We start from the raw sequence: 72,089 nt of genomic DNA, 5'->3' as shown, positions 1-72,089 counted from the left end.
CAACTTGGTATTTATGAAAAATACCATGGAGTGTTTAATAAACAGTTGCAGCAGATTGCTGCTTTAAAGTCTTCCTAGTGAGATGTCCGCTTAAAGAAAATAATACCATCCTTGGCACCAGTCTAACTGTAAAGAACATCTTTACCTGTAAGTAATCACTGATTCTTACTCATCTTAAAATGACATCAACGGGCAGTGGCACTGAAAGAGCTCCTTTCACACTCCTGCTTATTTCTTCCCACATAGTTTCTCTGACGTTAGCTTCTTTAGCCATAGATGTTTTTACAGCTGCCTAGTGAACTAGTTGGCAGAAATTATCTTAACTGCCACCTCACCGCCCACCCCCCTCCTCCCCAGTGTACTGGTTTTGGGTTAGTCACTCAGCTTGATTCAGCAGACTCTTTATGCCACCATGAAGGATGAAACGAGTTTGAGGGAAGGAAAGAATGTCATTTTTTCCAGCAACAGTGCTGGTTTACGACAGTGTGCTTTGTTAAGCAATTGTATGACAATTTGATAATTGCAAGAGGAAAAGACTGCCAGAGGTCTCTAGTTCAACCCCACATTCACAGTAGGGTTAACTTCCAAATTAGATCAGGCTGTACAGAGCTTGCTCGTTGAGATTTGAAAATCTCAAAGTGAGGCTCCACAGCATCTCCCAGCAATGTAACCCAGTATTCAACTACATTCAAGGGGATTTTTTTTTTTTTTTAAAGTTTTCCTTATATTGAGTTGGATTTGCCCTTACTTCAGCTTATAAATGTTGTCTATTTCCTTCTTTTGCTACAGAGGACTGAAGATTCTGGTTCCACCTTCTCTGTAGTATCCAATATGGTAGTTAGCTAACCATAAAGTAGCTAGTTTCCTGAGGTTTAAAGAAACCCTCATCCTCTCTTTAATGACACTTGCAGTGTCCCTTAACCATCTTATTGGCACTTCTTTGGAGCCTCCTCAATATTTTCAGAGGCTCCAAACCAGACCCATTATTCTGGATGTGGGCTCACAACTACTCACTGGAAGGGAATAATCCCTTCCTATGACCTGCTCCCAAACAGTTACTCTTGCAGCCCAGTATGCAGCAGCAATGCTCACAAAGTCATTTTCTAAATTAATATTGTTTAAATAAGAGCCATTGTTGTCTTCGGTGAATTTCTCAGAGAAAAATCTTTGATTTGCACTTTGAAGAGTGCTTTAAACAAGATTTGTTGAGCTGAACTGAGTGGACATCACATATTTTGATATGAGGGCACATAAAAATCAGTTGCTCTGTAGGAAAAGGACATGTAGTGTCTCCAATGGAGCACTTTCAGCATTTTAAAAATTGCTTTAAGCATCAATTTTACTCTTTTTCAAGAAGTTTAAAAAAAAAATTGAATCTGCTTTGTGGTCTCTGCATTATTCCCCAACTATCTGAAAACAAACAGTGGTACAAAAATGTCTTTTCATAGACCATCCATTTTACTGTCAACAATAAGGAAAAGCTGCCTGAGGAAAAGAGCTTTAAATATAGCTGTGGTGCTATCAACAGGTTAGCACTCCTGCACGAAAGCAAGCCCAGTTGTTTATTCAAGAGTTTTGCTGCAGGAGACAGAAATCAGTAGTGCTGTAGCCAGAACATAAACCCAGTTCCTCATTGCCCAGTTTTGCTGCAGGGAGCTGGAGGGAGCAGATGGATACATCTTTCTGATTGGTCATGTATGGTTGGGTTTGCTCTTTATGAAAAGAGAAGGTTGTTTGTGATTCCTAAATGCTTCTGATACTAGGAAAATGTGTTTATGAAGTGAGCTGGACTAAGCTGAATGTGAGTTTATATAAAGACAACTTGGCAGTTCTCAGATGTGAGTAGGTTTGCTTCAGTCTCTTTGGCCCAAGTGTTATGCTGAAACCAAAAAGGAAACAACTGCCTTGATCATCTTTTGTCAGCTGCACAAGAAGTGCGAGTGTGGCATGGGCTGCAAATAACGTAATGTAGTGGAATATGTAACGTTCCACTCTGAGATGCTCAAGTTCAAGGTTTATTCAATTCCTTGTTACCATTCCCTAGGAAAGCCTGAACAATGAAGTTCAGGCTTTTCCTCATTCCTGTTTGGACAGACACACGCCTGGTTTCCTTGTGGGCTGCTCACTTCCCAAGCTTTAAAGGTCTGTGCTTCCAAACAGGCCCATGGTTTAGATTATGAGGAATATTTTATACCCTCTGACTAGTTCCCACATTAGCTTTGTCCCTTCTTCCCAGTTTCATCGTTGTTCCTTTAATGGCTCCCACAGTTCTGTATCTTCCCAGCTGGTGAAAGCAACCCTGCTGGGATCCTTGTCTTCCTTCCATTAACAAACAGTTAACTAAATGTCTAAATACTTGTGAGTTTTGAACTGGAAGAAATAATTGAATTACGAGACAATGAACTTGTCTGAACTGTTGAAGATATTTCCATGACTGTCTCAAGCCCTAATTCTAAAATTATATGGGACTGGGGTTTAAATCTGAGACAGATATTACTATTAATTGTTATATATGCCATTACCCAGTTGTGACAAATAGTACAGATCTTGTGTAAAAAAGGAGGAAGTTATTAATTGTGTTGTGTTTTAATCTGATTCACTTTGTTTCCTGTTGCTTTTTTTCCCCAAGATTATGACTCAGATTATGAGTGTTCCTTTTGTGGTGAACTACAGTAAAGTAAGCCAGGACAGAGCTGCTATATCCAGAGAGGCACAAATATCAGAGAAAAGCATATATGGTCTCTCAGGGCAACTCAGGGCTTCTTGCCAAGCTTGCCTCAGGTCAACAAGGGAGACTGCTCTCTGCTAGTATGTTCTGAGGGGAAGCTTCTTTCAGCAAATACAAGGCACCAACTCTTCTGAGAGACAAAACCAATTACGAGGCAGGCAATCAGTTGCTTGAGGTACAGTGTGAATCATGAGAGAGTTCCCAGTTCTTTCTAATGAGCTTTGTGTCAACCACTGAATCTACGAGGCTCTCTATACTATCTCTACAGTGTTGGGTATTTTTAACTCTTCCCAGTGACTTTTGAAAGGTGGAGAAAATAAAGGACTGTGGGGCTTTCCTCAAGTAGAGCCAAAAGACAAAACTTATGTCATTGCTAAGGTGATCACCAACCCTGGCAGAATTACTGTCACCTTGTGAAAAAAAAAACCAAGAAAAAAGGTCAGACTAGTTAGCAACACATTTTAGAGAAGTGAAAGTATTAGCTTATATAAATGCAATGAAAACAGAATTAGTATTTGTAATCTAAAGATGCACAAAATTGGTCTTTAATTTAGATGTGTGACCAGCTTCAGTTTTCATTTTTAATAAAAACTCATCTCTGTTACCCTCTTATATGTCTGTGATTTCAAGATGGTTGTTGTATCTGAGTAAACTGCTGACCAAAATTCTCTCCTTTCCATTTTTTCATCTCCTAATTAGAGCCTTTTATGACCAAAAAAAAAAAAAAAATCAAACACATTGACACCATCTTGTGATTCTTGTTAGCTCACGATAATTATGGAACTTAACACTCCAAATGGTAATTACACTTGCTGCTGAGCACAGCAGCCGTTTTAGAACTGCAGACCAAATCAAATTAGCATTTTTGTCAAATAAAGTTAAATGTGCTTAAAAGTTACTTCTTGGTGCATACAGAATAACGTTTTACAGTGACTGTCACCTAAGGTCTGTTGGAGATAGACCCTGATGCTAGAATTCATCTGCCTGAGAGCTGATGTCTCTATCTGAGCTAGATGTCAAGGCTCCTTTTGTAGGAAAAGAAGAGCAATTACTCTCCTAGAACATTATTTGTCTTATTTGCAAATGGATCTCTAAAGATAGGTCAGATGAATTGTACCTTCAAAGTGGTTATTTCTTTCCACTGATTGCAATAATGTTACTTAAGTAGCTGATTGTCCCATAACTCCCATGGTAAAAATCTCATTGCATTATCTATTTCAGAGGTCCCAGCTGTAGAAGGATATTGGATTAGATTTTTTTGATATAGTAGACAGAACTCTAAGTTTCTAATTAGACAATTAACATAGAAATAGAATGAGTATGAGACTTAAATAAAACTTGTACTATACAGGGAAATCCCTAGACTACTTAAACACGTCCTGATGAAAAATCTAAACAAGCAGACCAGAATTCCCCTTATCCTCTACTTAAGATTCAAAAGAAATTGCCAATGAAATCAGTAATTATAAATTATTCTAAATGTATTTAAATAAAAAAAAAATTATTGACTCCTCTTTTGGTTCTTATACATAGTAGTAGACAAATTTTCCACCTTAAATTGTTCATAAATTTTCTATTTCACAATCTAACTGCAATTAAAACAAAACCAAAAAAAAAACCCAAAAAAACCCAAAACCAAAAAAACCCCAAACCAACACAAACCAAAACCACTGCCATCAGTATTGAAACCAATGAGGGGTAGAAAAAAACAACCAACCCATGGTTTGATACTTCTCTGAGTACAAGACAGGTGATCTGAATTCCAACAGGGTCCTGCAATAGATTCCTTACATTCATTTATGCAGCTTTCTGAAATAAAATACCGCTGATTTGAAGTACAGTATAGCGAATCAGTCCAGTGAAAACCTGGGGAGTTAAAGACCATAGGTAAAGTAGGACAAAAGTGCTACTACACTAAAGAACAGAGTAACAGCTGTGGAGTCTGAGCTCAGGGTTGCTTAGGGGACAAACACCCCACCTTCAGGGATCATTTGCAGCTGTTCAGTTGCTCAGGCAGCTAAATGCCTTGATCCTAGTTTTTCTGCACTTTCCAATACTGCTCCTGTGCTGTTCACAGTACTTGAAAGTTTCTCATTGTGTGATCCCTCTTCTCTCATGCCTATCTTAAGCTGATGAAATTTCATTGACTTTCATGGAGGACATGCTGATCTAAACTGTGACACAATATTAATCTAGACCACTAGATATAATTGACTGGGCATGTCACCTATGTACATTATGACCATGTGTGTCCCTTCTATAGTTTATATTGCAGTGAAACAACATTTCCTATGCAATGCAATGAAATATAATAATTTATTCCATAATTTTTGCAGAATTCAAAGGCCGTTATGGGGAATCCTGACTCCCAGTGGTAAAACTCCCCATTAACTCACTGGAGGCAGTCTCTCTCATCATAAGCATAATTTGAATTCTGAAAGCTATATGAGTTTAATATCATTTTATGAATGAATATATATATATAGAGAAATTACGATACTTAACTCCATTCCTACAGTGAGTGAAAAAAAAGTAATCAAAGAATCCTGACTGTCTGGAAGATAATATATCATACATCAAAAGCTTTAAATACATATTTTGAGATAAATATATAAAAATCACTAGGCAACACCTCCTTATAGATCAATTCAGTTCCCATAAAAAGAGCAACCTAGGATGAGAAAAATAAGGAAAAGATAAAATGGGGAAAATTAACGCAAAATGCAGTGGGATTTTCTTGTGTGACTTTGTTTATTTCTGCCTTAAAAGGACCTGAAAGATTTCCCACAGTGCAGTATGGCACAATGAGATTAAGTGTTCAGCATTGTTCATTTCTTCTTTACCGATTTCTTGTAGAATATGGCATATGGCATCTGACTTATCTCCTGCATTTCTTGTGACTTGAGCAGAAAGGGATTTTTTCACCAAACTGATCACACGATGAATATATGAAAAAGGTGTACTCATTTATATTTTTAATAATAATTTTAAGTATCATTAGAAAACTGGGTTCTAAAAGGATATTAGAGGCAAATTAAGTCCTTAAGCTTATACTTAGATTTGGCTTAATTATCTGTTACTCTGTCTACACAACACTAATCTGATGCAATAGGAACAAATCAGTAGATCAAAGGAATTGGTTCTGAGGCACCGACATCTATACTGTGTAAGGTTGAGAGTTTTTACCCGAAACTGGAATTACTCCTGTCTGTGATACAGATGTTCCTTTTCTGCATCCGGTCCAGTTCTGGCCAAAAGACCTGTAATTTGTTATGACATACTTAGAAACAGGAGCACATTTAGTGCTCACCTGGGCCAGAGTTTCCAGTTTAGTTTCCCTCAAGAGGAACCAGAGTTTAATGTATAAAAACCAAAACAAACAAACAAACCACCACATCACCAAAACAAACCACAAAACCCCAAACCCAAAAAACCCAAAACCCCTCAAAACCAAACAAACCAACCCCAAATCAACACAATGTCAAGCAAGTGAAACCAAAGAATTTATTTCAAAGCTGTGTTGCTGCTCTGAATCATAACAATAAAGGTAAATACAGCCTGTGTGAACATAATTATGTCAGAGAGACTGTTTTTAAAATAAATGTAAAGCAGGAAAGCACTTGCTTTTAACTGTCAGTCTTGGTCACTGCTGCATTTCTTAGCAGGCCCATGCTCAGCTTGCACATTGGGGTGTTTTCTGTGATGCCTGAGCTTTTTTTTTTAGTGTAATTTTGCTTAGAGAATTATTTATATATTACTTTTCCCCATGTCTTGTGACAAAGTGTTAGCTTTTTCAGATTCTTGTCTGCCTACAAAGAGGTTAGATTTGATGCAAGCTAGACTGGAAAATTCTAATTTTTGATCTATACGTGTAAGCTGACTAGAGTTTTTCTGAGATTTCAGACATTCTAAATTGATGCTAAAGATGAAGTGTTCATTGGTCTCAAGTAAAATAGAGATGGATGGAAATTTGTGACTTACATATATCTACTGGTGGATAAATAGATCAGTGCTTCTAGGAAGAAGAGAACACAAGGTATCCAGCACCTCTGAAAATTTCCATAAGCATAGCAGAGGGACCAAACATCATTGGCCCCTCCTCCTAATCCCAATTCTGTTGAGGTCCATTAGCAGTTAAGTGATGCATGTCTCAGCTGTATGTTATTATAATGAATTTAATGTTCTTTCAAATATGCATTTGAAATTGCAAAGATAATAATACATAATCCAAAATAAAAACTAAATACTAATTCTCATCTTATGTAATTCCAGAAGAAAATAATCAAGTCATTTTCTGAAGGCAAGGCAAAACCCTTCAATATGTTATTCTCTTTGCATAATTTGTGAATCTGGTGTAGCCCCTTTAGTCAATGGAACAACACCTAAATCAGGTGTTGCTGGTAAGAAGAGGTGAGGAGCAGCTGCTAGGCTCTGCTTCCCTTTTGATGGGAAAGCTATTTTTGTGCACAAAATGTTCATCAACAAGGGGAAAAAAAATCTCATTTAAATTTTCTTTCATTTCTTTCCAACGCTGCTCAGATTCTTTTCTTTTGAAATGCCAGCTTTCATGTACAAATTTATCATGGACTTAAAAACCTACTGTTACAGTGTATTGTTTCTGAAATATAATAAGCTGTAGTATAATTTTACAGGAACTTCGGTAATTTTGCTTTGTGGGAGTGTTTGAGAAGAAAGCACTGAGTACAAAGGAAGATACTTGGTGTGGATGTTATGTAGGCTTCACTTTTTAAAAAATGGAAAATAGTGTAAAAAAGGTGCCTCTCTAAAGTCAGAGACTTTGCATACTAATTTAACACGAAGTAAACACCAAATAGCCTTAACACCAATATATAAACAAAGATTTAAGGTGTCTGTATTTGATACTCTCTCAAATGTCCAGAGCCAAGAAAGCAAGCCTCCCTTTTCTCCCCTTTACTTGCCAAGAAAGAAGAAACACAAGACGATCAGTCTGGACAGAAAGGCATAGTATATAAAAACAAATAATTGCATTCACATCACTGAGAATCAAAGTTCTTCAAAAATACATGAGCATTCCATGAACATGAAGATGTTTCTAAAAAGCTAAACACTCAGCCATGCACAGTCAAGGCAATCAGGAGGCTGGTGAATAAATGCTATAAATATTAGATGAGCAGCAGGAGGAAACAGTAAAAATCCATAGTATACTCAGCAGGTATTGATGCAAGTTACATATGGGGCTATTTCTAGTAAATCACACCAACTGACTAATTATTGTAGGCAGTATGTTACCAGACTTTTGGAAAATATGTGAATTTCTAGGTACTACAGCAGTATGAAACATGAAGGCAGATGTATATATCAGATGTTTGACCCAGCTGGTCTCCAGAATCTTCGTTCATTTTTCCAATACATGGAAATTCAGTCACATTACACTATTACCACACCACAGTAAGTCGGAGTGCAAAGCCTGGCAGACATAAAAAAAATCTAAGGAAACTTGAAAAAATAAGTATAACAAAAAGAAGGCTCACCGCAGTGTGTTTCAGAAAAGAAAGACCTATGCAATGGATGGCATTAACACACATTCAAAGCCGGCGACCATTTGGCAGACCTAATCTCATGTGCTAACTTTAGACATGCAAGCTGAAATAAATGATGTACATTTTCATCACAATCTTTTGGTTCTTAACAGACAGTGGAAAAGGACTGGCCCTCCAGGCAGCAGACTGTGAAGGGAATCCTGAATACTCTCTTGGTTGTAGGAGCAAATCAGGTTTATGCCTATATATACTTGGATTTAGGGGCATCTAAGATGTGTTAGTGAAACTGAAATTTCTGGTCAGGAATGGCAGATGTGATGAGTAACCTGTAGGATACCCATGACTTTCTGGAGCAGCAACTGGATTGTGGCACAAAAATACTTCAGGGTATTTAAAAAAGCAGGGTACACCCATGTTTAAAGCCCTTAAATCCCTTTATAGATATATAAATATCTATATATTTATATCTATCTATATATAAATATCTATCTGTAATATACATAAACTGCATCCTACTCAAGACACAGAGTACATCAATTCCTGCCACTACATTTGTCTAGTCTTCTGTCCATTTGATACCCTCCCAGTCATAGCCTAGTACTATCAGAATAAATAATTCACAAACAGGAAGAGCTACATGTAATAGCCTAAAGTAATTACAAGTGCCTACAAAGGACAAACTGCTAGGAATTCTTTAAGAGACATAAAAGCTTCAGAGTGTGTATTTAACAGACAAAACATTATTCACATACTGTTGCAATGGATAACACATTTCATTAAAGCTGCAAGCCTATAAGATTACTGTCATAGGACAAAATAATGAACATGCAGCATTATGAAAAGCATATTAATCTGAAAATAAACTGGGGAAAAAGCAGAAGGTTCTAATTATAGATATGAAAACAAACTCTGTACCATGAGAATCAGACACACCTAAGAAATTTCACCATAAGAAGGACTCATATTCATTCTAATGCACTGATTTAATAAAAACTGTTTTGAAACACAACTTACAGTCTAATAATTCTGAGTAGTCTCACATGCTGACATAAATATCAGCTGAAGTTTAGTTTTAGCATGCCACGTGATCCCACCTGGAAACCCTCTAGATTCATCTGCATGTAAACAGCATTCCATGATAACTGTTTAAACATCAATCTACAAAAAGGGTTTATACTAGAAGAACTTTTGAGGGGAAAAAACCCCAAACTCCTTACTGAATCCCCAGCATAATAGTTAATTTCTAAGCAAGTTATAAATTATGTAACAAAAGAAATAAAGAATAATCTAAACCTCACACATATAATACTAACTCCTTTTATGTACATTACAACCATTACGGAACTACAAGGGAGCACAAAGGAGCTACAAGCTTAAGTATATAAACAGATTATGACACTCTTTTTTTTTTTTCCATTTCAAATAAGTGCAACAAAAGTAGAACTCTAAGAGTTATCATTTGTAGATGAGGTTAGAAACATCTGTTTATAGGAAGTGCTTGATAAAACGTGATATATTTGTGAAGGGAAGAGCTTGCATTTTAGATTCTTATTTCTCTCCTTGAGTATTAATTTTAGCAAGCAAGATTAGGCTAGAAGTTAGGAAAAACATTTTAGTGTCAAGGATAATCAAACACTACAGACTATCTTATGAAGCTATGAAGTCTCACTACTAAATTTTTTTGGTGCAAGTTAGCAAAACCTTTTAGGAACAATATTGTGTTTTGAAGAATGGGATCCTCTCAACCTGATTCCTGATACATAATAGCTTGAACATATTTGAGCACTGAATATTATTGACCTTAAACAAATCTATTTTACTTACTTTTCTTCCTGAGACATGCAAAAAATTCCAGGTCTTAATTACACTGCTAAACAGAGGATATAACCTGAATTATCCAGGAATATGACATTTAAAAGCCCTACTCAGTATCTCCGAGTTTCATTTTCATCAGAGGAACTTATTTAGGAATCAGAAATTCACCTTCTATCATATTAATACTTCAGTATGACTTCTGCTAATTCTAAATGAACACCAATCATGAAAAATGACTCTATTTCAAAGTTGTTTTAAATTACTCACAAGGTGAAGTAGCCCTTCTTCAGACTTACACCAGACAAGGCTCAGGTCCAGTAATCATACATTCCAGCATCTTCACTTTGAATCCACTTTTGGTGGGGGGATTCCCCTGTTTCCTTTTCAGTGTTGAAAGTCTTGATCATTAATTGGTGTTTGTACTAAATGTGCCAGTTGGTATTAAATCAGATTTCCTTCATAACCATATCTTTGTAAAGACAGATTACAGGATTCTACCAAAACTCCCCCCCCACCCCCTTTTTTTTTCTGTCAGAAATTGCACCATGTATCTTTGTCAGATTTTTAATGGAATTACTAGCACTCCAATCCCCAACCCAAACCCTCTGATCCTATTACATCTCTAACAACTCACCAGAAGAAACCTCCTGAAAGTCCCAAGAAGCTTTGTGTTAGTGGAGATGTGTTTAAGAGCTAGGCAAATAAAAGTGATTAAGAACATTAACAAGCAGATTGTCTTTCCAGGTGATTGCTGAAGCATCATAACGAAGGGTGATATTTTGGTTTCAAGATGAAATACATGTGCTTTCAGGTTTTTCTGTTTTTCTTTTTCTTTGTTTCTCTTCTTAATATTTGTTAATTTTCTACAGATCTCATGGGAAGAGTTTTTCAATGAAAACTTAAAAATAAAAATAATGTATTTTAGAAACTTCATGCCACAGAATTTAATGGTTAATAGCCAGCCAGTCCCGGTTCAAACAAGGATGTGCAAGCTGTTAGCTTGCCACTGGTATGTCACAATCAGGCTCCCTGATTATTTACTTCTTTTTTAATAACAGTTGTTTATGATAACAATTCAGGAACAGCACTATTTGTAACTACGTAAGGCAAATTTGTTTGTGATGTCGATAGAAAAATACAGAAGCTTATGTTGTCATTTTCTCTGCTATGTTTCTATCTCTGGCTGCAGGCTTTATTCTTGTTTAAATTCTTTCTGCTTCTTTCTAGGAAACCAGCTGGATTATACTGTCAAATACCTCAGGAAGGTAGAACTAATTGGTCCAATTACTACTGGAGAGCCAGGTGGGCAAATTAACATACTGGGCCAATCAGGGATAGATAAAAGAAATGCTTCCCAGAATTAGAGAGGAAGCTGATAATTCTTAGGTTTACAATGCTATTGTTGTTTATCTTGAATCACTTCTGCAAATTAGTGTGGTATTTAGGTATTAGTAGTATGGCTATGCCTAGCATGTATAAAATTTTATAGTTAGCTTTAAAAAAACAAAAGAGAGAGAGGATAAGGACTAATGTCAGTACTTAAGCCTGATTCATTGTTTGAGGATCCCTTGTGACAGAAAGCACAGCTGATGTTTTCAATTTTTGAAATTAAAAATTGCATTCCCAAAAATAAAGAAGGTGCAGTATGAGGAGATCAACATGTGAAAGGCTATCTGTAAGTGCTTTCATTACTTATTTTCTCTTCCCTTGTGTCCTTTTTTTCCTCTGTACTGAAGCAGCTTCTCATGCACGAAATCACCTTTGCTGGTAGTTTTTGCTTTAAATTTTTGTTGGCATTGATTAAACATGCTGTGAAGAGTACTACATGGTAGATCTTTGGAAGAACCTGATGGCAGAAAGCAAGATTCTCATTTTATATTAAAGGCAGTTTAAGCAATGCCAGGTTGAATCTTAGCCTTCTGATTTATAGAGATAGTAGAGAACTCTTGTCAACATCTTATTCTTTCTTCTAGATCATTTCCTGGGCAAGGATCATGTTTTACTCAGCAATATTTTCCTTCACAAACTGATCACATCTACATATAAATCAGAATGGCAATAAGACTATGAAAGCAGAAATACAGCTGCTAAAAAATGAGCTTTAAAAAAAGAGATCACCAAGAGTATATTGCTCTTTAGGAAAGACACTGAGTACGCAGCGATTTCTTTTGCTGTGTTCTACTGGACATGAACTCAAACCCAAAATATTCAGTTTAACCACTTTTCAAGTCAGTGTTGGTAACATTTCAGATTGGCTGGATTTATCTTTAAATCCATGGATCAATACGCATTACAATCAAGTCAGCAGTCTCATACTTAGTCAGTACAAGATTCTGTTGATTCAAGAAAAATACTTGAGAGGCCAGACAGAGTCCAGTCTCTTACATTTTAGTATATGTTAGGATTAGAGGTTCAATACTCCTGAGATATTAGTTATTGGAAAAGCATCAAACCGCAAAAACAGTATTTGACATGTGTGCAGGAAGAAAATAGATTGTGGACCCTGTGGTTTTGAGATACCAGACTAAAAAGGCCTTGAAAAGAATTGGACAGAGTCTTGATGAAGAAACATGAATCTATTCCAAAATCACATAAATTCTCTGCAATTGTGAAAATGACTGGTTCTGACTTGGTCATTTATTTCTAATCTATATACTGCTAGTGTGCTATGAGCTGGGGATTATGCTGTGGGAGATAGAAATTTTCACTCTAGAAGATAAAGTTCAGTTTAACTAAATTTAACAAAAATATATATGTGTTAGTGTATGATTTGTAGGTTATTTGGATAGTACTCTTGCTAGTAACCTTGGGCATGTGGATTCATAACTCCTCTGTCTATTCAGTAGAAGTGAGTACTTGTATGATACATAATACTTTCAATTTTCCTTGGAAGTAACAGTTCTCAGACTCCTGCTACCCAATATTATACACGTGACATTCTGATGTTCCTTCAGTAATTGAAGCTCAACATAAAGGTAAGAAACTGAAAAGAAAGTGGAGTTTTCCCAGCACAGAGTCACTGACTGTATCTGTTCAAGACAAAACCACTGGGCAAAGCAAGTGAGATGTGAGGGCCTGAAGCTCCTAGTCAAAGTGGGAACCACTGTTGAAGGATAAAAATATTTTTAATTCTGTAACTGCAATTTACCTTTGCCTAAATGGAAAACTGTTCCCAGAATACCACTCACACAGTACAGGAATATTTGCAGTTTGTGTGTTGAACCCTTTGTAAATCATTGTCACCTCTTTCATTCCATAGAATCATAGAATGATTAGTCCAAACTCGACACACCCCCTCCCCTTGTGCCATGGGCAGGGTCATCTTTCACGAGATAAACTTGAACTCTTTCAGGGATGAGGCATCTGCAACTTCTCTGGGAAACCTGTTCCAGTGTCCCACCACCCTCATCGTAAAACATTTATTTTTTATGTCCAATCTAAATCTACTCTCTTTCAGTTAAAACTGTTGCTCCTTGTTCTGTCACTACAGGTCCTTGTAAAAAGTCTGTGTCTTGTAGGCCCCCTTTATACACTGGAAGGCCACAATAAGGTCTCCCCAGAGCCTTCTCTTCTCCAGGCTGAACAACTTTCTCAGTCTTTCTTCACAGGAGAGGTGCTCCAGCCCTCTGATCATATTCGTGGCCTCCTCTGGACACACTCCAACAGGCCCATGTCCTTCTTATGTTGAGGGCTCCAGAGCCAGATGCAGAACTGCAGATGGGTTCTCACAAGAGCAGAGTAGAGGAGCAGAATCTCCTCCCATGACCTGCTGGCCACACTTCTCTGGATACAGCCCAGGATACGGTTGGCCTTCTGGGATGGAAGTGTACATTGCTGTCTCATGTCCAATATCCTACCCACCAGTATCCCCAAGTCCTCCTCTGCAGGCCTGCTCTCTATTAGCTGATCACCCATCTTTGAGTATCAGTAACAAACCCAAGTTCTGTCTAAACTCCCTCTCACGTCGCTCATTTTTCAGGTTGTGTTTCACCCTATTCTATAGTTGAGCCTCCTGGAAGAAGTAATCTACTAGAGTTTTTCTCATTACTGACTGAGAAAAGATCAAAGGCTTAATCATTAGAAATAAATTGTTAGAGATTACTGGAGAACTTCCTTCATGCCAACATAAGTGTATATTTATAATATCTAGAGTATTTAGACTCATCACATCGTCCACGCGGAGACTTATCTGCAGCAGCAAATTATAGCACATGAACTAGGTGCTGATAACCTTTGTATAACACTGGCCTAAAGCGCTGGTATACCAGTCCCCACAGAAAGTGAGCATGTAGTCCCAAAATGCAGTGCTGCTGGGGTCCAGAGGTACACCAGAAACTGCTGCCTCTACGTGGCCATTATCAGGATGATAACTGCTGTGTGTCTATTTTACAGCTGCTGAGGCGGCAGAGGGGCACCTTTGCCTCTCTCTTTCCAAGATGGGGATCCTCCAGCATGATCCTCTCAGAACTTGCCCAAATGGGAATTCCACTAATTTTGACATCAAACCATTAGAAAATCTGCTTCTTTTCATGATTCAATGCAAATCCCTCTTGTCCAAATCTACAACATCCATCTTAAGGTCTCTTTATAATATTCTTTTCATTTTCATACCTCAATTACAGTGCCTCTTCATTAAATATAAAGAACTTATTCCAAACATTTAGAACAAGTGATTGGATTTTTTATCATCTGGTTTCTCTTACTCACCTTTGTGGGGGAATTGTCTATATATATAGTAATTCTTGCTCCCTTTCTATTATTTTTGATGTTTAAGAAGAGTTAAACAGAAAAAATGTTTGTAATGGAAAAATGGCTAAATATGTCTTTCTGGTATTCATGTTAGATGGCCTAACATGATGTTATAATTCACAGAAGTTACCTTCTAATAGATACAAAGGTATAAATTAGACTCGATTATGAAAAAAGGAAAGTCTCAGATGATCCCAAAGTTACATAAATTTAGTATTTAACACGATCTCTGTCCTACATTGTTCCCAGTGTCAGTGTTTTCATTCAAAGTCACCATTGCTTGTGCAAGGGCAATAAAATTCACCTTAATTTTAATCCAGTAAGAAATTCTAATTATAATTCTAATTATAACCTCTTTCATGAATATTAAGCACCATATTTTAATCTGATCTCACAGCCCTTCTTTTTGTGAAATGATACAGATAACTGCAAGAAAAGTAAGCCCCATTTTTCAGCCTGGCCAACCAAGACATCAAAGGAGAGATTTGTGCATAGGCAAGTGCATTTGCACATCTCAGTAACTGTACCGTGTTTAGCTCTTAATAATTTCCTTCATTTGTCTTTCCTTCATTGTTCTCCTCTCACATAACTTTTCGGTTGAGGATCCAAAATTAAGACTATTTATGTCTGAACATCTTTGTAAAGACTAATTTTCTACCTGGTATTTCTACCACTGGAGCTAAACAAATCAAAATGCTAAATTTTTAAAGTGTGGAGATGCAGCAAGTTGATTTAAGCAACCTCTCAAGACCTTAGTCTGTTCTCAGTCACAGCCTGTTGAGTATTTCCGCTTAAACAGAGTTACTCTAGCCTAACTAAATGGCAAGTAAAAGGAGAATTTTTTTTTTTCCTGAGTTTTAATTACTTTGAAGAACATGTCAATGCTTAGTTATGCCTGTGACATCAGTTTGTTTCAAGCCTTATTTTACTCAAGAGAGTTAATCCACATATTACTCCTGGGTATTCCTTCAAGAGAAAGTGTGATACACTTTGCAAGATAATTTGCTCCAAGGTCTATTCCATGCAGACATGATGGATGAAAATTCCACAAGGACTATTAAGAAAGCTATAAAAGATTATTTACAAGTCAAATGATTGCCAGTCAATTACAGAGGTCACGCACTTTTCCTCCAAAACGCTGTTAGAATGACTTCCTGGCCTGTTTTAAGGTTTGTCTTGTATTTCAAACGTTTTTCTCATAAATAAAGATTAGTTTGTCTTAATTAATAAAATACAAAGTTAAGTGTTTGGTTTTTTTTTTAAATCTGTAAGTCAGTCAAATACATAGCATGTAAAAAAAGAAAACCCTGTAAGAGTTCAGTAAAGGTTATGTAAACAATAAGTGCATATCAGTAGTATATCGTCTTGCAAAAGTTCAGAGATGAACAGAGTATTCGTAGTCCTAGAGGATTTTCCATGTATACAGCATCTTCAAAATGAGATCAAAAATTTCCTTATAGTGAACTATTTCAATTAAAATGCTGTTTATATTTACATATGTCTCTTCTACTAGAAATAATGGCAGCTTTGAATTACCTTGTAAATTCACACTTTTGAAATGTATGAAAATAATTTTCCCCGTATATTTCTTAAGCAGATAAATAGATGGTGGATAATATCCATCTATTGGCTGAGCAGTTTCATAGGGCAGATAGACCAATCATGATCTAAGACTGAATCAAGATATTAATCATAGGCTTTTAATTGTTAGTTTCAATCCTTACATGGAATGCAATTGCTTTTGTCTGTAATGTCTGTAATATTCCATACCATGTCATAAGAAATCTTTAAACAAAAGATATTGCACTTTCTGAAACAAATAGAGAAACTGGTTTGCATAACTCAATGAAGATCACAATATGTATCATAAGATCATAAGGAGATGAAGTATTTCATCTGCTCAGGGCAGAATGTCCGGTGTAAGATAGCATGCAACAATGCATATCATAAAAATAACTGTAACACAGTGTCCAAGAACAAAACTCTGAATTATTTTATATTATTTAGTATGAAAATACAGAATATGACAAGATGATATGTTCAGAGAAACAAAGGTTATCGTAGCAATACTCACTGCTATTTATATTGACCACTTGGTTGTGCCAGCAAAGTAAATAGTACTGTTTTCCAATATTTAGTTAACTGATACAAATAATAGCACAAAAACTATTCCCAAGAAAACATTAGCACATTTCTCAAGTTGGTACACAATTACAAAAGGAGAATATTTTTCCCTGGTGATTCCACTTACGTACATGCCTAAATTTTGCTGTCATACCATGTGAGTAGAATCTGAACCCTCTTGATACAGTTTCGATTCAGCTGCCTAAACCCCAGTTTTCATTGCCATTTGAGAGTCCTGCTTTGCTTTGTCTGCAGCTACTGGTCTTAAAGATATTGTTCCTACAAGTATACTGCCATTATTTGCTGGGCCTGTGTGAATAACTTGGATGACTACAGCATTTCAAGTAGCAGTAGAACTGCATGTTTAAACAATTGAATTTCTTCTGCACAGTTTTAAAGAAAGTAATCCACAGGCTATTTTTCACAGAAGTTATCCATTACAAATATTTGAAAATGTAAAAATACTACTAGTATTAAAAGGTTTTAAGTATAACACTAAATCCTTATTTGCAAAACAGAATACAAGTGTCAACTATGGGAGCTCTCTACAAATTAATGAAAAATGGGAATGAGTTTGATTGCAGAGCTCATCTGGTCCACAACAGAGCTCAGAGCACTACAGAAAAGAAAACATTTGATCTTTAAGACTTTTAAGATTTTCATTCACTTTTGTTCATCTATGAAAAGAATGTCACAATAATTCTATAATAGGGAAGTAATTCTCAAGTTAATCTTGAGTTCCTCTAAATTCTGAACTACTTCCCTGCAAGAAAATTATATTTACACACTGAAATTGAAATGCTCTTAAACTGTTTTCCAGGTTTTAGTTTCAATTATCATTTGAGATCTATTTGTCTCAGCTGGAAATCAGACACTAAAAGCTAGGCTGGCCACCCCAGCTTCTCTCAATAGGGAGAAACAATACTTGGTAAGAACCACTCATTTTACCAGACTTGGAGTTTTAACTCGGAGTTCTCAAGTTCAGCAAGGTGAATTGCATCATAAGTGAAAATTAGGGAATTACAGCTCTTGAGTCACGTGCAGATTTTGAAGATGAGCAGAAGCATGCCTTTGGCTGCAAAAGTAGTTTTAGTGACTAAATGCTATATATGTATCTTTTTGAATGTTTTGAAAGGTTGTTTTTTAGGTTTGGTTCATGTGTGGGTTTTTCCTGAATGATACAAACATTAAATTAAAAAAATAGTATTTGTAGGTTCTGAAATTTATGATCCAAGACCTTACCTATGGGGGAATTTATTGAACAAACTGATGAAAAGCTATTTCTTTACAAATACCATTCTGTATAAAACACATCATGACAAAGCAAAAATGGAAAATTCCTGATTTCCCATTTTATTCCCACCATTTCACTTTTAAAAATAGTTTGTTTTACAAATACTTAGAAATACAATTAGAAAAACTGAATTTTGATGAGCAGCTGAATTTGGACTTATGTATGATTACTACTACGTACTGAAAGATTTAGTAGAATGCATATACTCAGTTAAGGATTTTTGCTTTGGAAAAGACAGTTTTACAGTTCTACCTTCAAAATCTAATTTGATTTCTTCAAATCTGTGGAACATTGCACTGCTTTTACCTCAAATATAGCAAGAGAAATTATTTTCCCATGTATACAGATTGTAGAAACCTGAAAAATATTGATTTTTTAATCACTGAACTTAACATGAAGTTAACTAGAAATGTATGCATGAACTTCAATTTATGAATTAATTAAAATACCAAAGCTGCATTGAAATGCATTAAAATGATTATAATATTATTTGAATAATAAAATGCAGGTCATGATAATTTTTATATTTGAGGTCAACAGAAACATACACTTGAAAGAAAATACCTTATATGCAAAGGGAAATGGAATTTTCCTAACATATCCTTTAATACAAAACACTTGTCCATTATTACACATGAAAGAGAATCACATTGGTCATGAAACTTTGTCAGCCATTCTGTCAGGCTCTTTCCAGCTTCAGTATTACAATGTCTCCTTTGCATCACCACATTCATACCTAAAAAATTAACTCAGGATTTCTCAATCAGATGAGGGTTGCACTATAGTCTAAGTGTAGCAGACAAGCTATATTTTCAGCTAATATTTTTATTTAAACTTAATGTTTTATGTAGACACCAAAATTAGCAATTGCTTTATGAAGTAAATATTCTGAAATTATATAAAAACAGAGCCTGACAGCCACTGGAGATTTTCCTCTGATGCAATTAGTATTTTAAGGTCCGTACTTCATTACTTTTTTCCAACAACATAAAAAACAATAAACACTGAAAGACAGATATAATTCATTGCAATCTAATTATTTAGTTACTTTAAGTAAACACATAAGACACCTCTTATTTAAACTGAAGACTCATTACATTCATGCCATGTGTAAAGGGCCCTTAAAGGAAATGAAAGTCAGGATCTTAATAAATAATACAAAGAGAGCCTAGACTCATTTTTCGTAGCATAACAAGTAAAAGAAGTAACATATTGGTTCTATAAACATGGGATACCACTGTAGTGTTGTTTGTATTTCTTTTTACCTTCTGCATCGGTTAATCCTACTCCCGACTGCTTTACTGGTTCTTGTCCATTCTGGCTCATCTTCCCACTGTTAAAAGATATGGTGGTAGCTGTCAGTAAGATCATAAAGAAATGAAATCTAAGAAAATGACATATCCAAGCCACTAAGGCTGGTTCTGTATAAAAAGAAAAACATCACACATATTTCCAAAAAGCAAAAAAGAGTGTTTATATACATATATATAAAATTTCAAGAAAATAAAGTGGATGATAGTTTTTTTCTATTGTCATTTGAACAGATAAGAATATTTTTTTTCTTTTTTGGAAGCAACTACAATCACATTTTGCTAAGCCTGTGCATTCTTATAGATTGGAGCCATCTGATGCTGTCTGCTACCTGCCCCCCATCAGTCTGGGGTTCCACAATCAGTCTGCACAGCTCCTCTCCTTGCTTTATCTTGTTATGGTGAACAGTGAAATACAGAAGGAGTCACAAAATATTTGTGATATTTGGTCTACAATACGCCTGTTACAAAGGTAAGGCATTGTGATCATTATCTTGTTTTAATGATTGCTTTTACATTACAGTTTAGGTTTAGCATGAGAAAAGATCCACTTCTGAGACTTACATTAAACTTAAAGCAAGGTGAGAGGAACAAATCATGCTCTGGAAGTCCCTATCTTTACTGGGTGTAGAAAGAACCTGGACTACAATCTAGATGTCTATTTTCAGTCAGTGAAAGTTATATAAAATATAAGCTATCTTTAAATATATTCATGATTACGATCACTCTGAAAAACATATCTGCTAATAGGAGATGTTTGTGCTTCTATTTGTCTTTCTCCCTCAAGGCTCTGAAATGCTGTGATAGAGAATACAAGGTATTATGTTCACATGTATATAATTCTTCTGAGGTTAAAGGGTCTATGCTGTTCTTTGCTACCAGTGAGCCACCTTCATGTTTCACAGCAGCAACAGAAGCTGTCCACGTTCACAATGAACTAAGAAATTAGTACAAAAAATGAGGTTTTATAGTGATTTTAAGTTAAATTTTATCTGAAAGTTATTATTTTCTTCTTCTGTGAGGTAATGCTTTATAAAACGTATTACAAATATACAAGAATTATTCCTCCCTAGGGTTAGATTCCGTACACATTGTTCAGTTGCTTTTCACCGTCTCATTCAAAATTAATGTAATTTTACAGACATTGTACTGGTATAGATGACTACACATACAAAGGCATAGAGAAGTTGGTCATTATCATAGTTGATATCATGTGTAACTATAAGGGGTATTACAACTGCATAATAAGAGACTCCTAAAATAATGTCTCCCAAATAGAAAGGCCTTACAAGATTTATTCAGCTGTGTATAACTGCATATAATGATTAATTTCCCTTGACAGTTAGAATATTTAATATTGGCAAGTATTCTAATTAGTTACCTCCTCAAACAATTCCCATGGTGTCACTACTTAATTATTTTATTTTGCTTCATGATTAAATGTTCCTATGGTTAAAAACATTTGGACTAGAGTAAAGACTTTAAAAGACAGCCTACCCATCTTTTCTGTTGATAGATCATACACTTAATCTAAATACAGGGTTTGAAACCAAAAATTATTTATATGCCAAGACACTTGAAATGATTTAGCTTGCTTGACGCTTTGCATCCAAATTGTGAGTTGTGGTTTAATGGATATGCTGAATTAGTGTGCAAGGTCAGAGTCCCTGAAGTCACTGACAAGCCAGTGTGAATGCAACTGATGACTAACATTTCACTTATATTCAGATATATAACAATTTTAATCCAGAAATCAAAGTGGAAACAGTTATATCTCCTTCAAAACATTCTCCACAAGGATGATCCCAAAGGTCTCTAATGGTAAACAGTAATTTTGTCATTCAATTTCATTACATTGCCATGCAAAGCCTTTGAGACTAACTTGAAAAAGAAAGCATTTTTTGTCTATGTAAATGTCCTGTGTAACTTTCAGAGGCTCTATCTAATATCAGTATTTAAACAATTTACTATAAAACTGCCATAATAAAAAGAGATACTGTAGCTCTTAACAGTAAATAAGAGAGCTGGATATATTTTGCTTAAATAAGCAAAATTCATTGGGACAAATTACTGTATGAGAAAAGCTGAAGCTGTGGAGCCTTTTCCTGCTTTTCAGTAGAAGTGCAGCTGATTTCAGGTCTAATAGACTACTGAATCAGTCAGCCAAATACCAAGTAACTGTAGATACTGCCACACTGTTAGACAATTCAACATAAGTGACACCCTCTGGAATCAAATTTAGCATATGTGAACAAACCTTCTATTGAGAGCTCCATCTTGTGTTTCTGTGCACAAGGATTTTATGCACATTTACATTTCTCATTAGGAATGACGGAAAAATAATATTGTGATTGTGAAAACCAATTAAAGATCATCTTTTTGCCACTGGGAAGTACAACTCATTTTAATCTAGAACAACATGATTAAAAAGTTCAATGAAGATTAAACAATTGGCACCCCACAACCTGGGCTCACATTGTTCTCCAAGATTGTGAAAATGAGACTGTAACATTAGATTCGTGTCTGTTTTCCTTTTAGCCACTTATAATCTCTAGAAGAATACCATTGGGCTTTCCTTTAGAAAATGGTGAATACTTAGAAATGTTGCAGTTCTAGAGAATGAATTTTTTTTTAATTCAAGCTTTTTTAGGAAGATGATATCAAACTCTTGTAACTAATAATTCAAGACTGCAGCAGAAAAGCGAAAACTTGCATCCCAGAGAAGAACAGGGAATAACTATTGCAGGCACTGAATGAGCAATAACCACTAACCCATATTTTGAGAACAGTCAATCTGTAAAAAATTCAGGTCAGAAACATTAAGTTGATCAGGTGCAATTACTTTTTCCTATAAAGGAGTATAAATGAAATTTCTGAATGAAGGTGCGTGCTGCCAAAGTTGAGGAGAAAAAAATCCTGGCAAAACCTTTCTCTGTGGAATAGTTAACCAGGTAAAATGGCTGAAAATTAAATCATTTTATAGGATCATTGCAATGATAGTAGCTTGATAATTCCTACAGGGACATCCTCGCAGAAATATTTTTCCAACCGAGAACTTCTGAGAAATTCCAGACAAACTCTTAAAAACTTGGGGAAAGTTGGTTTATATACAGAATCTGAATTTCAGTTGCACTAGTAACACCTATTTATAGAAGGAAGACGATCTGAAAACTTTAAGTATTCTCAGTCCTATTAAAGACACACTTTTAAAACCTAACCCAAGCCCACCTCTACACACTTGCATCAAAGGCTGAGATGCACCTGTCCTCTGTGACAGCAATAAATTCATGAGGCTGAGGCAGAGGTTGGTTATTAGCAATTCAGTGTTCAACAAAGAATAAAAATACAAGCTCCCCCTTTAGCTGCTCTTCTCCTGCATAACTCGTTTCTGCAGAGCAAACTACATAAAATGACTGGCAAGTGAAAGGGCTATACATTGTCAGTGCACGGTGGATGCAGTATATTAAAGGAAAAGCCTTACATTCTTGGGATGGGAAACAGATTATTCTCTCCTGTGGCACTGCTGCTGCCTTCGCTATCCATGCTGTATCCACTGCCAAAACTACTGGCTGACGAGCCAGTGGAGACAGAACTTTCTGCAGGTCGGTGATTAGTAGATCTTGCTGTACAGGGTGGGAACAGTGGGTTATCAAAAGCATTCTAAGACATCAGTACCATCCACTTTAAGAAGAAATGTAATTTATCAAAATCACATGCTGCAAACCCTTTACAGTTTTTACTTTACATTCCAGTATTGTGTTATCACCTTTGCAGATGATGTTTATTTTCACATAGAGTAAGGTGTTCTAAACTGAATAGTATACCACCATATTTTTTCTCCAGTCATCTTAATAGTTCAAATCACTTCCTGAAGGAAAAAAAGAATAATTAGATTGATTAACACTGCTTTTCTGACTAAAGCTACAGAAAACCAGTTTTTCATCTGAAACATTTCATATTGTTATCTTGTAAAAGTCCCAGTAGGCCTTTCTCATATTCCTCATGAAACATTCTTTGTATTTGGTGATTTTGAGAGGAAAGGAAGCTGAAAGGAAATACAGGTACACCATCTATAGTCACAGAGACTGTATAAGACCTCCACCCCCCTTCAGACGCAACACAGCTACTGCTTTATATTTCTCAACTGCTCCTGTCCATCTGGTTCTCTTAATACATGCCTAGAATTTAATGCACATATTTTGATGGGAGCTGCCTTAATCTTGTTTAAGATGTACAAATGTACACCAACTTATGCTATTTTTAATTCAAGTCCTTTATTTCATGTTTTGGATATTGTGCTACATGAACAAATCTTCCAGTATTCAGCCTTTAGCAAGTTGAGAAATATAAACAAAAAAGGACATGATGACATTACACATAATAATTAATACAGGAACAGTAGAATAGCTATTGTCATATTTAATAACAAAATTGTCTGGGAGTATTAATACAGATTTTCGGAATTATTTTGTTAAAAGTCCTCTACTACAACTACTATTGTCATATTTCATCTGCTCCAACTGACTGAGCATGTATACTGAAGATAAAAAGTATTTTTTTGTAAAGTTATTTTTCTGTGAAGACTTAATGAAGTTTTACGTAATGTTGGTGAACTGTGAAACTCTAATGTAAGCAGTTGAAAGAGATTATTTTTAAACAAGAAATGAGTGCGTTATCTAAATGGAAATTCAAATAAGAGCCAGAGCCCCAGTAGTGTCTTGCCATAAAGTGGCAACCAATATTATTTATGTTTGACTGTGTGAATAATATAGTGAAGCTGCATGCTGCCTCATGTGGGACTAGGAAGCTGAGTGTGACTCCTCATATGTAATGCAAAACCAGATTAATAATCGAAAGTAGAAGAGAGGAATGAAACGATTGAGGTATCATCAACCCTTGGGCCAAACCGTGATTTAAGACTGAAGTCTTACTCTGCAAAGTGATTCTTCACTGCTAAACCAAGCTGTCACATAGCTCTCTTAAAAAAAACTCTATTAGCCTCCTCTGTTTCACTATTGCCTACAGCCACAGAAGGAATACGTCAGTCTAAATTATTTTCATACAAAATATTCTTTAGCTCTATTTCACGAGTTTATACATTGATCACAGGCTATCTTCTTGCATATTAATACAAATTAATAAACTGTAAATTCATTGTGTTATTAACAGGTGCTCTCAATATCTCGTCATGAGAGAAAGACACCCATGTTTTTTCCAGCAGGCAGCCAGAGCACAGCCGTGTGCCTTGATCAGGTAGCTGTGAGCTGTGGTTGCTCTACCACTTTCAGTTTGTGGTAGTGAGCGACTATGGAGACATGTCAGGAAACTGCTATTGGGAAATGTTGGGTGACAGTGAGATTTCAAAGAGAGATCAAGATTTCCTTTGTAGTGCATCACTGCCAGCTGCCCTGTATTCAGCAGCCTGAATTGGGGCTATCTAATGCCTGTCCCAGACTAACCCATAACGTCAGTTCTCATGGTGTTTGTGTGACCTGTACGACTTCTGTATTTGTTGTTTAGGATTCTGAGGGTTTCTTTAGGTTGGGTTGTTTTCTTTTTTCCATGGCATGACAAATACCTCATGGGTGAGGACAATCAGGAAAGTCATGCATCTGTAAAACCCATGGTAGCCAGAGCAGTATTGTGTCAGCACAAGAAAGTCTCTTTAGTCCTTCCCTTAGGCATGAATTTCCTTACTGTAGCATACATCTCCACCACTGGCTCAAAGTGTGGTTCATATCTGGGCTCTTATTTTTACTGACTTTGCTATAAAAGTTAGTACCTGAAGTAATTTCTTATATCTTTACTGATGGATTTCTAAAACCAGTAAGAACCTAGAATTTAGCTAAAGGCAGAAAAGCTTGAATTAAGATTTTATAAATGGCTTAGGAGTTTTGCTACATCTATTTATAATCAAAACATAGTTCAGGAAACAGCTGTATCCTGATGATCCATTCACTATGGTGTATTTTTAGTTTCTCTACACTTTTCATTAATTTACATCTTTTCTATATTGATTTTTTTCTCCGTAAGATCTCTTGGTGAGTGGTTATAATAGATCCAAGTTCAGATTAATGACTGGATTTTGAAAATTCTGAAGTTCAGTGTTGTTATTCTTTTTTTCCTGTCTGCTCTATGAAAGTAATGAACTACAGCATCAGTCTGCGACAAGAGATGAAATCCACAAATAGATCTGCAGCTGGTTTTGTGACAAATTAAGAATCTGGATACAGAGAACTCTTCAAAATGCATGAGACACACATTTTCTGTGTAGCTATATTTTACAGATAAGTCTGGACTTCTAAGATTCTGCTGTCAGTTATATAGCAAACTTCCAAGTTCTAAAGATATAGTAATGCCTTCTTCTAGACAGTATTTTGTCGGAGAGTTTGAATAACCATAGTTACTTGTCCCCTGCTCCCACATGCAAGGGACTAGTTTGTACATTTATTTGCAGTCTTGCCCTTTCTCTTTCAACAAATGCAAACACTGTTGTAAGAACTTTAGAAAGGCTGAGTTCACTGTGGTACTACTCTAGTCTTTCTAGCCTGTGTAAGGTACCCGAAGCCCTGTAAGTGTCAGAGCAATTGACACCTTACTTGATCAATTGGGTTCCTATCTGTATGAAGGACTAGTAACTAAAGTGAGATTAGGGAAGGTTTGATTTGAGTTACAGAACTTGGTGTGTTGGTGGTTAGACATGTCAAATTTAGTAGCCAGCAATGTGGTGTTAATTCTGTCTCTAAGTGACACTGTTTTACTGTCTGTTGTAGCACTGGCATGAGCAAGGTTTCAATTCAACCATTCTAATGAGCAATACATAAATGAGTTGGAAATGTTCTCTCAATTGCTTACAGGAATGCTTCAGATGCTAAGAAAATGGATCATAATGTTATCCCTGGTGTAGGATCATGTTTTTCCAAGAAAAAAAAAAATGGTTAGCCAGATACGTTTTTCACTCTGTGCTGTTTACAAGGAAAAAAAAAAATTCCTTTGACAGAATTATATTTGTCCCTTATGCCTTCTTGGAAAAGAATTGCTGTTTTGAGAAAACTGAGGCTCACACTGACCTCACCTTTTAGTTCAATATTTTAATATTTTTTTATTAAAATTGTTTTAATTATTACTCTTAGCACAGTATTAGTTGAATGCATCTATGGTAAAAACATGGTTTTGCTTATGCTTTGGCTTATGGACCCAGTTAGAAAATCAGCTTTTATAATCAATGAAAACATGTAAGTCATGCCTTATTATAAAGAAGATACTGTATTAAAATGAGTAAGAAAGGCAAGAATGAAAGCCATATGATTTCACTTAATCTTTCAGAACAGTCTGATTTTACAACAGAGAAGATGCTTTTAAAATACCTAACATAAGGGAGGTATAGATAATTCACACAAAACCTATAGCCATGAACTGTCAGCAGAAAAGCAGAAACAACCCAGTATCGTCAGCCACTCCAGCCATTCTTCTACAGTGAATGAACTTTTTTTAAAAAAACCCCACAGTTAAATTTGGAAATTGAGACTATGCTGTTCTGTGGTTGTTGTGGATAGAAGAACAGACTCAAACAAAACTTTCTCCTGGGATTAAATTGTGGATGTTCCTCTTTTCGCGTATCTGTCTAGAAGCAGAAATACAACTGTCAAAAAACATTGGGAGAGAGTTCTATTTGAAAACCAAACAGGAGGAGGGAAAATGCTTTTGAATATGCATTCAGGATTAAATTTTGAGAACTTTGACACTAATTGCTTGAAACAAAATTGTCAGTCTTGTGAGAAACCCTGAGTAATAAAAAAAGGGCTGATAGCATCATGCTGAATCTTCTCAAAGACATGCAAGACTCCATGGGAGCAGATGAAATCACTGCTCTGCTGTGGGTACTTCTCTGCTGACCAATGGATTGTGCATGTCACACAGCAGCTTCTGGCAGAAGCTTGTCTGCTCTTCACAATCAGTCGCCTTGTGTTTCAAGTGTGCTCAACCTCAAACTGCCCCCAAGGTGCCCATTTACCAGTTTTTATGAAGGGTTTGTTAGAACTAAAAGCAAAAGGCATGCTCCAAAAGGTTCTGCAGCACGTAAAACCCTGTTGTTGGGAAGGCTAGTTGCATCTTTTGTGAACTAGCAATGGAATAGAGATACGTAAATAACTAGTCGTGAAAGACATACACCTCAGGTCAGTTCTGATATTGAACAGTACTGTAGACCATGGTCCTACTCATTTCAGCCACATTTGTATATTAGACAGGGCTTTGACCGCACATGAGCAGGGATATTTTGTGAAACTTCAACACAACTCTTTACAGAGCAATTTACCATTTGAAGTGAGTAATAGCAGAACAGCACTCATCTTAAACTGTGGAGATGGCATTTCTTTACCCAGCAAAGCAATTCTGATGAAATAATTTTCTCCCATGTGCTCTGTAGGGTTAGGCTACCATCTAATAGACTTCTGAAATAAGAGTTATCAAATGAAAAACCTGAGCAATTTTCTGAAATTACATGTCAGCTTAAAATGGTGGAAGAGTAAATAGCAGGAATAGCCAAAGCACAATGTGCCAGCTATTAAACTGAAATGACTCAAAAGACAGCCTCAGTTTATTGCTATCTGCAGAGACTGGGGACAAACTGTTCTTGTTTTGATAATGATTCTTGGAAATGGGTTATTTGTAGCAATATGAAGGCCCATTTAACTTGGAAATTATGAGACTAGTGAAGCTAGGCATAAACCAGCTTTGGGCTGTAAATAATTTGAAGTGTAAAAGACACATCCTAAATTATTGTAGGAAATTAAAACATGGCATTGCCTATTAAAAGTGTGAAAATGGGTATAGACCTAAAGGGACCCCAAATAAGCAGGTATTTAAATTCACAATCATATCCAATCCAAAAGATTTATAGAACCTAGGAATCAATTTTCTTTCACTCCACATTGTTCCTAATACCAGCAAACAGCAAAAATGCAGCTTTCCAATATCTGAAGGGGGCCTACAAGGGTACTGGGAGAGTACTTTTTACAAGAGCCTGTAGTGATAGGACAAGGGGTAATGGGTACAAATTGAAATCAGGGAGGTTTAGATTAGATGTCAGGAAGAAATTCTTCACAGAGAGGGTGGTGAGGCACTGGAACAGGTTGCCCAGAGATGTTGTGGATGCCCCATCCCTGGATGTCTTCCAGGCCAGGCTGGATGTGGCTTTGAGCAACCTGGTCTAGTGCAAGGTGTCCCTGCCCATGGCAGGGGGGTTGGAACTAGATGCTCTTTAAGGTCCCTTCCAACCCTAACCCTTCTATGATTCTATGATTCTATGAAACAGAACTTAGTGATAAGGAAAATTCCTGTCAATTTTAATTTCTTACAGCTAGGTGGTTAGAAATTTCACAGTGCTGGCTCAGACCACGGATTTTACAGGGCCAGTAATATCCTGGTACGTACATCACACCACATTTCTGTGTAGCTTTAACATGTTATGTTTAGACCAAGGGAGTTAAAAGCAGGTATATTGCCTTTTGAACTAAAGTGTTTTAAACTGGAGATAACTTTGAGAGGTGAAAACTCACAGGGTCATTTGGGTACAACTGTGAACTGCTGATGCACAGTTTCTCTGGTCTAGATATTCTAGCTAACAGTATTAGCTCTGATAGTACACCTCCGTCTGACCAGTAAAATCACTTGACACAAGTATTTGGAAAGTAGTTTCCTCTTAGGATATCACAGAAAATCTGCTGTGTCACAATGGAAAATTTATAATGTAATTATTAAATGTGTTCTGTGAAATGGGAGAAATAAATAGGTTCTGAGTACATGCATTAGATTTGGAAGTTTTCAGAAAATGTTGTGATTTTAGATTCCCAGAGGTTTGGGGTTGAAAAAAACTCTTCTATTATTGAATAAAAAAATGGACCGAAATTGCTGTAGAAATATATTGTTTGTATTACCTTAAATGGTAATTTTACAGCTATGTTTGGACCTTTAACTGAAACATGTTATTTTCTCTATATCTTTAACATTTTCTAACTAATTCAGGTTGAGTATAGTAGTGCTTCTCTCCTAGCAGGTTGTTTGATTGTTTTTTTTAATATCTATCAAATAAGAGGAGGTATATACGGCATCCATCATCAGATGATGTTTAAGGAACAGTGTATTGACTTGTAGCTTCTCTCTCATGAGTGTCTGCTTGAAAGGATAGAAAAATGCATAGGATTACAATGATTTTCATGCTTAAATCACCTACTTAGCTATTTTAATATGTTTACTCTTCTCCAAAGACCCTAGAAAGAATCAAAATAATTTTCTAGAAATTCTCTTCTTTGGTGATACAGTAATTTTTGTTATTAACCATTTGATATTATGATGTAAGAAATGTATTGCACAACCATTGTACCTTTGGGGGTAAAACTGGCACCTCTTCCTCTGCAAATAAGCACAAGGCCATTGAATTTTGCCCATTAAGCAGGTATGTTAAACATCCATGTAGAGACTACAGCTCCCTGTAAATCTATCTACTTTTAAAAAATGATCAGTTATGTAGATAAATGCTAACTGTATGGTTAATACTTTTTGTGTGTGCTCTGAACTTCTTATTTCAATGAAAACTACACTTTCTGTTCTAAAGAAGCAGAACCGGTGCAACTTTCTACCTCACATGGATACTGAAGGGAAGTTTTGCTGTTCCTTGTCTTTCTTATTCAATTTATTGGAAGTTATTAAAACTAAAGCATGGAATTCCTTCTTTTCAAACTATAAACTGGCTTTGAAAAGGCCTTTTATATAAAATCAGTTAAAAAAACTATACTGAAGATACACCCACTGTTTTATATGCATATATCCAGATAACTGGTAATTATCACCAGAGTACCTCCAAGTATTCAAATATCTGAAGCACTCAATCTGAAGCACTGAAGATAATTTATTACATTTAAAATATAAGTAATCTACCAAGTAAATTCCATATAATGGAAAGATCCTTCTGTAGGATAAATTACTGACTTAAAATGAGATGGACAGATTTATGCTATGTCTAAAACTGACTCATCTGATGGGTCAACCCTAATACTCAGACTTATGTTGAAAGAAATGTGCTTAATTTTTAGTGAATGTGTAATGATTCAGATTTTTCACAAAAACCAAAATCAAATTAACTCAAACCTAGGCACTGCTCTCTCCCTCTGGCTTGGATCCCTTGCAACTTCTGCCTTCAAAGGTTTGGCTCTAAAATTTTATTTATCCTCTCTGAGGGGTGTGATGGGAATATTTATTATTCAATTGGTTTCTTTGCAGATCACAGTCTTATCTCTCAGAGGCAACAAGGAATGTATACTTCAAGGTTTATTTTTAATTAAATGCTATCGTTGAATACTGGATTTTACAAAGGTGCTGGACAAGAACGATATTTTCTGTTGTAGCTTCACCTTAATTTTAAAACAGATTGATTAAAATGCATTTTTTTACTGTTTAAAATGGATACAGAAATAGTTTAGTTCAATAAAATTAAACTGATGCAAGTCCTTTGCATGCACAAAATATAATAAGTATACCATGGCAGCTTGTTTTGTTTATGACTTCCTTTTTACTTCTCATCAGATATACAATTAACTGACAAAATACAACCAATGGAAACGGCTCTAGGAGGCAGAAGTAGAGAAAGATATCTCTGGGGCATTCTAAGAATAATTGAGTGTTCTTGTCTTGATTTGGTGTTTTTCAATTGTCAATTCATTTCAAGAAAAAAAGCTATTGAGAGACTAGGTTAAAGGAGGAAACTCTGAGGGTTCTCTTAGGTAAAGAACTGATGTTTACGCACAGGATAAAATTTTTCTCATCATCCTTGTTGAAATCCTGTTAGATTACTAGCACCTTGTATGCTTGGGCTGAAAAAACCTAAGTTACTCCAAAGCTGTTGTTCTCTGATAAGTTCACAGAATGGTAACTGTGGTAAAAATAGTAATAATGTGGATTATCTGTAATAGCTACTTTAATAAAGAGCTTTGACATTTAGTGACAAAAAATTCCTAACTTGTCAAGATGACTGTTGCAGTCCATAAAACCAGTTCATAATGGGTTCATTTCCAGATGCCAATAAAGTAGGCTGAAATGGGGGTAGGTACCACAACCATGCAGCATCCCTGCAAGAATGGACTTGTAAACTGATGATGCTGTGATATTCACTGTTCACTATCTTCACTTCATTTCTTTAGGGAAAACCTCTCCGTCTCCTCTTCCACACGCAAAGAACTCCATAAATTGAAAGCTGGTTTGAGTATTTTTGGTACTTTTTCTATTCAAGTCTCTTCTTGGTTTACATACATACTCCACAAACAAATTATCTAATGTGACTTTTTGTTCTGGATGAAATGCATGAGATCTGTGAACATCAAAATGGTAATTGTTGGTCCACCTTGTATGAATAAATCAGGACAAACTAGTTTTGGTACAATAGGAAGAAGCCAACACTTCTCACAGATCTGAAACTAGACCTGTAAACTCTGTGTAGGTGACCATGCATTGTGGATATTTGTCAGGAGTAAATAGACAAAAGTACCACATTTCTTCATAGCAACTCTAACCTCACTTATATGTTGATATTAATGTGGGTTCTTATTCCCATAACTCTCTATGATGCTTCTGATATTGCTGAGCCAAATGCATATTAGTACATACCCTATTTGCAGTTTTAAAAGTAAAGAAGCTAGTATAACAGGTCAGCAGCAAGCATACTTGAAGCCAATAGTTAAAGCATGTTATTAAGGGCATTGTCCAAATGCCTCTTAAACGCTGACACACTTGGGGCATTGATCACCTCTCTAGGAAGATTGTTCCAATGTTTGACCACCCTCTCAGTAAAGAAATGTTTCCTAATTCCAGACTTAACCTCCCCTGATTCAGCTTTGAACCATTCCCACATGTCCTAACACTGGATACCAGGGAGACGAGGCCAGCACCTCCCTGTTTCCCCTCTGTAGGAAGCTATAGGGAGCGATGTGGCCATTCCTCAGCCTCCTGTTCTCAGCACTAGACAACCCAAAGTCCTTAGCCACTCCATATAAGACATTCCTTCCAGAATAAGATTCCTATGGTATACATCCCAGGAATAGGATGGGTCTTTCAGTCATGACGCCTGAACTACTATCATGATATCCTCTGGCCTCTGCCTAAACTGTCTGGAGTTGAGCTGTAGAGAAAGATGTGTGTAGGTGGATACACATACGTGTAGACAGATATAGTATGGAAGAGTTCTTAAGGCTCTCATAAGAAACAACTTGTTATTTCTAAATATAATGTTTAAAATTATTTGTTAGTTTCCCTTATTAATTAGCTGTTTTAATGTCACACTAGTTCTCTTAATGACTTGTTGCCTTCTAGTGTATATGGTTTGAAGTATCATTCCCTCTTTCTCTCCTACAGCCTTCTCAGACAGATTGTGTTGTCAGTGGTGTGCAATGGTGTGGATAGAAAAACCTTCAATAAATCATGAGAGTTTGGGAAAGGAATACAGCACAAGAGAAGATCTGGGAATCCAGTCTATACATTTATTGGGATAATCCCTCAGATTTCATGGAAATAAGCAAAATGCTTCAGAAGTCAAAATAACAGTGCCAATTTGAACCAATTGAGATTCTGGCTCTATATTTGTGATGAGGGGATAAATTGATGAAATGTATTTAGGTTTGATGTACAGGTGCCTACAGGTAAAAAATAATTTTTAAGAGACTGATAGGAATGTTACCAAGCTATACATGGATCAAGGCTCTTTTCCTTTCCACTGGTGGTCTAAAAAACTGTCTGTGCTACTAATTTTTGACATAAGAACTACATTGGGAAAAGAAAAAGAAATTTTTTATGTCCCAATTAAAATTCCAGAAACAAAAATATGTAGGTAGTTTTATGTCACAGTACAGGAAATGTTCAGTCATGCTTAAGCAGATGAGCTTGGATGAATGCTTTTTATTAGCAACAACATAAGCAAAGTTATACCATTTGTCAGTAGATATCTAAGTCCTCCAGTGGAATGGAATTGCACAAGTTTGTTGCTCTGTAATGTTTCTTAGCACAGTTTTTCATTATGGCTTTATGTGCTGATGTGGAAAAATCAAGCAGACTTCTTCATTCAGGTTAACAATTACAGCACTTAATAGAGGGGTAAATTAAATAATTAAATATTGCAATGAATTAGTAGACATGGCAAGAAGGATTTGGTATGTGGTTGGTTTCTTAACCATGTCTTTCTGCTCACCTCCTTCAGGCTTGACTGGTCCATCAGACATCACTTTCCTGAGGGCTAGTTGGCTTTGGTCTTTGTTGTCATTGGCTGGTGGAGGCAGATTGTCAGACTGAGTTCTTTGAATAGGGAGGACTCCTGCTATGCTGTGTCTGTGCTGCTTCCTGGCATGATTAGACTGACCGCTTTTATGTGCTGCTGTGGCAGTGTGGGTGAAATGGAAACCCAGAGTATGTATCCTCAGATGGAACCAGCTTAAATGTTATTCATGCAAACAGAAGTGGTTTTTCTGTATTTAAATAAGTAGTGTTTTCAAACACCAAAGAGACACCACATGCACAGCATTAAAGAGTTTCAAAACTGGCTGTTTCTTTATTAGTGATGGTGAAGACAAGGGAAATAATTTTCCCCCAGATTTTCATTATACCATGGTAAGTTTATGGCATATCAACAAGTCCTCAAGACAAACATAATGATTCCACAGTCAGAAAGTTTTAATTTCCGTCAACTAAACCCTCAGCTAGCATTCAGATACTGGTCTGAAGTATAGTCTGGAGAGAAATCCTCCTGAACAGAAAAAGTTTCAATTTATTAATTTATTTAAAATTGTCAGATGAAATCTCTATTAATCCTTAATCAACCCATGGCACAAAAATTACCAGAAAAATTGACCTGACTATGACACTTGACTTAGCTCTCAACAACCTTTAACTTTGCTAACTTGATAACGCTGTTGAAATCTGATGTTGTTAATGGCTTTGTGTGTTTAACGATTTTGCATTTAATGTGTTTAATGTTTTCATCTACTGCTGTTTTGCTCATCACTAACAGGGTTTTATCTGAGATATTAAGAAGGTTGCCTTATATTTCCATTTTTAAAAATTAGGTATTTACAGTCATGTTTCAAAAATAGAAATCTCAGCTGTGTAGTTAAAAACTTTTTTCTTCAATTTTAAATCTTATTTTGTGTATGTAGTACTGTCCTTCCTGATTACTACCTATAGATAAATTGTGTTGTTAATGTGCTCTCAGTACTGGTTGTGTGCAACTTGAAGAGCTAGCAGCCGCATCTCCGCAGATTTTGATTATTTCATTGGTAGTTATTTAGTGACATCAAAACACCACCACACAATGGAATTCTCTATGAGTCATGCACAACCATGGAACATCATGGACTATGAGAAGGGACTGATGGAGAAACAGCCAGTTTCACTGCAGTCTATATAAATCAAAATAAATAAATAAATAAAAATACTTCTAAATACAAGAGTATATTGTAATTACATGTATTCACACACAGGCACACAAAGAAACACATTGAACAGAGTAACACAGTGTGCCAAGAACAGAAAAAAAATAGCCAAAAAGGGAAGGACAGCAGGGAAAAAGGCAACAGATGAACATTAAGCTGCCATGCTGAGGAATTTATTTGCGTCTTTTACTTGGTTGAAGGCGAAGTTGTTGGACAGCTGCTTCAGCAGCGGCGATGGCTGCCCCAGCGTCTTCAAGGTGAGTTTGAGTGACGCTGGTTTTGCTTTGGCTGCGAGATGGACCATGAGAGCGTAGATGTCCTTCAGAGGAAGATTTGGAGCTCCCTGGACTGCTGTGGGATTTCTCAATGGTGGGCACCTGCATGTCTATGAACAAAATGAAGAAACACAACCGTTGCATTTATTAAAAACAAGAAATTTCCTTTTCTTTCTCTTGACTGGTCTTTCTAGCTTCATTCCAGAACAAGGAATAAAGATTAAGCTGTGCAATGCCATTCAAAATCTTGGGATCTACAGTGATTAGGAAACTCTTATCAAGCACCATTTTCTACTTCCCCACTGTTCTCTGGCCCAGGGAATAATTAATTCACTATTGGGTTTCTTTCACCTGTGAATTATGCCTCCTGTGCAGGCAGCCTAAAGACTAATTTGTTTTCTACTTTCTACTTTTCTAGTATGTAGAGACTAACTAGAATCACTTACACAGGTACTGAATACTTAGCTAATGCAAGCAGTTTTATTCGGTTGAATACCCTGGCCAAAACTATAGCCTAATTTATTTCTATACTAACCTCTAATTTAGATATAGTTATAATATATACACCAATCCCTGTAAAACATTACATAGAGAAACACAAAGGAGATGAAACAGAGTCATCACTCTGAGGCTCTCATCTAGATGCTATTTGCTTTGATATGAACTTACACTGTGTTTTAAGTGAGCAACTGGCCACTGACTATTTAGTATATTAAAAAAAAAAAAGGTATAGATTAATTTCTTGGAGCAGGAAACACTGACATCAAACTTGCTTTTGTAAACACTGGTAAAATTCTACTACACCAGCTCTACCGATTTCCAATACAACAGAGAAAGGCTACAGCCCGTTACCATTGACTGGAAATGCATATGCATTATTATAGCATAATTGCTATTCTATCAAATATTGATGTGACATTTCTAGAAGATAAAATGCCACAGAATATTTAAGGAACGTGAAAAATAGAAAGCTAAATAGATATTGAATTTGGCCAGGGTTACCGGAATAAAATAAAAAGGGCACAGAATCTATAGTAGATGCACAAAGCACATAGAGCTTGTAAACTGCTGTTTTAAGGACACGATTATTCAGTAAGCTGGCTGGCACTGATCAAGCCAAATTAAGCCTTGGCTCCAATGAGTTAATCACAGAAATGAATAATTTTTTAATAAAAATGTGTACAAGTTTCATAGTGGTAACTTTGGTTTTTTGTTTGATCTTCCACGTAGCAAAGCTTATCACCATCATCTAGGAAAATATATCATATCAGGTTCACCAAGTCATTCCTACCCTTGGAGGGGTCCGGGAAAATTCCATGACTTCTGCTTTTGATGACAGATGGTTTTGGAGACTGCTGGCTACTCTGTCCAGAATGAGATTTCCCGTGATCAATGTTTTCACTCTGTTCTTTTAGAAGGTACCACCGAGGAGTGTTGTCAATCTGAGAGACACTGGATAACTCGATCAATACCTATAGATAAATCAAAGTACAATACATGGCCTGTAGCTGATCTATTAATGATTGTGTACAGCAGAGAGTCAACAGCTGTGTTGCCAGAAGTTGCAATCAAATGTAAGAAGTTAAGGGTATAAGACTGTGTGCTGACAGATTCAGGACTCTGCCCATGCTCTGACCTCATCTGATATAAGCCAGCTGTGATCACAAACCCACATTTGTAAGCATATTGATGTGTCTAAACTAATGCATCTTCTCAACAGGACCTCGGTAAGGACTATGAGCTTAGACATAGCTCCATACCAAAATGGATAGATAGTATAAAGAATAGCTTATGAGCAGTAGCTTGAAAGCTAGACTAAAAAGACATCTATCCATTCTGCCTCTGTACAGACATATCCCAACAGAAGTATCAGGCAGTGTTATTTTCTCCTTTTTGTGACTGTTATATTTGTTTTTCATAAGGTCCTCAATAATATGAGTGGTGTTTGTTGATCCTTTTCAAAAATCCACATATACAGAATTTGTAACAAAAAGAAAAGAATAGGGATACCTTTGCACGTCACTAAAATAATAAAATTAAGTATGCCTGTTAGACGTACTTCACTGAGGAAAAAAAGGGAGAAGCAATAGCAGTGTGGAAATGAAATGAGCATTGGCACCAATAAGGACCCTTACCCCCTTAACGGTCTGAGAGTGCCAAGAGATGCAAGGTACGAAAGAGTCACCAGAGAGTCTTGAATGAAGGAAAGGACAAAAACAGCCTTGCATTTGGCTCTAAAGTGAGGGTTAAAATTAATGGAATGTAGGGAAGTTTAGAAGTGTGTGCTGGGTTCAGCCAGGAAAGGGTTAAAGTGCTAGACGAAGTGTGCAGCTACCTTGGGGAACGATGTCTTTGTCAGCTTATTACAAGACTCCGATAAAAGAAAGCCTCTTCAAGTTTAGGGATGAGGAAGTCTCTTCACAACTGATTATTTCTACATTAAAAGCTTTTTTCTTTCAGCTTCATAGGTTGTATATGGCCTGGCTTGTTCTGTCTGGTTAGGTTTATACTTAATCTGGACAGATTAACTATTGAGCATGCCCCCTGCTGTGGTGTTCGGTCAAGGCTCTGGGAATAGTTTGGATGACAGCATAGTTGGGGATTGTTCGCAATAGTCAGTATAGGTTAGGGGCTCTGCTTTGTAGAAGAGGGTTCACGTCCCATGGATGTGAACCATGATGTGCCACTTATGGGGTGCACAAGTGGTGCTGGCTCTATTCAAGCAAGTCCTTATGGCACAAATTGTGGGTACACCCATATTTGATTTTATGGTGCAGGATTCCTCTGGACATCCTGATCCTGAAATACACTAGATAGATAGTCCTTTTCCTTCCTTTTTTTTCCGTGGAGAATTCTTTTCATATTTAAGTCTGAATAATTTAATAAATACAATAGTTCTAGATGTTGAAAATATTTTAGGGCAAAAGTTTAAATCTTCCTGTAGAACCAGCTGTTGGAGCATTCATTTTCTAAGTGTCAAAAATAACAATGATGTAAATATTCAGTAAAGCCCTGCATTTGGACAAACATGCTGAACTCAACAAGAGTACTGATGCAGTGTGCAGGAAATAAGTAATCATGTAGCTGTTTCCTATACACTTATTTTAGTCATTCTGCAAATAGTGACACTGATTGCTCAGTTTTGTAGTTACACAAAGGGGAACTGGAGTTGAACTGAATGCCTTTTTTGTGAAATTCAAATGCAGAATGAGCAGAGATACTCTGAGTAACTCTGTATATGAGTGATTGATTTTCCTAGGTTTATAATCCTCTTTTGTAATAACATTTTTAATGACCTTTTTGATAATATACTTACTGTTGGTAATTCTGTATTATAGGTGAATATGAATGGTTTTTTATTTGCTTTTAAGAGAGCATACTTCTTCCCATGATCCCTAATCTCATTTATTATTAATTACAAGATTTTGCCTTCAGTCATACTTTGATAATGATATTTTGTAGTGTTAAAAATTAGACCTCGATCATCAAAACCAGACTACTCACACTTCCAGATACTTGTACATGTGCTAAATTATGGTTTGATGGCAGAATTTAATCCTTTAATCATTTACGAAGATGGATACTTCCTTAGCTTTTCCATGTTATGTTAAATTCAAGGCAGACAGCTTATCAGTCATAACAAGAATTCCCCACTCAGTCACTTTGAAGACTGTCACTATCTCAGGCTCAAATAATCTTAATTTTCAGTGAAATAGTATGGTGTTGAGTCCAAAATGAACTTGCCCACAGTTTATCAAGACAAAGGAAAGGCATCTTCCACATGTAAATGAAAGAAATCATGACAGTCTGTTAAGAAGTCAGCAGTAGAACTGTGATGTAACAAAGGTTTTACTTAACACACATACCATACCTTGGAAGCAAATGGTTTCCAGCATGTAGTTATCAACTTTCTAACAAGTGAGAGTTAGAGAGGAGGAAGTAAGATACTCACTTCACCAAGGAAGTCATTCGAGGAAAATCTATCATAATCCCACACAGTCACTTCCAGTGTTTTCTTTTTCAGCTGCAATTTAAATCAAAGGATAATTAACCACATTGCCATCATAAACTTCAGATCAAATCTTTATGGTGGCTTCTATTCAGCTTTTGTCCTTCTATGAACCTTTGTCTAAGAAAAATAATTTGGGGCAATTATTTGTTAACAAGACGAATGTGCTGTGCTGGGCCCTATTTTAGGAATTTGGACAAGTTGTTTTTGACAGAATCTGTGTCTACTACAAGCGTCAAACTGATTATTAAAGCCCCATTTTTGTATTTCTGCAGCTTTTCATCTTCAGATTTGTCTGAACTCAGACATTTGCCTAAACTGCGTTTGGGTGTGAATTTCAAATGTATTATTTAAAACACACTATTTACACAATGTCATCTGTCTTGAACAACCCCTGCAATTCAGTGCCGACAACGGGACTCTGCAGGTGATCCAGACAAGCAGGACAAGCTGTACAGCTAGGTGTCAATGACAGCCATCAAAACCCATTATCTGCAGATCTTGTTAAGCATGATAGCTGTTCTAGCACTCTTCCTACAGGTTACAGTAAGAAACAAGAAAGTCTTTCTGTATGACAAGATAGTGCTGTTGAACAAAGCTGTTGACCTAATTGGAAAGATTGACCTGACTATCAACCCAGGGGTCTGTGGGGACAGGTGGGGAGGTGATTAATTATGGGTGTTGTATGGTGGGGCAAAAGGCTAGCAGGTGGCTGGAGAGGCAGATAAATCAATGTGGCTTGAAAGGGAGAAGGACAAAATTCTGGGGGTGTGGGATGCCTGTGAAGTCAGGCTGAGAAGTTGTAAGTGAAGAATTTGTTGGACACTTCTGCGAGTTGCTAAGGAAAACAGGACTGTGTTCATATACTTGAATAAAAGAGGTCAGAATGAGAAATCTTACGTGATTATTGAGATCATCATCCCAAGAGAAGCAATGCGTCGCTGACTATTAATTGGCTTCTTGGGACAACAAAGGATCACGTCATTGTTCAAAATCATAGAGTATAGCATTTACCGTACATATTATATATACTTTCAAGAAAATCACAGTTTGCTATTTACCTCCACTGCCCGTTGGTTTAATGCAACACAAATTCAGACAGTTCCTAATAACTTTAAATTGCCTTTAAATGATAATTTCATCTAATTATTATGCATTTAGAATAATTTCTGCTCCCAGCTACCTTTAGAAAAATGAGCAACTATGCAAAGCCAGTGCCTTTCAAAATCAAGTTTAAATCAGCATATCCTGGAAAACACACACAAAGGGGAATTATACTATTTTTAGCATCAGCAAAGTACTCCTTAAGCATGCAAAAACATGACTTGAAAGCTAAAATTAAAAAAAACCTCAAACATATATTTGAGAGCAATTCTTTAATCCTTCTCTGTTTTATTCCTCCACAATTAGGCAACATTCTTCTTAAACATACTTTTTAAAAATATCCTGGAAAAATTTGAATGAAAAGATTCTCTTTTGAACATCCCTTACAGAATATTTGTAAAGCTGATTTCCTTGGCTGAATAAAGTTCCTTTTTTTTGTTGTTCCAAAACAGTATTGAAAATGCAACATCAAAAATAATCTGAAAAATTAGTTCAGCAGCCACTGGTCTACTCTACTTTTAGTTTTCTGGATGATATAATTTCCTGTTAGATGTTTTATTAAGTATATGTATTTTACCCTTTAAAAAAGAGGAATAGCATAAATACATTTTAGAAATGTGTTTTCTCAATTGCTGATATTTTGGGAGGACGTGTTGTCTTCTTGTTTCAAGCAATGACTGCAATGACAGAGAGAAGAATGTATTACCACAGAAAAAAAAAAAAGAAAATTTGAAGAATTTTTGGTGAAAAGGGGAATATAGAGAAGATTTTCAAGTAACTGCAACTCTACTTTGCTAATTTCTTTGCATTAGTATGATAATAAAACTGTGCTGAAAACTTATAGTACTCTATATTTCTTTGTGATATCCATTTTAAGCCTCTTAGTTTAATAAAGCTTTTATAAAATGTTACAACAATGAAAAACCATCAGAAGAGCTTTATTAGGCAGAGTATATGAAATGAGTTTGAAAGAGGAGGAAAATTTGCTTTTCTGATGATGTATTTATGTACCACTATTGAAAGCAAAGAACACTCAATGGCTAGTGATTTTAAAAGCAGCCATTAGACCATCACAGCAAAGTAGGGTTCTGCCTAACATCATCCAGTTTTTGGATGTGAAGCCAGAAGTTCAGATCCCCATCAGGAATTTAACTGGCGGCCATACTGAAATGGGTTGCAGGAACCCACTACCCCTGATAGTGGGTTTCTGCAAGTGGGCAATGCATCAACAGGAAAATGAGAAAGTTTTCCCACAAGAAGGAAAGCAGTTTACACATGTTGTGAACAATGTCTGAGTTCCAAGCATATTATGAAAATAAAGTGTTACTAAACTACAACTAATTTCAGGCTTTGCCTTGTAAAAAAATTGAAAATAAAGTAATATAAATAATAATAAAAAAATCCCAAACCTGCCTAAAAGCATATTACTGCATGTGAACTCCAGTTAGCTTTAGGCTGCTGTGGCCAACTATCTTTTACAGAAAATGAAGGAACATGGAGAAATAACCAATGTGAATAATATTTTATCTTATGGAAGATATAACCAAAAACACCAAGCATACAAAAGTGTCTGTTTCTTGTTTTAAATGTCTGGACAGTACTGGGTGTTGTTATGGTTAATGTGGGTATGTGTAACTAAATACTCATTACTTGAAATATTTAACACACATTCCTTGAAAATCTCATACAACTCATGACTGGAAGAAATAATTTTAATGAAGTTTGGTTTTCTTGTATGTTGAAAGTAAATCCCTATAATTACTCTGGGGCCCTCAACATCAGAAAGATATAGACCAGTTGGAGCAAGTCCAGAGGAGGCCACTAAGATGCTCAGAGGGCTGGAGCCCCTCTGCTATGGGGACAGACTGAGAGAGTTGGGCTTGTTCAGCCTGGAGAAGAGAAGGCTCTGGGGAGACCTTATAGCACCTTCCAGTACTTGAAGGGGCTACAAGGAAGCTGGGGGGGACTTTTTACAAGGGCCTGTAGTGACAGGACAAGGGGTAACGGGTTTAAATTGAAAGTGGGGAGGTTTAGATTGGATATCAGGAAGAAATTCTTCACAGAGAGGGTGGTGAGGCACTGGCACAGGTTGCCCAGAGAAGCTGTGGATGCCCCATCCCTGGAATTCTTCAAGGCCAGGCTGGACGAGGCTTTGAGCAACCTGGTCTAGTGGAAGGTGTCCCTGCCCATAGGGGGTTGGAACTGGATGTAAGGTCCCTTCCAACCCAAACCATCCTACGATTCTATGATTCAGAAATAACATAAAAGATTGCTGTCTCAGTTAGGATATTTGATGAGTAGAAATTAAGGTGGTGTATTAAATAATGCATTATACTTATTTGTGTTTACATTAATATTTAACGTTTGTACTCTTCTCTGTATTGCAGTACTTCTGTACATGGGAGGATAAAAAGATTTTTGCTAGCTCACTTAGAAATTTACTTTCTCTTGTCCAAGATATTAAGTAAGATTTAGGTACCAACATCTTGCTGATTCATAAGGAGTTTTTCTTACTTTTGGAAATAAAACATAAACTCCTGCATCACTCAAGGATTTTGAAAATATTACTCTTGCTAAATACATTACCTTCAATTTAAGCACATGAGCTATAGCAGGAGCTATTTGCTTTAATGAATTATATCCATCATTTAAGGAAATATTTTATCTGCTTTCTGACAAGAAAGAAATTGAGGCAAAGAAAGCCACACCCTATATCATGGTCATACATAATACCAAAGGCCTGACCAGCAACAAAACTTACATCTTTTACCATCTTCTCCTTAAATCATTCTGATGCTTTCTTTCATGCTCTGAGTAGGTATTTGACTTGAGTTAGCAATTATTATACAATATTTGTAATGTGTGTACTCGGCCTTCCTCTCAAACTGTAATTATCTCCACTTTATTATTTAACAAAAACCTGAAATTACTAAATACTCAGTTTAATTTATTTTTTCTCTAACTGTCAAAGTAGAATTTGCTACGTGATAAAACTGATGATTCCGACCTTGAAAAAGTCTGTTTCATTTCAGAGAGTGTTCTATTTCCCATAATTATTTTCACTTTAATTTCAGCTAGGTTATCAAACAGAAAAGGCAAATGAAAAATTGTAGAACCAGCTAAAGTCTAGACAGTGACGTTAAAAGGACTATATTAGGAAATATTTAATAATACTTATTTGCTGTCAGCAAGTAACCCATGCTTTGATGGAATGAAGGGAAATGCTTCTTTGAAGAAATAATATTTATAAAGATTCATGATTTTATGTTAGGGTATGACTGCTTACTCTGTATAACTTAGGGTGCAATGCAGTTTTGCTTGTTTGGTGATCAAAACACTCATTCCCAGTCTGTCATGATTATTGTCTTGAACTTGTCTTCATACTCCTAACTATTCTGAAGTACCCATTCCTGAGGGTTATGAGTGCAAACAATATACTACTGCATGGTGATAGTTCTTCAAACTGTAGAGGGTACTTATCACCAGCATAGAATTATATGGTGATTTAGAAATGTTCTTTACTGTATATTCTCTAAGTTAGGGCTCTGAATTTTACTTTAGTGTCACTCACACTGGTATTTTACCACTAGATACAGGACAAAGAAAGGTGTGGAAGGAAACACTATTCCCTGCACACACTTCTGTGTGACAAGAGGGCAAAATATAGAACATCTTCAGTGCTCAGATGAAGCTTATACACTTATAAGCACTGCATAACAGTCTCAGAGGAAGTGAAAAGGAGATTTGCAAATAGAAGGCAGAGGTTCAACAAATTCAATATGTAACCAAAAGGCAAATTTCATCAAATAATGGTCAGAAAAATTACATCAAGGATACTAAGTTTTCTGACATAAAAATCTCTAAGTAATCCTAGACTAAAAACATTATCCAATTTAAAATCACCAAACAACCACTGAATGTCCAACATTCAAGCACTCTTAATTACAGCTCTTAGAAAAGTCACAGCAGAACCTGAAGAACCTGCAAGGCTACACGGAAGAGCAAAACTCAGCAAACCATAACTGCTACATACAACAGGGTACTTTGAAGTAAAACTGAGCTACTGCCTGTTAAGTTCATATGTGTAGATGGCATGAGCAACCATAAGCAAACTCTATTTGAAGAGTTTTCCTCTACGCAAAAATGAGTTTCTTAATCTATATTTCTCTCAATGAACAAGAAGAATGTGTTACCAAATTTTAAGTTAGGAAGATAATTATTGAGGTCCTGGCGTCATGTTGGAGGACTATATTAAAAGCATTGGGACAGCTATTCACTAAAGTGTTGGATTATTCTGGGCTTTTTTAAGAAGTACTGGAAGATTTAGAATCATAGAATCATAGAATGGTTAGGGTTGGAAGGGACCTTAAAGATCATCTAGTTCCAACCCCCCTGCCATGGGCAGGGACACCTTCCACTAGACCAGGTGGCTCAAAGCCACATCCAGCCTGGCCTTGAAGACATCCAGGGATGGGGGATCCACAACATCTCTGGGCAACCTGTTCCAGTGCCTCACCACCCTCTCTGTGAAGAATTTCTTCCTGATATCTAATCTAAACCTCCCTGATTTCAATTTATATATTTGGTGGCCTTGAAAAATGAAGTTGAAAGTATCAAGAACAAAACATTAAGAAAGGCAAAAAAATCCAATATTCTATAAAATATGTTTCATAATTTAAACAAATGGACTGATTTTTCTGATAATTTTGCTTTGCTCATTATGCCCTTTTCAAGTGGTAAAAAGTCCCTTTAAAAGGGGAGATGGAGAAAAAAAAGGTTCAGTTGTTATATACTGCTTAAGTTAACCCTATAGGTGAGTTAGAGTTAGGAAGCCATCAAGAAACAGAGAAGGCTTCCATAGACCTCTTTCCCACATGTGAGTTAAATCTTTCTGTAACAAGAAAATTAAATATCTTCTAATTTTTATCAGATTATTCGTATTTCAAGACCATTTCTGTATGTTGCTGCTAAATCTAAAAATATATCTCTACATTTTATAAATATTTTTTAGTAAGAAAATGGTAGGACCTGTGTTTTGTATGAGCTTTGATGGCTTTTGGAATGAGGAGTGACAGTTATTTCTGCATCTACTTCAGAAACTACTGTCTTAAGTTATTCACTCCCTCTATTCCACTATCATTTTTTAAATTGCCTCATCTGTATTTATTACATGATTATGAGTGTAATCCCCACAAATTGCCATTTTTATGAGTAGAAGGGACAAGAAAAGAGTATTAATATAGTAAGCTCTGTCAGAGACAAGGGAATAGTTCCAAATTTCCCCTGAATTTGGCAAGATTTTACAGGGGTTCACAGAATTGCCAGTAGCACTGCCCCTTTCACAGTAAGCACTGCAGACCATAGAAATAATAAAGCAGCAAATTGCACTGAACAGTACTACCAGTCACGCACCTGCTCCATGGAGATATTTTTATAAATGACCGTCTGATTCCACTCAGGATTCAAGCTCTTCTGTATGTACTTAGTTCTTCGCTTGTATTCAGCACTGAATTTGAACAAAGGAAGGAAACATTACATTAGTGATCTTCTGTTTCTTTCAGTTCTAATGCAAAAAAATCCATGCACAAACCAAAAAAAAGAAAAGGGAAAGAACTGCATTCATCATTTCTGCAACAACTCAGGGTTATGTGAGGACTATGACAGACTTTCCTTTTTGGGTTTTTTTTAATTAGTATGATTTCCTGACATGGTCTTTTAAAACATCTTCTTCGGACTCTTCAGTGGGGTAGGTCTGCCTGCAACCATTTCCAGATAAAGCATCAGGTCAGAAAATGCACGTATGCTTTGTGCTCTCATTGTAGGTGTTGGCTCTCATTATAAATTAAAGTGATAAGGCATTGATTTCTTTTCCAAGACTATCCTACTATTAGCACTTTAAAGTAGCATGAATCCATTATATTTATAGGTTACAGTCTCTAATTACAGGAGTCTCATCTCACAAGAACATTTAATGAATGCCATGGGGTAACTAATATCCTGTTAATGATAGAAACACTAATTTCTTATTGATTCTGTTCTCTGCCTATACCTTTAACTGTACTGGAAACAAACATAAAAGTGCATGAAGCTCATGATTGTTTTTATCAATAGGCAAGAATAAAATGTTTGTCTGCAGAATCTGTCTTTAAAAAGAATCGGTAGTGGTTTTTTATTGTACTTCGCATTTCCTGAGTATGGAGAAAACAATATACTAACCTTTAACAGAATATGGATTCATCTAGCTCTGTGAGCTTTGATGTCAGATTTGCTTCCATTCCAATCTTAATTTAATATAAATTTTAATGGACATCTCAAAGAGCAGGGTAGGAAAACAGGAAAAGCTTTTAGAACTTTGAAACCACAAAATGCAAAGTAAAGAACTTCTTTTTGCCACTCTGCAAGTTAACTGCCTTTTCTCTTTTGTTCACATCTCCCATATATTAAAGGACTTACATGCTATATCTATTACTAAATTAAACATGTCCAGGACTCATCTCCAGCACTAAGGCCAAATGGCACAGAATGACCTGTACCTATTAAAATCTCTTACGGTTTGTCCACATTAATTTTCGGTATTGTGCTGTTCTCCTGATTCTCACTTCTGACTTTTGACTGAAAAAAGTCACCATTTTGTGGTGACCATTTGTGTTTTGGTTCACACTGTGGCACTGTCTCAGAGCTAATGAACTAGATTCCTTTCATATGAAATTAACTCAGAAGATGCACTTCAGGGACTCATTTAATCAGATAATGGTGTACCACGCATGGTACCAGATTGGAGCTAGTCTGAATTAACATTATGTGGAACAGGTATGTGTTTCATTGACACATATGTGTCAATGTTGGGTCTTCAGCATCAGCATTTTCACTCTACAAAATCAATTCTACTATGCAGTGGTCCCCTGTAATTATTCTGGAGTGTATAGTGGCCTTATTCTCCAAAAGGGGGTGGTCATATCCAAGATTCTTATTACACCGTTATCTTGTAATAAAACTGACTTGCAGCTGTTTTTGCTCCTACTTTTTGCTCATAGCCATTCTATGCAGTTCCATTTATTGCCTTGCAAAACATGCTATCCACTGTCTTCCAGTTTACAGAAAAATGTGAAGGGCACTGGCACCTGTGAAATAAAGTATCTGTCCACATCTGCTTATGAGAACAAACCATTAGCTCTCCACAATGCAATCAGTTTTGGCAGTCACAGCATAAAATGGTATATTTTGGAAAAAAAAAGTTTTCTTTTTTCTTGTATTGCAGTAAGAAAAGGATGAATTAAAATCTAGGGGGACCAAGAGCATATGAAAAAGACACTCACAAAAAGTTATTTCTTTGTATGTCTTGCATGGAAAGCTGAAATAAAAAATCTGAATCCTTTTGTAAACTAGATTTTGATGGCAAATCCTATTCAGTTATGCACTGACATTTTTTAAGCACCGCAGTAGCCGCCTTTTCCTACTCTCTGATATGACATAAGCACCCCCATCACTCTTAGCAAGATTTCACTGACCCATAAGGAGACACAGGACACAGGCAACAGACAGCTGGGCTGGCAGCACCTCCCTCTGGACTCACCGTACTCCTCAAGTGAGTAACTATTCTGATGAACTATTAATAAAATAGCAACTTATCCTAACTCCTCCTATACCCAGAGTGACCCACTTACTTCTTACCTTAACAAAGCTGGGATAGCGTTATACAGATTAGGCCTGTTTAAAATGTCATGTGATCTGTTTTTAAGGCAAATACATTAAATTCATACCACTGAGGCATCTTCCCCCCAACAACTGTGATTAACAGATAGATGGTGACGCTTTAATACAACCTATTCATTCAAGCAGTCTATACCTAGTATGAAATAACTTGCACTTAAAATTATGCTGTGTGAAAAGATGCAAACTGCATTACTCTATCGTTTCTCTGTGCTTCCCTAACTATAGTTTACCAATACATAAGATAACTGAAAGTACAATGAAAAAAGCATAATAGAATAACTGCATATAAAATGTGGCATTTAAACACATTCATTAAATAATTCTATTAATGAAGAAACAGGCTGATGATAGAGAAGATCTTTTTAAATCTATTGACTTGCTTGGTCAGGTTTCTACTTTTAAACAAATTTAGAATTAGAGCTGAATTACTATCATTATATACTTAGCCTGGGCTGGTATTAGGATATCTTAAGAATGGAGTTTGCTTTATGTTTCCAACTCCAGGAAAAAAAAAGAACTAGTAATTTCAATACCTAAAAATTCAACACCTTTACCACAAATAGCCATTTATGTGGTAAAACAGCTTTAAAGCCAGCTGGGTAATTATCTAGCCTTATGCCTGGATTTAATGTCTGTACACTGTGCAAGGTGTAAAGAGAAAAAATTTCCATTTTGTTTCCAAACAGTACCTACTTCTCTTGGCAGTTACACCATTCAAAATCTTGATATAAATTCACAGTTGATTATTTTGCAACTTTCAGTGAGTGAGAATGAATTTTTAGGTACCCCTGAAATAAATTCTTTCACAATTCAAAGTAAATTCTATTTGTAATTAGAGTTTGGCCCTGCAATATTATTGCACTGTGGAGTATTAATTACTTGTTTCCAGCTCATTCTGACCTGGAAATGGGATTCATTAGAGAATGAACAACAAACCATGCTGCAATCTGGTGCCATCAAAACTCGAGAGAAATCTATAGTTCAATGCACAGGCTGACCATATCATGCATGCACACATAGATGAAAGACAGTACACTCTACCTTGCATTTTGGACAACCATGACTTGTCTGCATATCCAGCATTTACAGAGTTAGGAACACAGAGGAAGCAGTTTGAGAGAAAATGAGAACAGAGATGAAAGAGAACATGAGAATAACAGGTAGTTCCTAGTATCAGAATCAAAGGAAATAGAGGCATTAGGAAGAATAAGTCTAGCATGGACTGAACTATGGCTAAAAGATACTCAGTAGCAATTCAAGTTTCTGCTTTTACAAAAAAAAGTTGGCACTTCTGAGAACCTCTACATTTTCATTATTCCCTAAAGCCTCAAGGTAGATGCAAAACTGTAACATTGCCATGTTTTAAAAGTAAAGTAAAAATAAAATCCAAATTCTTCATAACTTGGCAGTAAATTTAAACCTATACTTGGGTTTGGCTTAGACCTCTGCAGGGTGATGGACATCTCTGGTTCGAAGTCTTATTTCTGCATCAGTGAATCTACTTCAGTATCTGCAAAATTCAATCTGTAAGACTGATTTGAAAAATATTTTACAAGACTCTTAGATGCATTAAAAAAACCCTCAAGATTTAGGATCTGTTCCCATTATATTCAGTAATAGTTTTGGGCCCAGAGCCACTGAACAATACTGACTGCTGTATAGCAGGAATTAGCAAACTACAAAAGAATACGCATGCCTTTAGTTGTACCACTGATGTGCTTTTAGCTGTGCTTGCCTATATGCCAAATGCTGGGCTGTGACCTCAGCATCCACTTTCCTGTTACTTTGAATAGAACAGAAATACAGATTTTCGGTTGAATAGTCCTAGCCTAAGTGTCTTTTAGGATGAGTGTGATTACACAAGAAGAGAAGACTGCAGGAATTTGTCTTTGCAGTATGAGGTCTGATCCATCAGTTTAGCTTTAGATATTGTCACTGAAATCAGCAGGATTATTATAACCATGTATGCTTATGCATACCTATGACATTCTGCAACTTTAGGGCTCAAAAAAAGACTTATAAAATTGCTGATGCTTGTAATTAAAGAGTCTAAAAAAGTAATGGTCTGTGAAAAGTTGATTAGTGATTTATACAGTCATTATATGTAAAATTACCAAAATTTCTAAAATCATACTTAGCTCTTAAAAAAAGAAAGTTATAAAAAGATCACCTGGAGTGATTTTTTTCTATTATTTATCACCTTTGATATTATATTGGAACCTTAAATTTATCTCAGATACTGTAATTCTGCATGTTTGCAAATCTGTTTTGAAATCAGAATATCTTCAGCTGAAGCAACAATTCCATTTTAACATCAATATGTAGCTTTCTATGTTACAGAAAGCATTAAATATATTTAGTACATTTCAGTAGAGTTGATCTTTTAAGACATATTTTTGCATGTATTAAAATTTTTAAATTGAAACATGAAAAAAAATTACATCTACACAGATGATCATGAAGTCCCTGAGGTAATTAGCAAATTATGCACTTTATCCTGGGAATAGGATCTGGCTCTCTATTAAAAATACACCATTTCTCCTGGTGTTGGACCTGGATTTTCTATAGCAATAACTCAGTTCTTTCTACTAGTGACAAGTAACAAGCCCAAATTAAAAGGAAGTTCAGGATTCTCCTGCACTTACCCTCTCCCTGGAAGAAGATAAACTTTAACAAAGGGATCAGAATAGCCATTGTTGTCTCTGGGAGCAAGGTTTCTTGCCTGAAGGATGTGGATGATAAGGTTGCCAAGGTGTTTGTCATAGTTGATTTGAAGCTAGAGAGTGCATTAAAACATAGTAAGGTTATACGTTATTTTTACTTTCTAAATGATTCAATACCTTTCCAAAATCCCTTGAATAAAATGAATTTTAGACCTTTACTTTGGCTGGAAATAAACACATTTTAGAATTCTCTGTCTTTCTCTCTTGAGTAGAATGAGATGGGGAAAAAAAAAAAAAAAGAGAATTGATTCCAGTCAGGAAAAAGCACATGAAATTTGAACCCTTGATATTATTCTCAGCAATAGCCAGTTTATTGAGTAGGTATTACACGAATTCTGACTACCTGGAGGCCCAGACTGGGGAGGATGTTATAATACTATGGAAAGACCCTTAGTACTATTATAGGAGAGAGGGATGAATTAAGGAAACAAAAATAAGAAATCTATAGGAAATTAGGCTTCATTTATTCTGCTGCTCCCAGTTCCACCATTTAAAAAAGTTATAGTCAGTTTATATAAGAGAGAACCACAAACTTGCCATTGAAAGGAAATGAATCCAGTGCACTGTGAGAAGCACACAGCAGTCTTTGCTTAAATGCAGGGTCTGGGAATTTCTAAAGTAAACCACAGTATGTGCCCAAAGATTAAAGATTAGAATGAGTTTTTAGCCTGCTCAGCAACAGCAGCATTTTCTGTTCTTCTCTTTGCATTTCACAGGCAAGCATTAAAGACAGAGGCAAAAATCTCGCACTAACTTACATTACTGACATTTCAAAGTGTTGGAAATGAATACAAAATCAGTTAATGGAGATTGTTTTCAGCAAACGTATGAATTGGAAAAATGCAGCCAGTAGCAACAACAATTTACACAGGAAAAACTACATATTTACCTGTATTTCTCCAGTAATTGGATGGGAAGCAGACTTCGTAGTTTCAGTGGGCTGCCAGATGAAAATACATAAATAAATACATAGGCACACACTCACAAATATACATATATTTCTATTGGAAATAATAGATTTTCAAAGTTAACTTTTTTAACCAGTGTTTTTAATAATGCTGTATTGTTATATATTTTAAAAAAACATTTCATTGTCTCCAATTCGTATGTTCAAAATTAATATTTATGGTATTCCAACAGCACTTAAAGTCCAGCCCAGACATTCTGATCAGCCTTTGTGCAAGTACAGAATCAGACAACTTGAACACCAAGTCTGGCCAGTCTGAGCTGACTGGCCACACAGGGAGAAATGGGGAGAAAAAGACATGTGGCATTAACCTTGTCTAACAAAAGTGAATGATGCAGAGAGAAAACATGTGAAGCACAAACCAGCCATATTTCTATTGAAAAGCAAAGGTTTCACTAGTTTAAATCGAGTTTAGGTCAAACTGGTTAGAAAGAGAGGAAAGAATGATACTAAAACTGAGCGATGTGTATAAGTGGATTTCATAATTACAAGATATCTCATACAATATTTTTTGCATTATTCTATGTTTTGTGATTCAGCTACACCACTTTATCTTCAAAGTACTCTACACACTTTCCATGACATGATATTTAAATTTTCTGCCCTCCTCTTTGCAATGCTGTATAACCTTGCCTGTTCCACTCTGTTCTCTGTCATTGAGTTTCTCTAGGTTGCTGTCAAAAGCATTAAATTCCTTGGTCTCCTTTTTTTTTTTTCCCTTTTCTTCCTTCCTGTTTGTTAGTAGTTGGAAAATAATATAATAATTTTCTTCAAATCCTGGACTCTCAAAAATTATGTTCTGATAAATGGTGGTGCCCTTGAGCCACCCTAGACCTTCCTCTAATATGCAAGACATCAGTCAAGCAAGAAAGTTCTCTCTGGTTCAGTAGCAGGATTTGAATATTTTTGCATTCTCTCCACATCTGCTTCCCTGGTTGGTGGAGCAGAAAACAAAGGATGCAAACAAGGACAAACTCATTGTTCTTTGAAGACTGATCTGGAAGTCACCTTTTCCTACTTCTCCAGATGTGACCAGCAGTCTGACATATTCTGCATAATTAGAATTTCTTTCTGAGAAAAGTAAACCCCATCTTTCTCTTTTGTGCTGCCCCACCCTCAAAAAAAACCCCTTAGAAATCTTTTAAATAGGGCCAACGCAGATTCTATGTTTCCTGGACCAGAGCATGAAGTTAAGGTGACGCCTACCCTTTTCCAGTTTGCCATGAAGAAACATCCCCTCAGCCACTCAGATCTGCAGACCATAATTAACCAGAAAAATCCCAGCCGAACACTAGTGCAAGGCAAAACAAGGGACAAACCAGTCCAAACCCGCCTGTTATACAGTTATATTCCCAGTCTTGTGTTGCCTTATTTTTGTCTGTTTTATATGTTTACCTTGCCTTCTAGGGGGGTTACTTTATGAACACAAACTTTTTCAGAAAAAGAAATGTTGATTTTTCTGGGAATGCATGTGCCTTTCAAAAATAAATATGGAAAATTTTGAAGTCAGTTTTTCTTGGTAACTTACAAAGTTTTAAACAAGTGTAATCTCTCTACTACCTAAAATAGGCCATCAATATTCTATAAAATGTTTTGAATCTCAAATGATATTTTAGATTGATAGGAAACGGCTCTTAAAATGTGTTTGGTCCTTGAAAGACTATTCAAAGAGAGGATCTAACTCTTTTTCCAAAGACAAAGACGTACCCGAGCATTACGTAAACTTTCAAAGGTAGGGCTGAAATGAGTTACACTTGTCATACTTCACCTCTACAAACGGATTTTATTATACTTTCATAGTTCTGACCTCAGTCGGTACTTGGACTGACAAAACTGACAATGCTACAAAATCACATGGAGTTAGCTGTATTGTGGCTACAAAATCACTGCCAGATAGTCCAAATGCTCTAATTTTTTAGAAGGTTGAATAGCAAAAAAAATGAGTTGGTTCATTCCATATATCATGTAACACAGCATGTATTGTACAAATACTATGGAAGTTCAGAAAAAAAGGGAATGGGCATGCGGAATTTGTGTGGGGGCTTCCAAAGATGGTTAAAGTGGAGTTTCCCTTAGCTGTGCATTTACTTTGCTTTCATCTACTTCTCTGTAAAAATAAATGTGTACTTCTATGTATTCATTTACAAGGTTGTGTTTCAGCATATTAAATATTTTTTCTCTCTGATGTCAGCTGATTTAAAACTAACCATGAAGAACTACCCAAATATTTCAAAGAAACATGAATAATTTAGGTTGAAAGAGATCTCTCAAGGTCATCTGGTCTAACTCCCAGCTCAGAGCTGGGCCAGCTTTGAAGATGGATCTGGATTGAAAGGCAGAGATGCAAATAAGTATCATTCTTTATCAGGGCTCCAGTGAGGATTAATTTAACAGAAGGAAAAGCATTTCACTGCTGACTTCTCTAGGAACTAACACATCCGATGATTTAGAAAAAAAACCCTGTTCTTCAAGATACAAAGACAATTAAATGTTTCTATAGGGCATTTATATCCTGGATGTAATCTGCACTGTAGAATGATCATGCCTTTACATTACACAGAAAACAGGTCTGCGCAGGATAAAGTCAGCTCAAGGCTCCCAAATTTTAAATCTCTTATATGGCGGCTAATTTAATTTCATCCTGATTTCCACTCACTCACACACCCTGTGTAACAGCCGGTGCTTTGTAATGTCATCACACCTGGAGAAGGTTACCATTACCATGATGTTAAACTTGTTAATGCCAGGCTCGGATCGTACGCACGATCACTCTGTAGTAATGGGACAAAGCATTAAATATAAGAGAATTGGCACTGCAGAATACCGAAGAGACTCCTGCAACATTTCTGAAGGGTATATTTTATACAAAAAGCTTTAAAAAATAAATTACTTGCTAAAAATACGAACAGTCACAAAACCAAGATCTAGGCAGTTTGGATATTTAGTCTGTCATGATACTTTGGCAAAGCTGCAGCATGCCTGGAAATGCTGTCAGCCCAAGGCAAAGAGCCGTTCCAGAAAGGATGAGCGGTAACTTTCTCTCCTCACAGAGCTCAACATCATTATAAACCTGACCTGCAGTCAATGAACAGAAACTATACAAGTCAACAAGAGCTACGGTTGTCATAAAGGAAATGCCTCTCAATGTGATTTTCAGAAATAAGCAAAGAATGTTTTAATATTTACCAGATTATTTTTGACTTTTGCATCCTCTTCATAAAGGCATTAGTTTTAATAATTTTTGTTTCATCTTTATAAGCCTCTAACTGAATTTTCATAAAAGATTACTAAACCCTCTGTGAAGCAGAAAATTAAATTTATGCATCTAAGTTAGGTGACCTGCTACAGTGCCAAAGCTGGGAACCCAGTCTTCTCATGGATATACTGTACATTGAGAATTTATGGATCTCCTAAGCAGTGAACACACTATGATACAGTATGCATTGAATTAGGAGTGTGATTCCTCTAACCAAATGAAAATGGTTTTGGTGTAGATAGTGACATCTGCACTAAGAGCCCTGACCTCTCTTTTCCACAAAAGGCATACACTTCAATAGCAGGTTTCATCCAGGATCATGAATTGTACTTCAGAAGTGCATTATTCACACAGGTAAACATAAAGCACATGGCAAACTATGTGATGTTTACAATATACAAAGTAAGGTGTAATGGAACCGACTATTAACCTGATGATTAGGAAATTCTGCCAGATCCATGAAGTTAGTTGCAGTAAATCTTGATATACATGTTTAACTTGTGCATCACAGGCCTGAATTAGTTCATAAATGTCTATGGAAATTTTGCAACAGAGAATTACTATCCAAACCAAAACAATCAATAAATACATTTACAGTTTTTTGATAAATTACTGGATGAAAGAGATGTTTGTGTTTCCCCTCATATGAAAGTTATGCAAGCAGTATTGAAGAGCTATCTGAAATGAGCAGGCACCATTTGCCGGTTTTTGTTTGTATAGTACCTAACATGTTTGCAGTTCTTAATCACAGTCACAGCTTCAACAGCACAAGAATACAAACATAACACCAATGCAGTAGGAAACTGACAGTCCCAAGAAGGAAAAAAGATACAGAGAAATAAATATCAAGAAATCACATTGTTTTGCAATGTGAAGCTTTGCTTTCCATAGTAATACAGTGGAAGCTAAGTATTTAGGATAGCAATCAGCTTTAGCTGTCCTGCAAATTGCTTAGGGAAATGCAGTCTTTGCAGGACTGATTTTCACTTCAGGAGTTAACCTTTTGGACACTGAATGCAAAAATGTGACAGATGACTTTATGATGTAGCTTTTAGTTCCAGCTGTGAAACAATGCTACCAAATTCCCACTGCCCTTTCCAGATGTGCAAGTGGGTGCAAAAGGAGAAAGAACTTCAGCTGAGAAATGGACAGGATGTGGCTAGAAAATAAGAAATTATGCTTGACAAGTTTACAGGAATTATCTAGTGATAGAATACATTTTGATGGCAAATTTATTTTTCATTCTTTCCCTGGCTTTCACAGAAATGCTTGATATTGCTATCATTATTCATAGCTTATAACACTTCAGACAGTAGCTTAGTACAGAGAGGGAAATTATGGTCTTAGTAATACCAGCTGCTTCTCTGGAACTGGTATGTCACCATCACGTAGGGTGCAGTTAAAAAGCAACAGCAGTGAAGAATGAACAGGGCAATTATTTTGCTTAAAAACAAATTATATTGAGAAATCTATTTTCAAAATGGGTCCAATCTCATATGACTTTGGATAAATCACATAAAACACATTTCCTTGTGTACAAATTCTACATCTTAACAGTAATACTCATTACTGTCAGGGGAATTAATTCATCAGTATGTGCTGTGATTTTTTTCTACACTAAAGAACATAAATAGGTAGTTTCTTCTTGTCATCAAGATGTTATTGACCCATAACTGAGAAGTTTCTTACCTTGCTGCTATGCCGCTTTTTGCTCACTGAGGGAGAACCAGGCTGACCAGGGCTGGGAACAGCGCTGGAGGTGGCAGAAGTGGTTCCAGAATGAACATGAGATCCCTTTTCCACTCCTGAGGAAGCAACCAGGGGCGACTGCTGTAGAGAAACCTTTTGGAGCTCTGCAGCCAGCTGCTTGGGATCAACCCCTGGGGACTTTGCTTTATCTACTGGATTAAAGTAAGAGAGCGTTGTATTGATAACTGCTAGCACATTCAAATCCATCCTGCTATGGGTAATGACCTTTACAAACTTTCATACTATCTGCTTATATATTTTGAAGATATGTCACACTTGCTCAAGATGCAAAAGGCAACCTATATAAAACAGACATCTCCCCCACAATACCAACATCCCAATTCCAATCATTTTACTCAATGTGCTGTTGACCAGTATTACTCTTAAGCTTTCTGGAAGTTTATACTCTAGCTGAAGAAAAACAGGCCTTGCTGATCATGCTGATTCAAACAGGATGAAATTACAATTTTAAACACTGGCCTCTGCTAACGTGCACTGCTTGAAACTGGTCCAGTTTCACCAAGTATGTGAACTTTGTTCTAACAAGCTTTAAGCTCAATTTTTTTTTTTTTTAATTCAACTGGGAATTCAATAAAACTGAACTCTGCTCCTGAGAAGATTCATACAAAAATAAAGAGAAAAGGAGCTCAAAACTTTACCACCATAAATTCATCAAAGCAGAATAAAATGAAAACAAATTAAGAGTAAAAGCCCTAATTTATCTTTCTTTATTACACACACCTATGTGAGGCATCTGTGCTAGGAGTCTGACTGCCTCCCTGCTGCCCAGGAAAGAATGAGGAGAATTTACTTTTTGTAGGTGATAATCTCCATTCAATAAAGAAATCAGGTCAAGTAAGTTTCATGTGTGCCTTAAAGTGTGTAGAGTTAAAAGGATACTAGGCTCAGGTTTCTTCCCATGTTCTCAGAAGTATGAGAGGCTTAAGGTAATACATTAGCCTTATCCGTCCTGCTAGGCCATAATATTTGTTTATTCTTTCCAGAGGGAATGGAGGTTGTTCCTTTCCAAAGCAGTCTGCAAAACTTCAGAGGTGAAGGCAGGAAGGATTTGGCTTGGCAGCCAGAAGGGAGTCTATATAGAGTTGTTCCAACTCAGAAACCATGAGGATTGCTAGACTAGGAGGAAGCATGCCTGCAAGAATGGGGGAATTTCCTTTTATTTCTGTTTTTTCTTATTTTGAATTTTGTCCATTAATAAAAGATATTGGTTATTCTAGCTTCTATCCTTTCAAAGCCCAGTATCAGTGTCTATGAATGCCTTTGGCGGTGTTGATGTGCTCATTAAGAAAAGAATTGTGGGTTGCTCTGCCTCAGAGCTCTGTCACACTCAGTCTTCTCTTTCAATTAATATCAATAACAACCACTTTCAACCAAAGGTAGCTTGATGGTAAGTATATTAATAGATGGGGAGAGTTACGTGGTCAGAAAAAGGAGGATTTAATCCAGGTAACTTGTGTATTGATTCACAAAAGAGCAGACACAAAACCACAGAACTCAGAATGGATTTGTGAGATTCTGAGAGAAACACTCTTAATCTGCACTGAGCTTGCTGAAGGGCTGCATTACCAGTAAGATTGTGGATGTTGGTTCAAAGTTAGATTAGATATAATACCATGACTGAGGCCTGCAGTCATAGTATTGATTGAACAGAAGGGAATCCCCCCAAAAGCGCTGCCATTTTAGAAGTCACATAGCAAAACTTCAAAGTACTTCCTATTGCAGCCCTTTAGCCTAGTAAATACTGTATTTTCATCACATGTAAAAGGACACAAGCCTTGTATTAAGCTAACATAGACCTTAGGACTTGTAGTGTGTTATTTGGTATTGCTCCAGTTTGCTAGGAGCTTTGTTTTAGCTTGTCTTGTTGCAACAGCAACTGTCTAATGACCAGATGGCTATGATCATAATGTGTCCGAGTTAGGTTTCACCCTGTATAATTGTATGGTATAATGTCAGTTATTAATAATTTTGATATATAAAAGCACAAGAGTAATTGCACTGTGTAGAATGAAGTATTTCTGACTCCAGATTAACAATGCAGGCTATAGGAGCACAGGCCTGGGGTGACAGCAGAGTGCTGCAAAGTTTGGGCACACGCCGATAGCTGAGGCCCCAGGGCTACCAGAAGTTGCTGGTCAGTTACTGACACTAATAGAAACTCAGGAGCTGGGAAAAATAAATTTTAGGGGCAGCAGAAGGAAGGAAGAACAAGAATGTATCACATGTAATGTGTATGATATCCAGTCAAGTCATGTGCAATGCAGAGCTGCTGACTGGTGAGGAAAGAGCAAGGCATGCTAGAAAATATAAAAGAGGCCCCAAGCAGAACCTGAAGCAAAGAGGAAAGAATCATCAACATCATCCACCTCCCAGCAAGGAGGGTTCAAAATCTCTCACCACAAACATCCCGCTCATCACAGTAAATTCCTCAGGACACTGTCAACTAGCTGCAATGCCCCCGGAGTGAAAGCACTGCCCGCTGCGCCTGGAGAAGATGCTGAAGGGAGGACCATTATGCCACAGTTTTCTGTGGCTTGTATAGACGAAGGGGTAGCTAGCAGGACGTTTTCCATGGATAACAGATGTTAGCTGCAGTATTGTTACTGAGATTTCCTTTGTATTAATTAGTGTAAACTGTGTCAGTATGGATTGAACTGGGCTAGTAATAATAACAAACAATAAATGCTTGGCTTTGTATATAAGGTGCGGTCCCCTTCTGTCCATGGCAAGATTTGGAATTTAACACCTCAGTTTACAACACCAGCATCCTAGCTTATATCACATTCAATTTTCAGCTGCTATCCAGTCCTACAATATCAAAGCAACAGCTTGTCACTCACCTGCCCTTAGCGGCTCGTGCAGCTCCAGGTGCTGGGGATTCTCAGAGTCCGAGAGCATGTTCAGGTCCCTAAAGAAAGAGATGAGAAGCCTGAGACAAAAGAAACTCTTTCCTCATACCCTCATTATTGTATTAAGTAGGTAAATGACAAAAGTGGTTCATGACAGAAAGCAGCTCCCAAGCATGGCCCCTTCTCAGCTGATACATATTTGTAATGCTGTTAAGGAGTTGAGAAGAAAAGGTTCTTTTAAGGGGAAATCTTTAATGGATTAAATGCAAGTTTATACATTTCTCATGATAATTAAATGACTTTCATCTAAAGGATACAGATTTCATTACAAGTCAAGTTAGTGCTAAATTACCATCTTTTTCTAACTCCAGGAAATTCAGTGAATCTTATGTGCGTGAATGTAAGGAGATTGTGGCCTGACAATGGTGATATAATTGTTTATAAAAGTATAATTACTAACATCTGCCTCATCTTGCCTTTCCTTATGATGTTGAAAGAAAAAAAAGAACAGACCTTCCACACTCACAGTGAACTCTTTTTAATTATTACATTGATGCTTTGTGCTAACAAAGGTTCCACCTTAGCAACTGTAATTTAAAAAAAAGAAAAAAAAAAGCCATGAAAAGCCAAAAAAAAATGGAAACAGAAAGATGGGGAAAAACTCACAGTCTTACACATATTTCTGCTTCCCCACTCTGTTGCATGATAATGCTCTGGACTTCTTCATAAGTTTTCCCAGTCAAGGGGATGCCATTCCATTCCAGCACCTGCATGCCTAAGGAGGCAAACCAGCATAAGGTCAAGTCTTCAGATTTTGACAAAGGCATCAAATAGAGCTCTGACAAGAAGATTGGATGTGACATTCAGTCAATGTTGCTGAAATGGTACAACTCATTAGCAAAGCCCTTTCGCTTCACACAGATCAGACTGTTGAATATTATTGTCCCATCAGCCACAGTTTACCTTTTGAAACAAGTCGGGAGACTAATTCCTTTCAGATTCCAACAATACATGCACTGTTGACAGTCTGGGTAGCATGATATTGAGAAACTTTTGCAATATCAAAAACATGCCCACCTACCAACATGTCAAGAAAACCACCTTTTATATATCAGACATTTCCTGGCCAGCCATGGTCTTGGAAGATAACTGTTCCCTACAGTGCACACTTGCTGTTAACAAGCTGAGCCTCCAAAAGGAACAAAATTTGTGAATGTGATTTGGTAATCCAAATAAATTTTCTCTACTTTGTCACTTAAGAAAATGCAACAAGCTGAAGTCATTTAGGCTAATTGGTTTTAAATGAAAAATGTACCTCCACATTTCAAACATCAGCCTGGAAATAGTCATATTTAAATGTTATTTATACATCTTTTCTTATGAAAATCACAAACCAGCTGAAAATAATTCATTGTGGAAGATAGGAGTAGAGCTATGATAAACAGGCTGAAAAATAATGAATACTGATCTAATCTGTTGCACCTTCCAAGGGTCCCAGGACTGAGTCAGGAGACTCTGTATGGAACAAAGTGTCACTATAAATTTTATTCTCTGTATTTACAGAGTCAATCCCTCTGTAAATCATTTGAGGTATATTCTGATAAGATGAGAAATCTTTTGGTTACAGTAAAGTGCTTACAAAACGCAAACTGTAGATTCATATCTGCGAGATACAACTCAAGTTCTGAGTGCTGCATTCATATTTTGAAGTAGTTAATCATAAGGATGACTGCAAATTTAACTTCTCACTAATGTACAAATGTCAAGATCCAAGCCTCAGGGTCTAGAGAAAAAATTGCTTTATGGGACAAGATACTGAATTCTTAATAGCCCACTAAAAGCAACGTATTACAAAACATCTGAAAACCATCCACACAGCAAGGAAAACCACAAACACTTAGCTTGCTACCACTTACACAGATAAAATCAAGTCTTCATCTTGGACATACATTTATTTCAAAATCTTGCGCTGTTGCATATAACAAAAAGGAAAAATAATGAAATGAAATGAAATGTGGAGATAAACTCAGGAAAACATGCTGCTAAAATAATTATAATGAGAGCTGTGCACAGAATAAAGCAAATGACATTATTTGACAATGAGAGAATATGAAAAATAAAGACTGTAACTTCATATTACAAAACTTTCCAAAGGATTCCATGAATTAGGATTTGAAATATCAGATTTTCTCATAACTGTTGTCAGTAAGACTTTACCATTTTGTTTGCAGCGGTTTACAGAAATACAGACTGTGTAGAATGACTAAAAAGTGATGCTCAGAAGACAGTAAAGCTAGCTGCCTACAGCCCAAATAGATTTGTCTTTTCCTAAAATTTAGCCTCTTTCATTTACCATTCAAAAGCATGATCTTGCTTTTGCTTGTTAGAGCAGATCTGGTTTTAAGCTCAGTTCCTCTTGAACAAAGCAACAGTAATTATAAATAAATGCAGGTCCCCCAGATTTTCTGCCATACAAATAGGACAGCATGCACTCTGTCTTTAGAAGGCTTCTAGAAAGGAAAGAACTGAAGTTACTTTTGTTATCTGGTCAACATGTGCCCTCGTAATGCTACTGTAGCATAGGATGTTGAATATGACACTATGAACCTCTTGAGTAAGACAAGCCCAGCCACCACTTCTATGTACTGGCAACAAACAAGAGTAAGAATGGAACATTTTAAATATTTGAGAAAGTGGTTAACATCCTTTTCTAAAAAAAGAGCTTTGTTGACAAAATGCATCCAGCTAAAGTCCTAGGTTTATCACATTCTGCTTGCATGACTTCAGAAGAAAATTTACCAGGGGAGCCATAAGGCTATCATTAACAACTTGCTTTAATTTGAAAGACCAGCAGGAAGAGCCTAGTTGAGCACTGCTGCAGTGCTGGGATTTAGAAATCAAGTCTAATTTCCACTGGTGAGAATTTCACTACTGAGTGCGACGGCACCGCAGTCACACTCAGTCAACAAGACCCAGCACACATGAACAAAGCAGCAAACCTAAAGGAAATTGAATCTCAACAGCCTTGGCTCACACAGAGATCCATTTATGCTGTCGGGGTAGGGGTACATTCTTTTTATTTTCTGCCTTGTGGATTCATGGATGTTTTAAATCAAATTAATTTAAACATGTCTTAATTGATCTGACTGATAGCCCTGGAGTCTAGGGAAAAATATTTAAAGCAAAAAGCTGATTTTTTTTAAGGAGTAACATCTAAATATCATTTGCTGGAAAAAAAATAATGCTACAAAGAAAACCTTTAGGAGGAATGTGAGTCTAATCAACAGAAAGAGAAAAAAAAGTACCAAGAAGTCACAGGAGACTGGTGACAATAAAGCTTATTGCCTAAAAACTGATCACATTCTGTAACTGGAATTTGGGAGTCAGGACATTGTATTCACATTTCCAAAACTTTTTATGCTTCAAATCACCAGTTCAGTACACAAAAAAACAAGAAGAAGATGAGAAAATGTATATTGCCCCATGATAACTCTGCTGACTGAGGAACAACTAGTAATGGTCCTGAAAATCGAATCCATAATTTCTTCTAACATTTTTTAAAAGATTTTACTGGGACAACTACATTCTGCATTGATTGTGAACAACAACTTATTTTTAGCAGTATCAGCTCCCACAGTCAGCAGATCAACTTTATACACCAAGACCTCCTCTCTGCTCCACTAAGTGTGCTGACACACATGCTTTGCTCAGTAATTTTGGTATCTGTTTATGGTGACATTTAGAACCCGGAATCAGAAGTTTATAATTTTCCACTGATTACAAAATGATTATTCCAGAGAGGGAAACTCATACATTCATAACTGCCATGGAGATATCCACATTTAGCTAGATTAATACCATCCTTTCGCTTGAAAACACATACTGTGTTCATGTATTTTTTCCATACGCATCTGTTACTGGCCACAGCTAAAGATGTTACCAAAATCTAAACGTACCTTTCCTCCGACACAGTATAGCCATTGTGTTCTTTATAAGTACCAATATCTCAAAGTCTCCTGTATTTGTTATAGTTGCTGCTCTTGGTGCTTAAACTAAGATCTTACTCCTGAACGAGGGTCATGGCTTATGTTGCAGAAGTGAGGAAGTGCTCACATTTCATCAAAACCCTCACAGGAAGGAGCGGGTGGAATTTTGTTGTATTGCATTATATTGGTATTCTTAATACATACAGCTTGACGCTCCTCAAGATTGCCAGGCTCTTTTTAGCAACTAGTAAGGTGTTAACTGTTATTATTTTTGTTTCACCATGAGTAGGCCAATTATCTGTTAACTAATAACAATAAAACCTGAAAACTCTGCAGAACAGATTTTCTTTTTCTGACATTTTGACTAGTCTTTTGACAGTTTGTGAAATAGAAGCTAAGTACTAGTGAAACTTGAAATCTGCTTTTAACAGTGGGGAGTCAGGAACTACTACGAAGTTACTTCTATCAGCCCAGGGATGAAAACACTTGAAATAATTACCTGGAGTCCCTGGGGAGCATTCAGCATCCTGGAAAATCTATGAAATTTTGGGGAAGAGAATTTTTGGGCAGAAAGTTTTAATAATGTAGAGAAAAGATTAGTTTGGACTCAAACCTAGGGCCAGACTTGAGCTTACAACACCATATAGAATTTCTCAGAAGCCTGAATAAACCCACATCCAAGTATGAGGAGATGGTCTAATGAAACTTGCTTGGACTGGCCACATGGTTTGAACTGGGAATTTTCTGCTGAGAATTTTATTGCTCATGCTAAACAACTAAACCCTCTAATTGCTTACTATTTAGAATTGTAAACATGCTGTGTGGATCTGCTGCTAGGAAAAAAGCTTACATAATAACAAGGACAATGTTGGTAGCGCCCTGCTCAGTCTTCCACAGTGTTTTACAGCTGCTCGATCAAAAAGTGCAAAATGCAGCACACCCTCAATGTTCGTCTGCCTGTATGAAATATAACATCTTTTAATCTTAAATGTTTCCATAGGTTTGAATTAATTTACAAGTATTGCAAAACTGCAGATTGTCCAGAGAGGTTGTGGAGTCTCTGCCCTTGGAGGTGTTCAAAACCCAGCAGGACCTAGCCTCGAGCAACCTGCTTTCTTTGACCCTGCTTTGAGGACCAGGTTTGAGCTAGGTGATCTCCCAAGTTGCCTTCCAGTCTCAGTAAATTTTGCTTTATGGAGCATGATAATGCTTTATCCATCTACGCTGCAGCTCTACTTATCAAAGAGAGCAGAAATAACCAGTTCTAGGGACATTAGATTTCACTGTGATGTCCATAAACAGTTCAGAGTGCAATTCCATGAATTAACTGATTTGGTCTAGCTGAGGGATAATGAGGAACTTTTCCTTATCTCTTTGAACACCTGTATTTGAAAGGGTATGTACTCAAATGATTTATCTGCTTTTTCATGAAGAGGAGAAATATTAGCAACAGTGAAAAAGTCTGCATTATCAAATGATCAGAAATTAGCTCCATGGATATTATTGAAAGATTTGTGTGTCTAAATCTCATTACAACTTTTAAAATCTTGGTTTACATTCACTTTTAAAAGTTAGATATAGTTGCATCCTGTATCATGCATCACAGTATTCAGGAGAAACTTCAACAAAACCAATTGTTCTTTGTTCTCCTACTTTTTTGTTAGGTACTTTGATGTAGTTCCTTTGGGTAGACTCTGCGCTCGTTAAGTAATGATTAATTAAACTAATCAACTGTCATCCTATTTAAAACTAAACTGTAAAGAAAGATTTGAGAGCTAACAAAATGAATCATATTTTTGCCTCTTTTCAGAGTTATGATAAAGAAAGGATAAATAAGACAGACTTTTAGAGAGTGATCAAAAGATACTACCAACTATGGTCTTGATCCAACAAATACACAATAACCTTAATTTTCAAAGTATTTCCTACCACTAAATTTGCAATGCTACAGTGATACAGAACCCCTGATGCTAAAATTGTTATGTTTAGTCATTGACAATGAAAATTAAATGCCATCACAGTTACGTCAAGCCCATTAAGCATTCCAGAAGCTGATCTCTTTAGCGCATATACAAATCATGTTCATGGACAATGGTTTGAGTACTGTTTCTTTGGAGATGTTGCTCAAGGACTGTGGCTGTGATTGCTCTCTGCCAAGCATGCAGACTCTGGTTATTTTTCTACGTACACTTGTTTTATGAATTCCGTTAGCTATATTCCTGGCTTGCACTAATGCAAAACACTGATGCAAATGCTCTTTTAAAAAATCAAATTATTAGATAATGGCTGTACAATAGGTTTAGATTAAACATTGCTCTGTATTAGTATACACCATGAATGATGCAAAGTTTAGAAATTTTATAGAAATTACAGCTTCCCACAAATGCCAGTAATAGCAGTGATTCAGAGCCACAACCTTGGACTATTTAGAATGTTGTGTTTTCCTATTCAGAAGAATTTTCAGGAGAAACACATGCTGAAGGAGAATACCAGATAAATGACTACATTTTCTCTGAAGTGAATTTCATACCAGGAAGCTGTTAGACTTGGAAACTTAAATGATTTATTTATGCATAGGAACAATACAGCAAAGTTGTAAATACTCTTTGCTGGTGCTTCAGAACATCCTATCTGAGTCCCAGAAGAGTTACTTCTAGCTTCCTTCTCTGAAACTGGTGAGTCCTTGGTTTTGAATTAAGACCTTGAACATTGTTATTTCCATTTACTCCATGGAACCGTGTCAGCTATTTAGATCCCACGACTTCATATAGAGCTGGTTGAAGAGGGGTTTGTTCCTTTATTCTGCAGGCTTGAGAGAGAAGCTGAGTACATGGTATGAAAAAGCAACTGAAAGAAAGGGAAACAGAGCAAAATAACTAAAGTGTCAATGATGTTTTTGGGGGTTAGCCATGGCCTGGATTTCTAAAGGCACATGCTCCCACATCTATTTCAGACATTTTTGTATAATTTAATTTTTTATGTTTTCTTCCTTAATAGTGATGAAGGGCAGAAATATTTATTTTCTTAATGAGGATATTTCAAGGATATATGCAAATAAAAATATATTTGAAGAGCTCCTACGTTGCTTGGGTTGCTACTCTCAATAAATATATCCTTCAGGCCACCACCTAGGTGATAAAGCTGTAGTGTTTAACTGAATATGGTTGTTCATATAACATTCTTATTGATAAAAAAGCACAAAACAATTTATAAAATATGTAGACAGAATAGGTCTTAGAATTAGAATTTCTGACTGTCAACTGGAAGACATGATATGCATCTCAGTTTTCATCTATCTTCCATTATTTTCCACATTTTCTGTCCTCTTCAGATTCATCTCCAGGACAAAGGCTGACTGAACGATTAAAGTTGAAATTAAAAGGAATCTGAAAATCATCAAAGGATTTTATTTGTCTGAATATGAGTCCCAACACAGTCATTTCAAATACAGAAATATTAAACTGAGCCACTGAACCTCTCTTGAATTATATTGCCATCTGTAACACAATGTACACTATTATAAAGTTAATCTTAGTCACTTTCCATACACTGTTATACTGCAGAGTCTCCTATTCAGTGTACCCAAGGTACCTGAGAAGGGGCAAAACTGTTGTTTGATGTGTCACTACGAGTTTGTAATTACTTCTAAAAAATTATTCTACAAATGTACCAAAAAAATTTTTTTCCCCAGTTTCCAGAGTCTCAGAGATGCTTTTCTACTGGAATTTAAAAAGATCTAAAAATTACAATATTAGAACAGAGTCTCTGGTTTTGGTTACACCATAGTTACACACACAGATCACTGGGATTTATTCTCTGCTTCTTCATAGTTTGTAGTGTTTATTCTAATGCAAAATAAACATGTCAGTTTGAGTTGCATTTTTCGCTGGTCCAATACTCACAGAGGAAAAGAAAATCAAACCCTCTAGACCAGCAGCTTCAATCAGTAGAATGTGAATGTTATTGTCTTTCTATTTCAAAGAAGAGAAAAAATTTGGAAACATTGCTTTGGAAACCCAGAAAGTGCTGTAAAAGTTAAATGTGCACTCAGAACAAGGAGAAATAATATCAAATTGCAATCTGACATTCAACACTAAATTACTTTATGGTCTGTGCTCTCCAGTTATTTTTCTTTTATTTCTAAACCTTTCTGATGGTTAAAAATAGGTTGATGAAAGTCAATGTGTTAATGTATTTCTCTGTACTGCTAAGCATGAATCACACCAAAACTCATTATTTTTTGTAGACACCTTAACTTCCTCTCCCATTCATCATTCACACCCAGGCTGAATATTTTCCATTATTACAATAATCATTATATAGACAACACTCACAACTCTTAAAAACGGATATGTTGTTCATCAAATAGAAATGATATAATGGACCTTCCTATGCCTCATGGCTGCTATGTTGCTACTATGAAATGACATTTATAAAAGTACACCCAGACCAAATCAACCTTGTATTTGGGGTGTACTTGCAGTTTACAGGCAGCTATACATCACACCACGGAATAGTACAGCTGCAGTTATCAACCCAATACCCCTTCAGCTTGAAATGTGCTAGGAGAACAAGTGATGATCTGGATGTATTCGTATGACCTGAATTCTTGCTTTTGGCACATTAAATAAAGATTAGAATTACTGTTTATGAAACCAACACTAATATAAATTATAAATTTATAGTGCTTTCACCACTACTCTATCCTCAAAAATTATAGTACATTAAGAGTTACAGACAGAAGATCAGTCGTATCATGCTGAACAAAATGCTGTGGTGCATTGTAATTATTTAGTGTTTCTGAAAAACAAATGTTTTTCAAAACATACTGTTCACTGAAGTTATAGAACATAGTGTATTTACTTCTCTTTCAGTCATGTTATATGAAAGATTGGAACGATTTTGCCAGAGAGGAGCTTCCTTTAGAGAGCTTTACTTTAGCAGAAAGTCTTAAACATTTCATTATCAGGTTGTGTTCACAAAAAAATCTACTTTTAAAAGCAGTTTATTACAACTCCAGATTTTTTTTCAAAAACTTATAATAATATATGTAGTAGAATAAAAAAGTCTGTTTAATTCAAAGTCACCTAAAGATTCACATAAAAAACAGTAAACAATAAGGCTGCTGGAGTTTCTCTTTACTGTCTCATTTATAAGTAGTAAATATATAAACCCCATAATTTTCACAGCATTTTAATGTCAGGTATGAATTTAGACTAGTATGTCCCTCAGTACTGGTGTATACAGAATTCAATTGCTTCTTTTTATTTTATTTCCATTTTTGAGGAAAAAATATTTTTTTTTAAACAAATGCAGTTCTCTTAGTCCAGGTTCTGTCAGTCAAAACTGAGAACAGAATTTGCTCCAGAGACATTTGATTTTGAAATTTTCTTTTGGAGAGGCAAAAGGGACATGTCATGAGATACAAGCACAGAGTTCTTGTGGAAGTTACAGTGTGTGTCTGAAGAATCACTCTCTATTACTTAGATTATACTCTTGTTAAAAGTATAAATTACTACAGCAAACATGTCAAACGAAGTCTATATAGAACACTGTCCCATTGTCAAAACAATTAGACTGTAAGCCCAGTTCTTAATTTAGATTAAAAGAAAAATGACATAACTTATCAGTGTTAAAATTTCTTTTTTACTTTCAAATTAAAAAAAACCCAAACCTTTGAGGTTCTTTTTTCTACAGAGGAAGAGTGAAATTAACCCGTAGCTCATGCAGGAGGAGACCCATCGGCTGCAGCTGCTAAGATACCTGTGGCCTGATCTTCCCTTTAACAAAGTAAATCTCTGTCAAGATCAAGCTTAACAGAGTGGATCCAAGACAGACCCAGACTTTCCAGCCCCAGTAGCACTGGTGTCTGTATGTACCAATGGAGGATTTATGCATGACATTTTTTCTCTCTTATCTCTTCTCCATCACTTCTCTTTCTTCAGCCATAATATCCCCATTAATAAAAGAACACAGGATAGATTAAGTTCAGACCAGTCATTGTTACTACACCAAAGAAACAGCAAATATATATCACTCTGTAGCATCCTATTTGCCACTCAAGTGGCAAGAAAAACTGAGAGAGAGAAACTCATCAAGATTAGGGTCTCAGCTCTGTCAAGCAGAGCTATGTAATAGAAAGCGTAGGATTAGTAAGAATGAAATATGAGAATTCATGTATGTAGGACTCCCTGAAAGAATAGAAAGGAAGGAAAAGGAGGTTCAGGGCACATAGGTTAGCAGGTCGTCAATATCCCAACACATCTGGCTTCTCAGGACACTTAGATCAGGAAAGGGAAAGCAGCCTAAAAAAGACAGGGCAGAGCCACACTTTAGTAAATGACTGACTAAACCATAGTGAAGCCTGAAACTATAAAGAGACAATGGCAGGGAGATAAAGAACAGGACTGAGGCCATAAGACTTCAAGATAACTTAAAAAAGGTCAGAGAGTAACTCTGCAGCATTTTGCAGTGACTCACACAGGTATGGGGTAGAGAAACAAAATATCACTATCAGCTTCTAAAAGTGTGCAAAAGGCACCTCCAAGAACATCACCTCGTTGCCAATTTAAACCCATGCAGGATAATAATAACGCTCAATAGCTGACATCAATTGCTCTCTGGACATAGCACTTGGATACACACATCCTGGACCTGAGGTGGGTATGAAAGAATGAATTTATTTAGAAAGCACAACAGAGAAAGAACAATAATCTTAAAGAAAAGTTACTCTGAACTGAGGAGCTCCAACCTGCTGCCCCTGTTGTGGCTCCCTGAAGAGGCGCTCTCATACAGGTCTGCACCGCCCTGGGGCTCTACCCTTGCTTGATGAAGACCTGGTTGGTCTCTAGTAATATCATCACAGAGGGACTAGAGTCCAATTCAGAAAATAATGGAATTATTGTGATAATTTTAACACTTAAATCATTCTAGGAATGAGCAAAGACCATGGTTGTGCATTGGATGACAATGTTACTTAAGGTCATATGCAAACAAGAACAGAAAGTTTTTGTGACTCAAAGTAAGCAAACACCACTGTTGAAGTAAAAAGTCAAACCTTCTTAATGAGAGTGACTGAAGACCTTAAAATATCACTGTGTCATATAGGATAGAGTGAGATCTTCACTTGATGTGTTCTAATAGGAATCACTCTGTCAGCTAATCATCCTCTATACCCTGGGTGTAATTCTACATTTCTGATAGTATGTGATTATTCAAATATAAAGTAGAATTTACTCGCTATTATCTCATCTGTGAGAGTCATGTAACCTGAAAACTAAGGAAACCGAATACAAACTGCTGTCCAGTGCACTGTAGATCTCATCTCCTGTTATTTATTTATTTTTCAACTGTATACATATAATTCTAAGAAAAGCTTTGGGAAATGATGCTCTTCTTAATCTAAGTTGATAAGATAAATCCATGATATTATATTGGAATCAACATGTTCATGCTAAATTTTTCAGTCACACAGAGAATTTTCAGATAGGTAGATTCATTATCATTGAAGTTGTTTAAAAACTAATTTAAAATTTTTGGCATTTTTTTAGCTGGAGAAAATGAAGTAAAGTCTAAACTTTTTTCCAAATAAACAGCTTTTTAATTTTAAAAGGATTTTTCAATCCAAAATTTTTAATTTTATGTAATATTTAAATGGAAGCTGAAGTAATTTTATCTCCTATTTTTTTTCCAAAGGAAAACTTTATTTCATAAGAAACACAACTTCTATTTTTATGCTAACATAGATGTAGGCAAAGGGGAAAGGACTCAGCCATGCCAAAATGTAGTAGGGATATAGAGTTTCCTACTTTTTGGTTTTGTTTTGTTTTTCAAAAAGGAGTCTGGAGTCTTAGTTGTTTTTTTTGGTTGTGTGTTTTTTTTTTTTTAATTAGTGGTGGTTGGTTGGTTGGTTTGTTTTTCTTGCTTCTCACATTTTCCATCATTTCATGGACATTGTTATCACCAACAACAGTAATGTGGTATCACTAAGAACGTCTAGGGTAGAACACAGATTTTTAATTACAGTATAAATAGACCTTCTCTTAAGCTCCTCTTAGGATGGTTCATCTCAGCTGACACCTATCTGGAATGAGAATTGGAAGCACGTCCCTTGGGGTACCCTTCTTTCACTTGTGGTTAGAAAAGGAGCCGATAACACAAGTTTAGGTAAGATATTTATTTTTCAGACACATAAAATATGTGTGCTGATTCCTCCATTTGTCATCTAAAATTATAAACCTGTCTTAGAAACAGACTTTTTTTTCTTTAATTTAGCTTTGCCTTATCAACAATGAGAAGAACTAACTGAAAGATAACATACCTCAAGTGAAGGGGATTAATCATCATCAAAGACTGAGTTGTAATCCTGCTTCTGCTACAGCCAGATAGGTGATCAGCATAGGCAAGACATTTAGCCTCTTTGTGA

The 72,089-nt window shown here is 36.3% G+C and overlaps 1 protein-coding gene across 1 annotated transcript; it reads right to left on the bottom strand.

Moving 5' to 3' along the window:
- Positions 1–35,019: 35,019 nt before the first annotated feature.
- LOC104513989 (protein piccolo-like) lies at positions 35,020–60,453 on the bottom strand (the record flags this gene model as incomplete). Its single annotated transcript, XM_010157500.1, has 10 exons — positions 35,020–35,397; positions 36,579–36,759; positions 39,240–39,311; positions 45,813–45,906; positions 49,155–49,181; positions 50,759–50,889; positions 51,726–51,776; positions 56,749–56,960; positions 59,670–59,737; positions 60,345–60,453. Coding segments are annotated over 10 exons (1,157 nt in total), but the record flags the coding sequence as incomplete, so codon positions are not given.
- Between the last annotated feature and the right edge of the window lie 11,636 nt (positions 60,454–72,089).

The sequence above is a fragment of the Eurypyga helias genome, unplaced genomic scaffold (genome assembly GCF_000690775.1).
Source record: "Eurypyga helias isolate BGI_N326 unplaced genomic scaffold, ASM69077v1 scaffold11668, whole genome shotgun sequence".
NCBI lineage: Eukaryota > Metazoa > Chordata > Aves > Eurypygiformes > Eurypygidae > Eurypyga > Eurypyga helias.
Note: the sequence above shows the minus strand (reverse complement) of the source record. Positions and strands in the feature narration are given on the sequence as shown.